Raw genomic sequence first — 72,089 nt, forward strand, 5'->3', positions numbered from 1 at the left:
TTGTGTTGTACTGTGTGGTCCTGCCTGATAACACACCCTTCCCTCTCCTTGTGCTCTACCATTTCTTCCCCTGCCTTGCCTTTTTCTTACGTGCTAGGGTCTTGGAGAAGAAACTGGGTGTTTTGTTCCCTGTCTGCACTGTGCCTGTTACTGTAGCAGCATCACTCGTGACGAAACGTGCTGGGTGTCGTTGTGGTAAAATAACGGTTAATGCAAAAACTTGATTTCTTCATCTATGATAATGTTAAATGGCTTCAAAATGATGGTTAAGGATTACTGACAGCTTAATACCAAATATCAGTATCGCGACGTAAATGAAGTTAGAGATGTAATTAAATCCACAGAACTGAAAACATGGAGATGAGGGGTTTTTTTTCTCTTCGTTGTCTCCCTCATCTCGGGCTGCCTCCTCTTTTCTGATGTCAACTACACCGAGGGACAGAACATAGAGTACACACATTATTTAAGTATGCATAAATTAAATGCAAAATAAAATTAAATGCAAAATAAAAATAGTTCACATAGTAAACAGACATTAACCTGCTGAACTGGGTGAATTTATGAGCACAGTTATTTCAATTTTCGAGATAGATTGTGACTGAAAGTCTCTCTTAAAATTCTTAACTCCTCTACAGTCCAGCTCTATAGGGGACTCCCCATCACTGTGAGTTACTGCAGCACTTGGGATTGGTGCGTTCCCGCTCTCAGTCTCCTGGGTTGTATTTGTGGTGGTACAAAAGAGTGCTTTTCCAGCAAAGACTACCTGTCACGTACCCTGCAACAGTCTCTGTCCTTGACAGCCCCGAAACATTTGTCTGAAATGTTACACTGCGCGTCCACTGCAGGATTGTAAAGTGAAGTGATCAGGTCTGCAGCTGATGTAAACCAACTTATCATCACTGCCACCAGCCTGCCGCGCGCCCTGTGAAAACCTGGCCGACTACCTTTCGCTTAACTTTTAAGTTATTTTCTTTCAGGTTATTTCTTAGAGTTGCCTGAGACTATTATTTATTTTTTGCAGTTGAGATGGCTAACTTCCAAGCTTACAGGCTAGGATTTTTAGGTGGGGATCAGAAAGCGTAGCATTGTTCCCTCCAAGTTAAAATAGTGAATTTATTCAACATGTACTTCTTTTGCAGGGAAAAGAATTCAGTGTCCTTTATTCTGGTTTTCACTATGGGAAAATTGTTTCGGTAAAAGTTCCAGGAGGGTAAAATACAGGGTCTTGTAATGAATGTTGCTTTCTAATGTTGTGTTGTTATGAAGAACACTGCGACAGTGGCACTGAATGATCCATCTGTATCAAGTATGGCAATGCTGTACCTCAGTGTTGTGGGTATCTTTGAGAGCGCTGTGGAGCTGTTACCACCTAGTGCCGGAAACTTTTTGAGAGGTGTTTTAATTCAGGGTATATTGGTATAATAGAGTGGGCTGGTCAGCTTGAAACTGCTCCGTTCTTTTCAAGGAGTGCGCTGCACTAAGTGTTTTTTTGTTTTGAGGTGAATGTGTTCATGCTTAGAATATATTCACTGTTTAGAAGTTGAATCTGTAAAGTCAGTGGGAATTCTGCTAGACTGAATGTCTTTTCTTCCTTAAAAGAACCCCAAAGTATATGTCCTTGCTGTATAATATCAGAAATCCAGCCCTGTCACTGTAAAACACAGAATAGCTCTAAATGTTTCCAGCCTGAAAAATCTTCTAAAATGTCAGTAAACGATCTAAAGTTACAAGGTTGAATACTTACCTGAAATGGAAGGGGAGAAAAGCGCCTAACGTATATTTAAGCAAAGAAAAACCACTACTCTAGTCTATAGGAAAATAATTGACCGAAATCTTTCAGAATGTACTGAAAAGGATAATGTCATATTATTAGGAAAATTTGCAATTAGGATCTAAGTAGGCTGTTAAATTGGCTTATTAAATTCAATCTGCAATCGGAATGGCACTAAAGGTTTGAAGGAAAAAAATGTGTCAACTAGTTATGTCCACTGTTGCTGTGACAACAGGATTGTAGAACAGTCTGATTAAAGCAAAACAACCTCTCCCAAAAATAACTACCAAACCCAACAAAAGAACATTCTGCTGGTCCTACTAAACCCAAATAACCAGCATTATGAACATGATGATGTTCTAGCTTAATAAAAACGAACCGTGTAAGTACTGAAATCATGCCTGCTGCTGTTGTCTGGAAAAGTATTAAAATTGGAAATGGATAACTAAAATTAAAGGCAGTTGTTGCTGAGGATTTGCTGATTTAGATATGATGTTAAATGTAACACTCAGTGTGTGTTTTATTAAATTTTATTGAGGAATGTGTTTGACCTACTGTTCTGTGATGCATGGGTGTCTTGCAAAGCAAACATTAGGTGTCTGCAAACAAGCTCCGTGCTTCTTCACCATGGCTTGTGCAGAGCTCTGCTACGGGCTGAGCGCTTCGGAAAAATGTGTTGGCTATTTGTGTGTCTAAATGGAACGTGGTGTCTCACCCGTCGGTGCTACACGAATTATTGCTATCTGTATTTTTCATATAAGATTTAATCTCAGATTTGTAGCCCAAGCTAGCTAATTTACCTGTTGTTTTGGTGCAGCGACCTCCCTATTTTTAGCCCTCTACATGTAGCAGGATTTTCCCTGTGTTATATCCAACGGCAGGATCACAAGCCACAGCACGGTAACAACGGCAGACCGTTATTTTCTTAAAATGAATTTTGTTTCCTTAAGCCAAATTACAGAGAGAATCCACAAGTTGTGAGGCTGAGGGCAAAGATGGACAATTATTCTAATTTGAATTGAATGAATTTGCTGATTGGGGAAGTTCTGGTTGTTGGAAACAGAGACAAAAGAGAGAGATAGCAAAGGCTAAATTTTATACCTGCCACTTAAAATATGTCCACTGAGCTATAATTCAACTAAGCAGCAGCAAGTAACTTTAATTAATCTCTAATTAGGCCCATGAGTTTTAGCTGAGAGAGGGTTTGGTTTCTTAAAAATAATAATAAAAAAATCCCTCCACCACCAAAGATTGTTTTTCCAAACTCTCCTAGCCTTAATTGCAGTCCCAAACACCTCAAGCAATTTTCTGGGCCAATTAAACCAGGGCAGTGGCTAGATTAACACATTGCTGTGCCTTACATCTGGTGTAACTCTAGCTTGCTTCTTGCCAGAGTTAAATGGTTTGAAAAGTGAGGAACAGCCTGGCATCCAGACGCAGATCTTGAAGCTGGCATTGCTATGCAATTGCTGTGGCCACTTCAGGTCTTTATGGGTAATATTTTTTCTACTGATGCCTAAGGAGACTTAAAAAGTAGGAGGAACAACAAGAGCAAATGAAGAGAATAAAAGGTGAGGAAAAAATATCGAGCCTTTCTTATTAATAGGGTTTTTATGTGCTGAGAACACATTCCACTGAAGAAGTAAAAGTTCTTCCTTCTGTGCTCTAACTGCTACACTGCAGTATATTCAGCATCGTTTATGTTGTATATATAAAGGAATGAAGTTTTGCAGTGACAGTTTTTAATATACATCTACCCTAATGCTACTTTGGAGGATGATTCACTGTATAGGAGCAGATATATCAATAATTGACACAAGGCAATATTTTCCCTGTGTTTTTGGAAGTATTTATACAGCCCCAAAGATGGCGAACTTTTGGCAATACTTTTCCCAGTGCATCTGCAAACTTTGAGGGTCTGTAGATAGTTCTATTTCTGACACCTACGTCTGCTGAGTATATGATTTATGTAATGCATTTGTCTGTTTTCTAAAGGGTTAATTAAGTAGGGCCACTGAAATAAGCTAAACATGCTGTTCATGTGAGCTGCTCCATTTCATTTGTTTCATACAGTCTTAAAAAATATTGTTACACTGCCTGCTTCTCTGTTGACCTTAGATTACTTCTTATTTGCTGCTGCATTTATATTTCATGCAAAGGAAATTGAACCAAAGGAGTTTCATGCTGTAAATATAAAGGAAGAGGACACGGTAACCTCGAGCCATGATGACAGATGAGAAACGAATGTCAGAAAATTTGGATGGAAATTATCTTTGAAATTGAAGAGTATCTTCTGCAGCAGTAGAGCGAAATGGAGGTCAGAGGAATATACAAGGTGTATTTTAAATTCATGGGGGGGAGGGGACTTGCCAACTCTGAAGCACATTTAGGTCACTTAAGTACCACGATTGGTACAAGCGCCTTTCTTTCCATCTAAGTTGTAGACATACGGGGTCTAAGTGCCTGTACAACCTCCTAGGCACCTACTTGTCTGCTAGTGTAATTGTGGGAACCTTAGACTTTGACAGCTTAGCATCTACCTTACACACGTGTCCTGGCGAGGATTCACAGACTGGGTATTTGCCCACACGCTACTTCACTTAGGAAATACGATCCAGTATGTGTCCTCAGGAATAACCTCAGCAACCAGCTAGGGGTACCCAAAATTTTAAATCCTTTCATCTCCCTGATTTAAGAGGAAAGACCCTGTTAACAGGGTACTGTAACACTAGGTAAGGAGATGTTGAGGGCTGGACACACATATTTGTACAAGCAAATAAGTGTGAGATATACCCACTTTACACAATGACAGCCATCCCGACCATTGGCCAGTACAAGCTAGGGTATTAGGTGCTGTCTGGAAACGGACAGAATAATTCGCAATTTATCACAGAACAAGTCTTGAGAAGAACTCTGAGTATTTAAGGAAGAACAGGTTTTCTGGTCTCCTTTTAGTAGTCCAGGGCAGCAGCATGCTAAACTTTTCATGAGGGAGGCAGAAAATTCAGAGTCTCACTCCAGCAGGTGTGTGTCAGGTTACACACAGCAGGCCGGTGACTTGGATTGTGCCTTTGACGCGTTTCGGGCTCCAACCGTGGAATGTTTTTTTCCACTTCACAAAGTCAGTCTTTGATGAGGATGCTGAAGACCAAGGTGATGAAGATTACAAGAACTATGGGTAAAACTGTTCAGCTTTTCAGAAGACGCAGAAGGAGAAGGGAGTATGCTGAATGCAGTCGGGAACAAGATGGCTAGCCCTTTGGAGACAGCTATGATTTCCAGGCATAATGAGTTGTCTTAAAGACAATGAATCAAACCTCTAAATATCACAGACTTCAGCCCGTGTTTAGTAATTCCTGCCTTTCTGAATTCTTACTGTTGTAGTGTTTTGCTGTTTGTGTCTAACTGGAGTCTCTGAAGATTTTGTCTCTTTGTTTTTCCTCTAAATTATTGACTGTTCTAAATCTCTGACCTTTTCTTAAAAAAAACCCAACAACAACAAAGGAACAAAAAAAACCCCAAAAACCACTTTTCTTCGACTTTAATTTACATTCTCTCCCATGAATGATCAGCCGGGAGTATCAAGGCAGTTATGCTAATCTGCCAATTGTCAGTAAAAAGGCCACGTTCAGAGAGGTTGAGTACTAAAGCGTTCAGGGAGGCTCTGGGCTACGAGTTGGCTGTCCCTGGAGTTCACAGCACATCATGTTGGGTCCAGGGAACCTGCTCTGGTGACACCTCCTGCACATATAAAATACACAATATAATGGGGGAAAGCATAAAAAACAAATTACAAGGCCCTTTTTTTTTTTTTTTTTTTTCCTGGAAGAGAAACTCCGTCTTTGCTGCTCTGTCCTGTCCCCCCATTGCTAGTTACAGTGTCAAGGGTACAGAAGGTGCTGCTGCCCAAGGGCTGCCCAGCTGAAGGCACCATTCTTTTTTTCATCAGCTGCTGTATCTGTGCTGTACCACAGTGCTCTTATCCCACTTTTCATTTCTTCTCATGATGACATCTCTTTTTTTCTTGCAAACGTTGCTGCTTTTCGCAAAATCACTTAAAAGTAATTTTTAAGACAGGACGCTTTGTGATAATAGAAGTGAATCTTTAGGATTTTAAAATAATATGGTTTGGTTTCCTTGTCTTAAAGCAATGGTACTGCTAAAAGAAACTGAGGTAATTTAAAAGTAGAAAGAACATGACTGATGACATTTGCAAAGATATGAAACTGGCACTCCAGTGTCAGAATATTTTAAAAAATGCATGTCTGTTGAAGCATTAACTAGCAGAGGTGTATCTGTCTTTGTATTATTATTAATGCAAATTCCTTTTGAACTGCAAGATATATAAAGTTTGTGTCACGAAATCAAACAATGATACATGAGATGTGTGAAACATGGACCAAGTCAGAGAAGTGCGACCCTTTTGGATAGCCTCAGATTTTTTATGCATCTTCATTTTCATAAATAGATCTGGATTTTCTTGTCCATTAATAAGCATTTAAGTAAACCACATGTTCTTATCAAAGTTCATGGCAGTGAACTTAGCAACATTAAAATGACATTTAGAGAGAGATAACAGCAGCCTTTGATGGCTGCCCCAATGAAAAGGAGTGTCAAGTCCATCTGGTATTATCTCCCCTTATTTTGCTCCATTCGTTATTTTCATCAATACTGAAAAGAACAAACTGCCTGTAACAGGGTCTGCAGTGGGTCTTGCTGTGACTTCTGCTGGCTATTTTGTTTCTTCGACTGGGAGAGCCACTGGCTTCCTTGAATAGGAGATGCTTTGGAGTGATTCGTCTGTGAGTGATGCCACAGGGCAAACAATAGTGCTGAATACACGTGGGTGGCTTTATAATGTTGCCTTACAGAAAGCAAGATAACATATCATATTCGATTTGAGGGATGTGGAAGGCTGACTGTAGTTCTAGTTGCATGTGAGAACAGTTTTTTACAGCTTTAAAGGAAATTCACGTTTGTTTGAAATTCTTACTTAGAATGTGTCTCAGCCTTTTTTTCATGAACTGATAATAACACTAGTGTTGTTGGTGAGCTGGTCAGGACTGTGTTAGAATCGCACAATCAATTGATTTGATTGTGGTAAGCGATGTCCCCATCGCATGTCGTCTCAGTAGAAACAGTACTGACCTCATGATTGTTAGCAGAACAGAACAAATCCTTTCCCTTCTTTGACACCAGCGACAATGTACGTTCCAACTTCTTAAGGCAGTGCTACTAAGAGAACTCCCATGATGAACTTTGTTAATATCCAGAAAATAAATATTCTCAATATAAGGAAGAAATGAAAAAAACTCCTGACCTTACTGTGTTAGAGCCTGTATGCAATGTGTTTGCATTCTGCAATAGTTATCTCTTTCCAACCATTTTTCTCCCACATTTCTCTGCCGTCATAATACAGCCATCAAAGAGTAAGCAGATATGCAACTGGGCAATCTGCTAAGCAGGCAAGGAAAGTATCTCCTGGGAGAGAGAAGCAGTAACAAAAATTGGAATGTGCCACTCCCTTGGCATTTCTCCATGAATGACATTTGAACATTAAAGCTTAATTGGAATCATTGTCATAAATTCCATATAGTAGGTACTTCTTATCCAGGTTTGAGTTTTTTGTAATTTCCTGTGGAAGATGTGGATCTCTGGAGAATAACCGTTAATATTTTCAGTTAGGAGGAGGCAATTTCCCTTTTCTAATGTAAAGTTGTTTTTGTTTGTTATTTTAGTGCTTGAGGATTTGCTGCCCCTAACTGTTTTGAATTTTAGGTGACCTTAAAGCTTAAGGTGAGATGAAGCCAAGCTTTACTTGATTAAGGGGGGCAAAAAAAATCAGATCTCTTGAACTGGAAATGCCCATTTCTAAGTTTTTCTGACTTGATACAAATAGTGTCATAAATATTCCTGGCACCATGCTGACTGTTGTGTGTGGGATAAAGTCTGTAGCTGGTAGAAATTTCTATGAGATTGTATTGGAAGAATTTCCAATCCAGAAAAGGCTTACTGTAGCAAATCTAGAGTTAGACAGTAGTTCAGAACTGCGTGAGATATGTCGACAATAGAAATTATTTATTCTAAATGAACTTGAAGAAACAGAATCTGGAAAGAACAAAAGAAAGTTTTTCGCTCCAACTTTTGGTGCTATCCACGCAAACCAAATTAGATTCATGCTCATGATCTGTTCTGGCCTTGCAAAGTCCTTAGCAAATTCCTCAAAATATCCATCTGTGTGAAAGGCAAAGTGCAGCAATGGAAAATTGAGCGTGGTGGTAAAGTGCACAGGAGAACTGTGCACATGAAATACTTGCTCAGAATCCGCTCTGCTCCATGGCGCTGCCTCTGCAAAAGGAGTTTGCCTTTTATATGCTTTTTCATCCTGTGCTGAATGTTAGGTGTTTGAACGATGCATCAATGTGTGAGTCAATGCAGTCATCTACTGAAATCTGTGGCCATAACCCCTCAGTTCAGCACAGCCTTGTTTTATTCCCAGTTAATGGGATACCTTACATTTCCAGTAGAATTTGACAATCACTTGGAAAGCTGGTAAGAGCAGAAAAATAGGGTTGTTTCATATGCAATTTTATTAAAGTCGTGAGCTTTAAATATAGATAATTTAATTTGGGATGATGCTCTGACTGAACAATTCATATGTATTTAGAAAAGTTGTAACTCCTCACTAATGATTAAGGGTTTAGAGCTTGAATTTTGAGAAAAATTTCATTGGCTGCGTATGTGAAGAACTTAACAGCTCTAAAACCCTAAAGGGTGCCTTAATGTATCTGGCATTTACACAGAAATGTCTCTCATTCACTTAGAGCTTGAGTTTTTTCAGTTCTGACCTCCTGGGGGTATTGAGTCATGGCTCAAAACCTGGCTGCTGGCATTTCCCATCCAGGCTTCTGGTTATTGGACGTTGTGATGCTTTCGCCATGTTTCCTTGATCTGCTTGCCACTAAGCTCCATCATAAATAATTAGTTCAGTATTTTTAAGTAGCACTTATTAGAGATGGTTTAATTCTCTTTCAGTAGTCCTAATCCAACTAATTTTCGCGTGTGCTTAATATACTTTTCACTGAAGTACTCACGTTATACTCTCTCCTTCTTAATGGTGGTGTCTTATCCAAAAGAACGCCCTGAACGTCGTGAGATTTGCTGAGGTGAATGAATCTAATCTCTGGTCATAATTTGAAGAGTTCCTGGTACTAAAATATTAATATTAGGATTTGAAAACACTCTACAGAGGTAGGTAAGCTGTTACCATGTCCATTTAAATCTAAAAACTTAAAAAGGTAAAGAAGTTTGTATAGTGTTCCCGAGGGCCGTTAGCAGAACAGATTTCAGAACCTGGCTTCTGCTTGGCTTCTCATCCACCCACTAACCTGTGCTTCCTCCCTAAAGTTCATTGCAGAACTGATACCAATGAGAAGTTTGTTGAAAATCCGTACTGTGGCTACTTGTTCCATATTCATACGAGCAAAGCTTAAAATAGTAAGCAGCTATCCTCGAAAACTAAACCGTGACATTAGAATGACAACAATATGCTGGTCCTCAGGAAAGGCTGTAGAAAATGAGCAGGAAATCTGTTAAGACAAGTGAAAAGCAGCATAAATGTTATAATCTTCAGTGACAAAAACATATCTTGGTTTAGGCGAGATTAAACTTCAGAGCCTGGTTGTCCTGTGTGCTGCACTAAATTCTGCAACTTTGTTTCTGAGGTGAACTTAATTATGAAAAAGAAATTAATGGAACATCAGCATCATGTAGGCCAACTAGATAACTTGGATTATATGCAAGTTCGTGATTTGAGGTGTAACCTCAAAATCAATAAGTCACCTCTGGGAATAGGACAGTGACTTAGCATAGCGCACAAGCTGCGCTTTTAGCACCTGGTTTAGAGAGTAGCCAAGTTCCAAACACATTGCTGTTTGTGTCCCCAGCTGTGAGTAATGCGCATTTTGGGAAGAGAGTTCTACTTTAGAGATGTCTTTTAAATAATGGTGCCCTGCAGTTTTACACCAGCTAGAGCCTTGGCCCAAGCTGTTTGATCTGTCTTTCATGAGGTGAGCGCAGGATTTCTGTGCCCGAGCGACTGCAGGAGTGCTATGTAGGTTAGAACCCTTGGGCAGAGCTGCACTGCAAAGGTTCTAATGAGTGACAAGGTAAGCCCTTTAAAAATGCAACAACAAAAAAACCCAGAAGATCATTTTAATAGAGCTTACAAGAGCAAAAGGTAGATACAGAACACGAAAAACTGTAAAATAAGCAGTTCCATCCAAATGGGTGTCTCTTGTTCTCAGCTGGGGTAATGGGCATATCTGGGGGGGAGTGTTTAAAAAAAGAAGCATGATATATTTGGTAAATAGAAAATAATTTGTAGGATGAGTTTCCTACAAAGCTCCTAAGCTGAGCTCTTTTGTTTAAAAGAAAAAATCCTGCAAATCCCAGAAGATATTTATAGCAAGAGTTTCAAAAATCTCAGCCTAAAAAGTAACCTGATTTTTTTATCAGTGCTAAATGCTTAGGATGTCCTGTTACAGGCAGCTTGAACTACCTGGTCAATTCAAACGCTGGAGTCATACGATTTAACATCAGGCTCCTTCTCTGTGAAAGCTCATAGCCTCTTTGCTTAACATCCACATCAATTTTCTTCAGCTCAAAAATGGAGAAATTGTAATTAACCATAAAGTAGCTCCCTAACATAGGTTCAGTGTTATGAGCAGAACCTGCTCGGTGTGAAAGGGACACGAAGACTGTTCCTCTGCCGGCTTACAGAGACTGGGAGCACTGTGGAGATGACACATTTGATTTCTGTAGGGAAGGGGAAAACTGACTGCTCTGACTAATGACATTCCCTGTTGGCCAGAGGTAGCGTAGAGAAAATGGCAAGTCTGGTACTGCAGCAGAAAATGTTTAGGCAATGAAATTGGGCTAAAGAAAAAAGTATCACGAAAAGCACCCCGCTCATGCACGTTTTAACTTGTTAGACTTTGATTCTTCCAAAGAAGTAAGACAGGTCATTTGAGTGATTGATGGTGCAAGAAGAAAGTTAAACAAACAAATAAATTTATGGAGAGAATTTCCTTGTATAAGTTCCTTATAATGTGCTATTTCACGTTCTGCTGAAGCAGGTCTGAGCTATATAGATATAAAGTCAAAAGGGCCCGTTGTGCTAAGCACTTCTGCAAATTGCATTGCTCAGTGATGTGGCTGTGTATGAACTAATTTGTTTGTAGAGCACCTGGGTTTTTTAGGCTTGTTATCCTGATTTGAATAGATATTTTGTGTGTGTGTGTGTTAATCAAGCCAGTAAGAACCAGGGCTTTTATTATTAGTGCTATGTTAGCCCTTGGTCAAGCCTTAAAGCTGTGTGGCTTTTGACACCGTGGTGAGAGAGATGCGTTGGTTCTTACAGTTGTTGTCTGGCTGGAGTTCAGCTGTTATGACCCATCTAATTATTTGAATTCAACAGATTTAGGTTCATTTTTCAGAATGATTCAAATAAAGGACTGTGGAAAGTGTGAAATTTCACTGCTTGCAAGGCAGAAGTTATTTCAGAAGAAAACAACTGAAATCAGCGTTTGGAATAATTATTCTATTATTCTGGTGCATCAGTGCTTGTGTGGTCACATAGAACTTACGCCCCACACTGTGATACAAATCAGTGGAGAGACTGAGAGTGGCTGAGAGTCACAGAAGAAAATACAAAATATACTCAACCCCCCTAGGAAAAGTGAAACTCCTTGGAAATAAAGTTTCTGGCTGCTGTAGGTGCTGCTCGCACGTACCCTGCAAAAGGAGAGGGAAAGGTAAGGCTGACAGGTTGATCCCTGAGGTAGCATCTGCTTCTGCCTCTGCTATTGCTGCTGAGCAAAAAGCTGGTTCTCTTTGCATCCTTCCCTTCCATTTTCCTTCCTTTCTTTTACATTGACGGCGAAAATATCAGTGGACAGTAGATGAAGAAGCAGATGAGGAAATCTTTTATTATTGCTGCACAACCTGTTGCTGGGTTTGGGACTGAGGGACGGAATAACTGACTTTATGCAGTTGACTCCACAGATTGGTTCATTGAAGAGGTTTGTTTTTTATAAGTCCTTGAGGATTTTTCCGCCTGATCTGAGATTCTCTTCTCAGTTGTTCACATTCCTTGTGTTTTCCTCTCATTTCTCTATTTTATTTGCACTGCTGTATATATTAAAAGACAAAAAGATTTGATTTTACTAATCTCCTTATGCCTATGCGTGTAATGTACCCAATGTGGAATAAAGAGAGATTAAAGTTTCTTTTTAGAGGATAACAGAGTGAAGGACGTACAGCTTGACTTTGCTGTTAAACCTACACAAGTAGATGAGGAAAGAGCTGATTATCAGGATGTCGAGTAACTGAAAGCACCTGAAGTATTTTTAGATCATTTTTTCTTTTGTCAGAGCTTATGGTTTTGTTTCCTATTTTTTTATCTTGCTGGTGTATTTGCTTTCTATTCAGTGTCACGGTGAGGAATGTCCAAGGCCTCTCCAAGCTGCTATTGACAGAAGATGACCATGAAAATGCATTTATGTTCAGCAGTAGCTCCTGGTTTGTCAGGAACCCTAATTTTTATTTTCATTTTTTACTGAGGAGATAAAGAGTGCCACACTCCATTTTTGCCATTTTCCAGGGTAACTTTGAGCAGAGCTTAATTGGTATTACTAGTTTGGTGCGAAACGAGTGAGCAGCCTGTGTATTGCTCATTCTTCTTTCCTTAGATCACCTGCAGGGTTTTAGAGAGGCATTACACAGCTGCTCTCTCTATCAGGAATTATGAGAGCTACTCATCCTGTAAACACCGAGAGTTCAGAAGGTATTTAGGAGATGTTGGTCCTGTTCCTGACTCTGCGATGCATTGGGCGAGCTGAGGAAAGTCACTGCCCTTCTCTCTTCTTTTTCGTCCGACTTATTTAGATTACCAAATAGCACATGTTTTGTTACTTCTGTGGGCAAAGTGGCACCTTTACAGCAAGTATTATACTAAACTGGTATAGATAATACATGTCACCAAAAGTAGCTGGTTCCAGGGTACTTGTCCTTCAGCGGTAGAGATGCTGTTCATGTGGTCCCAGAACTATCCTGGAGGTGTTAGAACTGGATAGGTGCAGTGCTCATAAATTAGGGCATTATAGGCACACAGCCAGGTTTGTAAAAAGGACTGTTTCTTGTTATGCGTTGGCCTCGTATCAAATGAAAAACCTGTTCTGACTTGCAAACCTCAGGAAATGCTTCAGTCCTGAGAAAGGACTCAAAACAATGCAGTGAACATCAAAGTAATTGGAATCCAGCAGAAGAGATTTAAAATAGATTTAACTGTCCCGTTTTGGATAAATTGGTGGTAAGAAGGAGAAAATTTTCTTAGGAGAAAATAGTGAGAACATGTGCTCTGGGAGGCAGAGTCTTAAGAGGCTGCTGGTCTTGGCTAGTGAGGAAAATAGCAGTATTGTCCCCTTCTGTGTGCCATCGTCCCAATATGGGACTAAGGATCAGGGAACTATCCATGTATATATGTATTTGTATGCATTCTTCCTATGCATCTAGAGTCATTCTAGCTCCTTTTTTTCTCTTTAGAGGTCACTACGTAGTTGTGGGGGTTTTTTTGTACAGATACGTAATGAATTCTGGTAACGTAATTTTTTGCACCATTAAAACTAATAGCTTTTCATCAGCATATCCACTGATGTCAGCATTTTACTGTCGTATAATTTTATTTACTTTTTCACCAGACAAATACACCCTGGGTTTGTGCGTACCATCTGCTGCAGTAGTGTGAGCTGGAAGATTGATGGTGCGATAACACACTCTGAAAGTGCTGCTGTTGGAGAAGGAATGTCAAGCTCTGCAGCCGTAGGCTCCCAGCGTAACACAAATATCAGGGCTGGCAAAGGCAGCAAGTCAGAGAGTCATATCGCAGCCTATCCCGTGTGGTTTTTTAGATACAAAAGAACAATCTGAATTTCCCAATTAGGCTGTCACACATGCTTTGCGCTACATAACTCTTCCTGTTGACTGAGCGCACCACATTGTGTGCCCCGGCCAGCCCTGTGCAACCTGACGTTCTGGAGTTGTGGTGGAATCAAACGAGCAATTTCCAGTTTCCACGCTGCGTGAGTGGATATAAATAGAAAGAAAATGCAGTTAGGAAAGTATTCTTTTGTAAGTGGTTCCAAGGACTGTTATACAAAGGTCAATTCCATGAAATCTGATTAAATCTGTAATAGTAACTGTGGAAATCTAAGTAGATATTTCAAACGCTGACCAGTTCCTTCTGTCTGTCTACGGCAGCACATCGTGTGACCTTACACCCTGTAAAAAGGAGAGGAGGCAGTTCTTTTTACCTTTGTGTCTAATGTACCTCATGAGGAAAAAATAGGGCATCTTTGTTTCTGTCTTTATATTTAAAGATAGCAAAGGATGCAAAATTTAATTAGGAGCTATTGTCTTTTCTTACATGCTTGAAATGCATGAACTCCTTTTTATAGTTAGATCTTTGAAAATCTGAATATTGTAGAATATATCACCGGTGAAAAGAATCTGAGCTTCATATTGCTATAAGAATTTTTGTGTTTCAACAAACCATTTAAAGAAGACTTTTCCCTCAAGGCCTGTTAATCACTGAAATTGCTATAAGCCCAATTTTAATGAATCCAGGACATCTGCAATAGCTTTATTTTTTTCTTTAAATATTCATTGTATACAATAGGTTGAAAAAGCAGTTGCAAAGTCTACATTAATTGTAACTCTTCAGAAAACAAAAACAGACAACCAGATAGACATTTGCAATTTAAAATCAGGATGGTTTTTGGGTTTTTTGGGCTTGTTTTCTGCTTTTGAAGGAACATAGTGAGAATAGCATTCTTCTGCTTGCATAGCTCTGATAGTAGACAGTGAAATGCTAACAATGATTGCTGGAATATTCATAAAACTGCATCGTAAAAAAACCTTTACACTTGGACATTTGACTGCATATTCAACGTCTTTTTTACAGTGCCTTTTCTGAGGGTTCCAATTTTTCACTTGTGTCTCTTTAATAGGGAAAACTGAGATGACCCCTTAGGAAGTCACTGTCCAAAAGCTCCATGTCACAGATAACAGAATTAATCTAAAAACTTGACTTTCATGCCATTCCTGTATCGCCTGACATTGGTTAAGCTGTTGATGTGATGACACCACTTTCTTCCATTCTGACCAATACAGTCACACCATGTCCGTTTTCTCTTTATTTCTTCAGTAGAAGTTGTTGAAACCAGACACTTGGTCATTTGCAGTGCACTTGGCACAATAAGGTCCTGGTCTAGGGTTAGCGCTCCCAGGCGACACGATAAGCAATCGGAGCAGATTTCTGAAACAATATAAAGGCACTGAAGGAAGCCTTGGCTTCTCCGGAATGGAATGCTTGGTTGGGTGTCTAACAGGAGGTTGTGTGCATTCCTGCTCTGCACTTCTCTTTTTTTTTGGAGGTAAACCAGTACATTTTCGTTATTTATTTTTACTGTCAGTTTAGATAAGAGGCATAAGGTTGTAAGTAGTTTGGGGCCAAAACTTCCCTGTCTTGTGTAACTGAAGAGCATTTAGCACCCACTGCCTTGAATAATACTGCGCTAAGTGTGACGTACAAATGCATTAGCAGTGAAGATCCAGCTGACACCAGGCGTACTAGGCACAGACATTTTTGCAGTCTTCCTCCTCCTTATTCACGTGACAGAAGCTAATTTTAAAGGAAAAAAAAACTTACAGAATTCCAAGAGAATAAATAAAGTGAAAAACATTGGTACTATTTTATGGTAGCATGAAGCAGTATCAAATAGTAAGTCTTAGCTGGAATGAATCTCAGTAAAAGTTGTTTTTAAGAGTGCAATAAAATTCTAATATCCTCTGAAAGGTTATTATCCAAGTAAAGAAGGCATTTATGTATAAAGCTATGCCAATTTGTCTCGTCAAGATGGTGTTTTTCATGACACCGAATGCGAACTAATTCTCTTTTCACTTACCTTGTGAGTAGCTTTATTCCAATACCGCGGAAGTCAATGACAGGGCTGCCGTTAAATTCTTCTCAAATAATAGCACAGAACTAATGGTAAAATGGCCATGAGATGGCAATTCCAGCTGGCAGTGTTTACAAAGGAGACTTCATGGGGAAGTTGGATAAATTCAAAGCCAAAGTGCAGTAGAACACAGCAAATTCTCAATCATTAGTCTGGATTTGCAGAAACAGAAAAATTTACTGTAACAAATGAAAAAAACTGGCATAAGTTTGTATTAGTGCCATTACATTTAATTGGTGGAATGTAGCAGAACTATGGAGTTATGAGCTGGTAAAGAGGTTTATGGAAACCAATTAAAGTACAGACATTAAGAATGGCTGTACTTAGTGGCTGAGAACAATTGCTAGGCATTTCCTGAGGTTGTGTTCTTTCATAGAGATGTTTTATTTGCTAAGGATAGTGCTCTGAAAAGCAAGTAGCTTATTTTATTGCTTTCTGTTGTTTCTGTATCTACCCACTTACCACTCTAAATAGTTTATTTCTACTGATTTGGTTGTTTGTGTTTGTTTGATTTGAAGTTCTTTGGGGTTTATTTTATTTCTCTCTGTGTATTCCTTCCTTGGGGAAGATGGGCATTCACCTGTCACCAGAAATCCGTCTGCCTTACTGCGGCCACCTCCTGAAGAAGTAGTATCATCCACAGGAGATGCTTGCGTAGTAGTTCTGGACCAATCTGCTCCTAGCTGCTAGCAATAAGCAGCTGAAGAGAAGGCAAAGCTAGTGATTGGATTAGTATCCAGTAACAAGCATTTCTGTCACTGAGTGAAGTGTCATATCAAATGAGTCTCTCCTGTGGGATTTAGATATCTTTATATCTGGACCTTTTTCTACCCTCATACTTCAGCTGCCCACTTGTCAATTGGGAATAATAGGAATGTTCCTCCTCACAGGCATGTAACTCATTCTCAGGAGCATATAGGTAGGACAAATATTTCAAAGGCAGAGGGACTTATTTATATGACCCTCCTTATCATAATATCTAGCTAGAGTGGGTAAATTGTCAAAATTTCTTTTCAGGCATGAAGATCCCAAAGAACCAGCTCCCCTACAGTACTTAGAAAAAGACTACTGATTTCCTAGACTAGAAAATGGAAAGGTGGGGGAGATGCGCAATAAATATATTTAACTGATACAATTCTGTGGTTCAGGGAAAGGTGCAAAATCGAAGAAAAAAGCTACACACAGCCTCTTCAAATTAAAAATGGTACTTTTTTCCTCCTTAAAAAATGATACTGAGCAAAGAACTAGGCAAATCTGGCAAAGTTGCTGTAGGACTATGTGCACTCATTAGTTCCTGTGTAGTTGTATCTTCCTATGATTTTGTTTTATATGTGCCACTTTTGAGTTCCACCCCATGATCCTTGTGCTACTGTGGGAGCGATGGAAAGAGTTCCTAATCCTGCTGCTCCAGATCTGTTGGCATTTTCATTCTTTATTCGAGTTTCTCCCCATTCAGGTCTGTCTTCAGGTAAACAAGTCTTTTTTTGCAGTCTCCCTATGCAAGAGAATTTTCCCATGCCCTTAATCAGATTTAACTAAGTCCTTAATTGTCTCATTGTATTCAGCCAGATTTTCTAATACGGTCATTTGCATCACTTAGATGACATAGAGTGGTCATAATCTGGCTGCAAATTCCCTGTGGCAGAAACTAATGGCTGGAGAGAATTTGACAGCTTTGAGTTTCCCCCTTTTCTCCAACAAAGTTGATTTATTGGAGAGGAATGGTGGAATCTGGGAGGGGGTGGATGAGATCAGCTGTGCCACATCAGTCAAAGGTGGGGAAAGAGTATGGCGCAGTGGGTTTCAGCCACGTGTAAGATGCAGTGTTGTAAGGGTGCCTGGTTGTGTTTATTTATGTAATGTGAATGCAGTAAAATTTGACCACAGAAGTTTGGATAATAATTTATGTGTCTCAAATGGGTGAAATATTTAAGTGTCACACTCCGCAGATCCCAATGGCTGTGCTATTTAAGGCAAGTTCAGTTTTTATCAATAGATCATTTGTGACATATGACAAAAAAGAAAGGGAGCCTGCGGCGAAATAGATTTTTAGCTAGGTCTGAATTAGATTTTATAGGTCAGCTATTCTCAGTTAATTCAATACCATCTGATTGCTAAAAAGGTACTTAATGAGGCTTAATTAGAAGGGATGTCTTTTATCGTCATTTAATGCAGTCGCGTTTATACGAGCTCAAGGATTGACAGTAGGTTTTTCTCTTTGTGATTCTTGGGTCTCAATCTAACAAAGGCCAATAAATGATCCCATCTGCTCCCAGGTTTCCTGTCTGATGCTTGTAGTGTAGGCAGCGTGAGGACAAGCTTTAGAGAATGTATGACCCCTGCACAGGAAAAGTCTCAACCTTAAATTGCTTGCTAGCTTGATAAACGGAGAAATAAAGCAGTAAATGCCATAGTAAGTTGAAAATTGAATTTTCCATTTCAAGGGAATAGGAATTTTATGAGAAACTCTACTGTTTGAAGATTCTTCCACGTTTTTTATCTCATTCTACTCTCCGATTTTTAAATTTCCTCAGAATATGCTCTGTTAATGTTTCAATGTGGGCATAACAGCACAAAAAAAAAGCTGTTATCTTTCTGAAGAAGATTTAAGGGTAGTTGTTTCTTGGTATTGACTCTACATGCAAACTTTTTGTAAAGATGCTTCCTGCGTGTCATAATCAGTTTGCCTCTTATGTATATTGTGCTGTAGTTCCCAAATATGTTGTGAATATAAAAGACAGGTGTTAAAAAAGAAAGTAAATCAGGAACTAATCTTTAAAGCAAAATCACAGCATTTTAAATTAAATTTCAAGTATTTGAGAGAGAAATGAATCCTTGAGTATTTGGGGGGAATATTTTTTTAGAACAAAGGCAATACCATCAAATATAAAATCTTTCAAAAATATCTTGGTCTTGAAAAAAACTCCAGCATTTTCAATGTTTTTTTTAAAAGAAAATGTGTTTGAATTTTACAAAAAGTTTTCTACTGACCAGCCAGATGGAACAAGCTTTGCGATCAGACTCCTAAGAGGCTGCTGCATTATTTTCTCTGAGATAGGCCCGGTTCTGAACACCGATACTCGGTGGTGTTTTAAGTGAAGCATAAGTGGTGTATACATACAACTAGCCGCTGTGCGAGCCTCAAATGACCCAGTGCACAAATGCGCTTTTACTCAACTGATACTGGAAACGCAAAGGGCAGCCAGACTTGACTGTCAAAAAAAAAAAAAAAAGTAAAGGATGTTGACGCGACAATAAATGACTTGGGTTTGAATTGTAGTAAATGTATCTTCATCAAGCTCCCAGACGTGCTTCTCTCACAGTTGAGTGCTGTTAAATTCTATACAATAACAGCCTTGTTAAATTAAAATTAAATGCTAATTTAACACATCTAAAGGCATTATCACATTTTGTGCTGAATTGTGTTTTTTAATGACTTCAAATCATGTGTGATGTATTTATTACAAATTTCTGCTGCAGTTTTTCTGGAGAATTTGTTGGTTTTGTTTATTGAATTATATCCTGTTCCCTGTCAAGCTTTTGCAACAAGCAAAGGAGTCACAAAGGTCAGTGAAGCACAAACTAAAGGCATAAACAAGGAAGTGGTTCACACAAAAGACACAGAAATCTAATGACAAAATAAGGGACAAATAAAATTGTAATGAAGGTGATGCAATTAGGATTTACAGGAGGACTTTCAAGTTATGCTTTCAGGCATCAAAATCCTGCCAATTGAAATGCTAGATGAGTCCTGGTGTACTCATAGGTTGATCAGAAGAAAAGGTGTCTTTCTTCTTTAATGAAATTAGGATATACTTCTTTTCAATACACCATGCTTCTTGAACAACTAACCTTTAACTAATGTGCTAATGCCACTTCCAATTGATGTACCTATTTAAAATGAACAATGCTAGTGACAGAATACTGAAAACAATTAAGCTGAACTTGTCAAAATTAATAGAAGAGATGGCATCTTCATCGTAGCCAGCAAAGGCTATTAGAATCAAATGTTTTTCGTAAGTAGACTTTGTAGTGTTTGTGTGGGGTTTAGAAAAGATGCACATTTCACGTTCTTGTCTTACAAAAGCTGTACCGAGCTCAGTGATCTGAGTAGATCCCAGCTGGACTGAGGTAAGAGTTTCCTTCAGGAAACACATAGTCTTTAATTCTTTCCTTTCTCTGATGTTGCTGGTGAAAGGTACCCCCCGCTAGCCCTCCGGAGGTTAACAGGCCTCCTTCAGATGCCAGCCAGTATTGCTAAGCTGGTCTGACCTTTCAAGTACTGATGGGCTTTGTAGGTAATACCCTCAGATTTGTTCACGTGAAACGATACTCCATGAAAAATACCTGTTCATGAGGAAAATGAAAGAATGTAATATAATATAATATGTAACAAACTGTTCCACAAACAACAGAGCTAAGTAAATTTAGTTTCCTGTAGATTTTTCTCCCATGTTCTGATATCCAGCTTCACACTAAATGCCCGCTGTCATCTGATTCATTACCACAGTACCATTTCCATCCCATAAATCCCCCTATACTTGAAATCTTCTACCTCGCGCTTGCTGTGGATCTCCCTTATGGACATTATGATGTTCTTCTATAAAATATAATCATCTATGCAACTTGGTAAATAAACCAGACTTCCTAGACAGCGCCCGTTAGCAGCATTTTCTCTCCGGTGTTTGTATCATTATTTTATTGGAAGGGATAAACTGCCATTGTAATGATGGTCTTTTCTAAAATAAAAAGCTGAAGTCATTATGCTAATACAAGGTAACCAAACAAAGGTTGTGGTATATAGTTTAAGGATAAGCTGACTTTCTGTGTTTTGCTTATTCTGGACTTAGTCAATAACTCACCTATACTTTGGTAAAACAACTTAGATTTGCTATTTCTCTCCCATCTACTGAATTAAAGACAAGGTGCTAATCTCAGTGATGTATATTGAGATCTTCCTATCTTCCATGTGTTCTGGCTAAGTCTTCGTAGTATTAAAAGTAAACCTTTGGAGTGTATTTCCACAGAGTACATTGCTATTATTTTTGGAACTATATTCGATGCTGTATAATTACTACTGTAAGCTCTGTGCCACCAGAAGCCTTCATTAATCACAAATATTTTGCTCTTCTAGTTACGACTCTTCCTTCCCTTGTTCCACTGACTTCCGCTTGCTTTCTTATTTTGTTTGAATCACTGGCTCAGAGCAGCTATAAAGTGTAGACATTTATGGCAAAAACAAAGAACAGCAAATTCCACACTGGGCAATGTAGGCAGTCGTTTGTTTGTTTGCATGCTGAGAAACCTGCCAAAAGTACCAGAACTTCTCTCTGGTGAATAATGTAATAAATTAGATTTCATCACCATGTAATCACAGATCCATGAAAATTGGATATAAAAATCTTTCTTCAAATATTTCTCAATGGAGCCCATCGTGCTATACACACCGACTCTGCTTGAAAACGTACTTGCTTATTAGATGCCTGTGTTTGCTTTTCAGAAAAAAGTCTTTTTTACCTCAAAAGCTGCATGGAAGCTCTGCTTGTTACTAGCTAATAAAAATGCGTAAAGAAAAGATGACTGTAAAAGTAGGGCATATTTGTAAGCATCTGCTACATTTAAATGTGTCCATTTGAGTAGGCAGATCCACAGTTGAGCTGAACTAAAACAAGACCAGAAAAGACTTTACAAATATTCTGATTTTCTTTTGAAAATTTCACATTTTTAGTACACCAAAATGTAAATAAATAAATGAGGAGGACTGGAAATGTTCAAGAAGAGGCAATGAACCTGATATGGTCTGGGAGTACTTTTGTCATGTTTATTGACATGTTTTTATCTTGAAGTATGCAAGCTAGGTGATGGAGGGCCAGATGCACTGGGATGCATCAGTCAGTTAAAGTATGTCAGGCCAACATTGCTGAAGAACGAATGAAGACTGTGGCCTCCATGAACTTACGAGCTGATTTTCTGAAGTATTAGTTCCTCAAGAACTAAGTCAAAACTATTAGTAGGGTTTGAAAATACTCAACATAGGAAGGTATGTGGTGGATCCACTGGTGTCCTGCTCTTCTGCATGGAAGATTTAAGGCATCCTAAATGAGATTATTTGACACTGTCCCTCACAACACCCTTGTCTCTAAATTTAGAGACATGGATTTGATAGATGGACCACTTGGTGGATAAGGAATTGACTGGATGGCCACGCTGAAAGAGTTGCGGTCAATGACTCCGTGTCCAAGTGGTGACCAGCGACGAGTGGCTTTCCTCAGGGGCCAGTACTGGGACCAGTGCTGTTCAACATCTTTGTCGGCGACAGGGACAGTTTTTTAATACGTAGTGCTAGGTACATACTGCACTTTGGTGATAACAGTGAGCTGGCAGGAAGACGAGGGAATGGGTGGAATCAAGGGAAGGTGCCTGTAGGCACCCTCTCCAAGAAAATGTTGTGTTTAACAGAAGGCTCCCGTATTGTACTCTTTTCTCCTGTGGCTTCAAGCACCGTTTACAGCTCAGAGATCTATGGACCCCATAGTTTCTTTGGTGTGTTCCTTTTGATATGTTTCAGAAAGTGGGTTTTTCTGTGCGTGTGTGTGTTCATTTCGGTATGTAGACAGCATTCTAAGTCTCAGAATCCTGTTTTATTGTTTTAAATATAGCTCATTAACATTATTTCACCTCTATTTTTTAATTAAGTGATAACTACAGCTTTGTGCAAGAGGTTTTTTACTTCTAATAGTCTCTTTTATTCTGCAGTTTAAAAGCAATATCTTTTTTCCCCTTTCCTTTAATATAGTCTTGAAAATTTTTATACACTTACTGTGAGCTTCAAATAATGGTATCTTTTAATAGTCTTCCTATCATGGGTAAGCGTCTTTACCCTTTTAGCTGCTCCTTTTTTTTTGCTTTCAGAAAGCTGCTTCTTTTTCCTATAATGCGCTCCTTGGAATTGAGAGTTATTGTGGTTGTGTGTGGCTTCTTCACACCTCCAAAGACACTGAAATCAATTTTGAATTGAAGAGTTGTTCTTATTTAGAAAGCGGGTCTTCAGTAATTGCAGTTTGTGCTGGGCCCAACGTGCTATTAAGGGAGTAATGAAGAATTACTTTTGCATTTCTGGATTCTCCTTTTTAGCGACTAATAAATTAAGGCATTTTGCTTTTCTTTGTCTTTCATCTTATCATGGGTGTCAGAAAGACAGTGTGGAAAGTATTGTGTAGGGATATTGCAATTCTTTGGACAGCTTTACTTTATAAAATTATTACCTCATCTGAACTCTGCATTCAGAGGATGAAGAGGGAGGAAAAGAATTCTGCCTGGACCTTAATCCATTTACCTGTCATTGTTTCTCTAAACTGTAATTGTACCAGGTGGTATATTGTTATAAGGTAGTACATGTCTATTAATCATCATTCAAAGGGGAAAAAAAATATTAGCATTTAAAATTAATAATCTGATTGAGTCTTTGTTTACTGAATATTTTGTCTCAAGCCTTTCATTGCAGTATAGGAAAGAATATGCAGAAGAATCTTACTTTCATGCAAGATGTACAAATTTCTAACAACACTGAAAATCCTTGTTTTCTTTAAAAAATAATCCAGGAATTTCCTTTTAAATTAAGGACTTAATATTTTATGTGATTAGAAATAGCTTTGGGAACATTTATCACATCATATTTGAATATTCAAGACCATGATGTATTTTGAGCAGGTTTTGGGGAGATTCATTAGGGAAAAATGTGTTGTTATTAATAGTAATTTGCAGGAACTTTTGTTGAAGATTTAGTTCCTGCTAGACTAGATATCTTGCAAATAAATGATAAATACAGTAACAGCCTTACATTGAGAAAGTGTAAAATCTGGGACTTGAGTTAGTAAGAAGTTGCATCATTGTTAGCTTCTCATCTTCCAACATTTACTAAGGTTGTTACTATGATACAATCAACTTTGGTGGCATTATTTTTCTTTTTAGTACTGTTTCAGAAGAGATCAGGTGGAAAAAAAAAAGAAAAACCTCTTGTACTCAGTATTCAATTCAAACATTCTGTACTCTCTTTCCAAAGTCTCCTTAGTGTAACACTGGACATCCAGAAGAAAACTGAATCTGTTTTTCAGAAACGGGGAAGTGAATTTAATATCAGCGCATAACACCTTTGGTTAGAAACGTGAGTTTTAGTTTTTCCAGTTCTTTAAAGCATGTGGACTGTTTTGGGCCAGAATTTTCAGTGAGAGAAATGGCTTGGCTTAACCTTGGGAGCAGCTGAGCTGTGTTGTTTCTCTGCAGTCATCTTTTTTACACTCTCTTGTGGAGAAATAAGAACTCAGTTTAGTATGTCCTCCTCCACCAAATCACACCAGGCCACTCTTACAGGAGCTTTGACCAACACTCCATGCATGTTTATTAGGTAAATGATGAATATTTAAGATCAGATTGGGATCGCCCCTGAATAAAATACCGTGATTTTTTTTTTTTCTTTTAAAGCATGTGGTGTTTTCAAAATGAATTTGAACATGTTTTGCCTGTCATAAAACATGATTATGTTTAGATTGCTCATTTTAGAAAATAGCACTTTCAGTTTAAAGTAATTGAGAATTGCCATGTAGTTTTTCTCTAACTGTTTCTAATGACTAATGCAGTTAAAATTACCCAGTGTAACATTCATCGTTTTAGAATGGATACTATTAACTGGAAAGGAAATTTTTTTGGACATAACATTATATAAATAAGACAACTGTACACACACTAAAGGAAATTATACTAAAAAAAAAAAGAAATGGATTTCATCCATTCTGCATGTATTACTCCTTGGAGTTAGGTCTGATATTATTTCAAAGGCACTTCTCTTAAAATGGCATCGACAAAGCTGCTTTGATTAGACAAATGACGGCACAGTAAACAGAGTTCAAAGCCTATAAAAAGAGCATGTGTTTTGATAGCGGGTTAAGTGCATTGTCTAATACACTAAACAGTTAAAAGGAGGACAGTTAAAAAAAGCTCCATGCAGGTCATCTGTTATTTTATGAAATTCATCATCAGTTGCAAGATTTCTTTTTTCCCTTTTTTTTTTCTGTTGTCTTTTTTTTTTTTTTCAAATGAGGCAGTCTGTTTAAATAGAGTATCATTTATTCTAATAGATAACTAATTGGACTAATCGGCTACTGTAATTAGCTACAGATCTAGTACATCTTTATCTTAAATGTTGAAGGCCTCATTAAAATTCCTCCTTGTGGAGAGGCGAAGAAGAAGGTACCATTAAACTAATTGTTTATGCAAAGTGAAAATGTTCTGCTCTTTTACATGATATCAAATATTTGAGCACTTAAGGATGCATCTTGGGAACCCTTATCCATCCAGAAGGACTCGCCTTGGGATGTGCTATGAGCAGTGAGGATGTGGTAACCACATTCCAGCCACTTCTCAGCACCACAGCACCACGCAGAAGCCAGAGTCGGGCAAGTGTTCAACTTGAAAATGTTAATGCCTCGTCAAGAGGTGTAAAAGAGAAGCCGAACAGATGCACAAGATTTCTGGCAAGAGAACCTTGGTTATAATATCTAAGATTTGGCTCAGCAGAAATTTACATTAATATCTAGGAGAAAACAACTTAATTTTTTAAGTTAATGTACATACTGTAAAATGTTAGGTTTTGCTTAACTGCTAATTTCAATTAGAACTTGAATGTTCAGTAAGGATAATGTGTACTAAGGATAACGTGTAGTGGAATCGTAGTTTTCTGTTATACAGTGGGAGGTTGGTGTTTGTTCTCATAGCTCACAACTAAGAAATCAGCTCCTCATTTTTCAAAATAACAGCGAGGTCAAACTTCTGAAGCTGGCGGCGTAGGTCAGAACAATCACCTGAATCTTTTTATGGTGGAGAATTAGGGGCCACTACTATTTTTATCATTAAAGGAAATAATTCCTATTTTGTAACAGCAGAAGGCCAATGGCTACAGGATTTTCACTGTGAATACTGATCCTCTCCCGAGACTAGCTCCCACACAGCAACAAAGACAAACAAGAACATACAGAAGTGCTCTTAACTCAGCTGGATGCCATGCAAGCCCTCAGTTTATTTCTGTTTTCAAAGGTTTGTATTTCTAAATGTTCAGGAAGCAACAATCAGGGAAAGAAAAGCCTGTATAACTGTGGTCCTCTTGTCTCCAGATGTCTTCATCCCAACACAGACCATGGGAAAGCTGGTATCTTTCTGTTGGGAACTGGGTGGTATTTTTGTTTCCTGCAACAGCTCTGCCTTTAGTCCCTTCTGAGCAAACCATGTGTAGCACTGAAATCTGCATTCAGACAACCCACCAATCCGCCAAGATCCTGCATTGAGTTTTATTGAAGTTATTATTTGCTAAAGAAAAGGAGTAACTCGGTTATTTGAAGATTGCTGTTGGGCAATGGGAAATGCATGTTCTCTCCCAGTCTCTTTGATGCCCCCATGTAGATTGATTCTTAAAAATCCTAAAAATACAGAATGTGAAATTACAGTAAGTTACGAATGTTTCTGTCAGTTATTTGTTAGGCGCACAGCTGGCTGGTGTGTTGACTTATGATCTTGTACGTTGTGAGTTTGCAAACTTCTTTTGTAACGAAAGCTTTTAGGAAAGTGATTCAGACTTGATAAGCTAATTGGCTTGATCTAAAATGACTTACTCGTATACCTTATCCTTGAAACTTTATATGCTTTATGTATGTGTTTAAATGGGCAGTACTTATATGGGGTTTCTTATGACTAAATGATGGTTGACTCATTCCTGGAAACTTAGAAATTCTCTCAGATGGCAATTTAAATATGGGTTAAAATATCATAAGGCAAAAATGAAATGATAAATGTTGATCTGAGACAATATTAGGTTTTATGCAGGAGAATTTGTCTTGCAGCCACTTTTTGATTCCTTCTCTTGTCACGAGTATCATAAATAAATCAGTTTTGTTTCAAACAGTTTTAATTTGTGAGTTTTCACATTCTGCTTCAATATCTTGAAACTGTAGTATAAATTTGCACTAATCCATTCATTCTTCCTCTGTCATATGCAGTCTGACCTCACATAAACTGGTGTAAACAGAGAAATTACTTATGCCAGCAAACATACTGTAATTTGAGGCTGTTAAAGTAGAGGTTAGAATCTGGCCATGAGTATAAATAGAATGTAATCTACTTCCCTGAGGTCTGCAGATTCAGTAACTTTTGATATTTATGAATTCAGACTCTAGCAATGGTTTGTGCTGACATGTAGCTCCTTGATGCAGCTTAAAATGGGGTGAAGGAAAATTTATGGGAGGAATGTACGTCCAGCTTAAGACTGAGTCTGGAGGTAGGGCTGTGAAAGTGAATCCTTCATTCCTAATGTACTCCGTCCCATCCCTCGCATGCACACCTCTGCTCCTGTTTAGTGTGTATATGGTCTAGATATTTCTCTGCGTAACTTAATAAGACACTGGGAAACTGAACTTGTTAAAGAACATTTTTGCCTTTTGAAAAAACATCAGAAACACAATTTCCACCAAAACCCTCCTCACTGTAGATTTCTACTGGGCTGTTTTGCAGGAATGACTTCTAGGTTCATTGTAGAATGGCATTTTCTGAGATGTACTTTTTTGCTTTCCTCAAATTCTGCACTGCTGCAGTGATCGCAAGGACATGTGTGTTGGGGAAAGCACCACGGGGTCAGGTAAAGCAGGTGACCGTAACTTTCATCTCTTTGTCCCTAGGTATGATGACTTGGCCCTGTAGGCAGCAAGAGTCCTAGGGAACTGTCGGGGCTAGCCTTCGCATCACAACAGGCATCGCCAGAGCTGAACTCATGCAAATACAAGAGTGAGAGAGTGGGAGAAAAATAAGGGAGTCTGTGGTTTGGACTTCAGGCTGTGAAATAGAGACTGTCTCATCTCTCAGTCACGGTAGTCCTTCCATCAGTTCGTTGACAGCCTGCAATATCTTTAACCGGCCAAATACCTTGCAGTTATTTCTATTTGTTGAATCAGCCATGCAGAATACAAAAAATTCATCTCTTATGGAAACTAATTTACAGGCAACTCTCAAGTGCCTGTGCTGTCAGTTAATGATAGTAGTGTTAAAAAAGATAACAATTTTCATTATATTCATGATTGCATTTTTTGCCTAAACTTCATTTTCAAAGGGAAATAGTTTTTCGTCTATTTTATATATGTATGGTTCTGTAAATTTTCTGCTGTAGTTGTTTGCATACAATCATCAATTTTGCTATCGTAGAGCTATATTGTTGTAGTTCTCATTCAAAATGAAGGGAACATAAATTGTTGACTTAAGCAATGTAGTGTTTCTGATGTTTGAAGTAAATCCTACTTGTATAATTATCTTTCACGGTAGTAGGACCAACTAAATCACGACTCTGCCATACTAGGCATGATGTGTGAGATAGCTTTCATTTTGCCTGATGCTGCGGAAAGACTAAAAGTTTCTACAGCTGGTATTGTGGAGTTAGGCTCTCTGTCTATGTTCTATAACTCACACCCGTGAAGGTCAGAGACGGAGCAGAGAGTATGCACGTATACACCACTGTCCAGAAATCTGGGGAATGCCCCTCTGCATACGACCCAAACTTTTTCGGTCCACAGTGGCTCAAACAACAAATGAATCCCATCTGGTGACAGAAGCCAGCCTAGATGAAATAGCAAGCGTGGAACCAAGGACACTGGAGCTAACCTCAGCGATTTCCAAAAAGTCAACTAAAATGTGGTAAAAGAGACAGTCATTGTCTTTAGATTTAGATAGCATGTGTGGGCGGGTTAAATATGTGCATATTAGGAGAGCGTGTATGTAAAAAATAACTGGTGTTTCTAGGAGACAAGGTAGACATACAATGTATGAGAAGTGAAGAAATGTCATTACCATTTACAGATGTGAACTGAGTTACAGGAAAATAGTTACAGGAAAATACCTTACATGCAAAAATAACACCGTCCTAAGTTTGCTTGCAGACAACCAGTAACAGTAGTTCTGAGAGCTGTGCCTTGCCATACTTCTGGCAATGAATCCCCATCTAGTTTTATCCAAACGTCACTGTTCATTAAAGTATTCAAGTGAATAGAAAAATTATTCTCCTTTGAAGCCTCTAGACTACGCTTTCCAAATTCCATTGAGATTAATTTTTAAGTAAATTGAATAACTGTGGTCTCCTAGGCTTTACATAAAAGTGAAATGATTGAGAGAGGTCTTGATTGAGTACAGAAACATTTTGTAAAACTCTATTACTATGTAGGACAAGCTGTGTATTCAAAAATTCTCCTACCCTGAATTATAAGCATTCCAGCAGTCAAAAGTACCTCAGTTTGGAGTGAGGGACCCCAAGCGAGTCCACTTTAGTAAGGAGGTAATGGTGAATCAATTGGGTGTTTTCTTTACTGACTTTCTTGGTAGCGCTAAGCATTACTATTTGGGTTTTCCAAAAGCACAGGAACAAAATGCTACTGTGCCTATTGCTATATAGCTTTGGCATGTGCTGCAGCTTATTGGAACAACCTGTGTTTCTCTTTGAGTGACTGGAGTATGAAGAGGTCCTGTGAATGGAATAGTGTTTGCTAATTGTACCTTCCACTAGCCTGTGGACAGGCAAGTTGTGACTGAGCCAGAATGTTTTCCACAGCAGGAGCGAGTACCTCATTAATGGGCTCCAGGGTTGCCTGATGAGTTCCTTTTTCCTTTCACTCTTGCTTAACTCTGTTAACTTCAGTGGTTTGCTGTGGTGTGGAGGGATATAAATAATGATAGAGGTAATCCTGTAATAAACATGTGGCATTGTACAACTGCACAGTTAAAGTTGTGGTCCTTTAGTAGGTTTTAGAAGATTTATGTACTCTAGAGCGGTTTACTAAAAGGCACAACTGATCTTAGGAGTGCTGTTAATGTAGCCATAAGAAGTCCAGATACACATGGGTTTCATACACATATTTCCCATATTTAAGATATCTTTTACTTTCTGCTGAAGCACTAATGATGGTTGAAGAAAAAGATGCTATTCTTTCTTCCTGATCTCATGATCAAAGCTGGAGTTTTTAATACAGAACAAATCACACTAAGTGTCAGGCACTTGGGATTCAGAGGTAGCAATGTCTCTATGACCGGTCACAGTGGGGAAAATAGTGGTTGATAATACGAAAAGAGATGAAATGTAGGACTGAAACAGTCACTTGTCTAAACTTCTCTCATTTTCTAGCCCCATGAGATAGACAGACAGTTAGATAGATAGTATTTTATTTCATTCGTTTCAGTGCAGAAGAGTTTTAATTTTAACTGTAAGAGAGTAGTGCTGCTCCTCTCAGTCAAGTTTGTGAATATCTGAGTCATGTTCTGCGTGACTAGGGGACAAAATCTGAAATACCTAATATCCGAAAATAGCAGCCATGCCTTAAATTAGGGTCAAAGACTGGGATGGGGGTGCTTCTCTGGAAGCACGTATTAATAGATAAAGCCGAGTGCTAGATCTATGACTATCACTAACACAGAGATAAAGGTACAGTTTGGGTCTCTTTAGAAGTTAAGCCATTTATGCACGGATGAATCAGAAGTCAGCTCTGAATGTGCCAAACTTCTATCAACTATCATTAGGCTTTTACAACTTCATTTTTTGGTCTTGTTTTTTTTTTTTCAAAAGTTTTCCAGCTTTTTTTCATATTTGTTCAGCATAAGAACAATGGGCCCGTAACAGCATGTGTTTGGCTCGTTTCTGCTCAGTTATCAGCTTCCTGAGCAGAGAGCCTTTTATAGCCTGTGACACAACTGTTAATTACGAGTATTGCTCTGCTCATGCTTTGGAATACTAGTGGAAAATTAAGTGATTCAGAGAGACATAAAATTGGCCCACCTTGCATCAATGTGGCATAAAAAAGGTCTGATTTGGGAAGTCAGCCTCTTGAATTCAGTGATATGTGGAGGAGTCCAAGTTTGTATTTCTGGCTCATGTATAATGGAGTAGCAAAGACAGCCTTGATTTTGCAAGGTGCTCTCCAATACCCTGAACTTTTCTACAAGTGGAATTTTATTTCCACAAATTTTATTTCCATACCTCTCTCTCATCAAGGAAGCCCTGCAGATTCCGTTCCTCCGTGCACCGATATTATGGAAAAAGTTTAGTGAGTCTGTTCCCAAAGTCCTCCGTAGAGATGGGTTGTAATGAAATGACAAAGACACACAGTGGTTGGAAATACGAAGGGCCCCTCAGACGATATTACCAGCTGCAAGAGGCGTAGGGAAGTGACTAAGAGCAGGAGGAGGCGCGGCATGGTCAGTGCAGCTCTGTATACGGAGGTAACCTGGTGCTGAGCGCCGTTCACTCCTGTCGCCTAAAAAAACGTACCCTGGGGAGGAGCTGCATTATCTGCTTCTTCCTGACAGAGCTACCCCAGCCTATGGGTGACGGATGCCTCTTGAGTAAAATCTGTTGCCCTGTCATTTTTCTATGCAATATTTACTAATAAGTGCAAAATAAACACCAACAGCCAAGCAGACATCGTTTCTTGTGTGCTGTGTAAGGCAACCAATCAGCACACTAGTTTAGGCCCTTTCTGTCTTGGATTTCAGCTCTCAGATAAACACAGCTTTCCATTCCGAGACAGTGTTTAGCCTAGCTTGAAAAGTGGGCTTGTTTATTTTTAGTGCTTAGAAGGATCAGCTCCCAGACAATTCATTTTTCATGCTAAACCAACTCATAAATTACTTGGATGCTATCTCAGTCACATCCCAAAAATGCCAAATAAGTGGAGGTCACATAATGTAAATTGAAGCTGTCCAAGTTCATCTACCGTTTTTTGTGTTCAAATGCAATGGAAGGGAAAGATCCATATACATATACGTGTGTATATATATTCTTGAGCTGCTTTTCCACTCCATCTGCAACCCTTAAACCATTGCGGGAATACAGTTTCCTTAGTGAATAACTGATGTTGGTGAGTAATGCCAATTCAGTCTGAAGTGGGTAAGGGAGTTGGACTAGGCCCGTTCTTTCTAAACAATAACTTTGTAAGAAATGCAACTTGCGTGAGTTGTCATCATCAAACAACTTGGCCTTCAATTGTTTTATTTATGTTGGGAAATTTAAGGAAATAAAACCCCAAAATAACAACAAAAAACCCACACAACTCTGCAATTGAAAATCCACAGTAGTTTTGGAAAAATCACAATGTACGTTTTCTTTTTCTGCCAACAATGAGTCTATGTCATTGCCAACCACAAACTCAGCTACTAATGACAGCCTCGGGTCGTCTATTCAAATTCCTAACACCTCTCAGTGATAAGAATGTCTTGTATTGTCTGCTTACATAATGCAGTACCTCTTAAAACAGATTAAATAATCAATTACATCAGAAATTTCTGGCAATTAATTGACATACAACTAATAGCTTACAATTTACAAGCTTCCTAAAGTGCACACTTACTAAGCAGTTAAACTTTAGACAGAATTCAAGTTTTAAATTTTAAAAGACCTCTCTCTGCCTGAGTACTGGTGTGCTGTGTACAGCTGGGGGCTCTCCAGTGCAAGAGATAGGGAGCTACTGGAGAGAGTCTGCTGAGGGGCCACCAAGGTGATGAAGAGAGTGGAGCACCTCTCCTAGGAGGAAAGGCTGAGAGAGGCGGGACTGCTCAGCCTAAAGAAGGCTGAGGTGGGGAACTCTCATGAATGGTGACAAATATCTGGAGGGGTGGTGTTAACAAGACAGAGCCAGGCTCTTTTCAGTCCTGTCCAGTGAGAGGACAAGAGGCAGTCAGCACAAACTGAAACACAGGAGGTAAGGAAACACTTTTTACTGTGAGGGTGACCGAACGCTGGCACAGGTTGCCCAGAGAGATTGTGGGGTCTCCCTCCTTGGAGATATTCAAAAGCCGTCTGGACGTAGTCCTGGGCAACCTGCTGTAGGTGACCCTGCTTGAGCAGGGGCGTTGGGCGAGGTGACCTCCAAAGGTCCCTTCCAGCCTCAACTGTTCTGTGATTCTGTGAAAATATGTACCAAACTTTACAGTAAGAGAAACCACAAGAAGGAATGCAAAAAAGACTAAATTATTTATTCAAAGACCTTAATTACCTTGCAATGAAACTGAATGTTGAGGGAGAGATTTTCTAAATAGAGACTGTAGAGTTGTACAGCCAAGGACAGCAGTTAGTCACTGTTAGAAGATGCCATACTTCCTAATCTCCTCAATGCATGAGAGAGAGAAACAATTTTCCTTAAACCTATTTAACAGATGCTGCACGTTTTGTGTCCCCACATGCCCAGGGCTTAGGGAGGAAGAACTACTGTCTCCTCACTGAAGCCAGCTCTTCCCCTAATGGAATGTTTTGGCAGCAAAGTTTGTTGTGTGCAAGGTCTGCAATACTGGCTAGCCCTTACGTGGACTGTCAAAAATAGGTAACAGAAATGAGGGTTGCAGTCAGGTTACTATTTTATTTTACCTTCATTTCACCCACAGTCTGATATTAAACAAATTCTTTCCTGTTTTTACAGGGCGTCATTTTGGTACGTGGGAATTTTTTTATTATTTTCTGAGCTACATTTGCAGACACATGCGGGATAGTTAAATAACAATTTTTTCCACCTCTTATATATTACTTCTATTGTTTTGTTCCATACATAGTCATAAATCAGTACTTTTCATATCAATATCAAGAAACTCCACTTTCCAGTTACACCATATGGACACTCATATCTGAAAAATATAAGGATAAAAGATTGCTTGTGGAAAATGGTCAGCCAAGTTATACTGTTCAAAGAGCTAGGGCTTGATCGAGACTTTACAACTTTGAAAGTAATGGATTATTTCAAACAACAGTATTACTTTTTTAGTTGTTTAAAGGATTTCGCAGTCTCTAAAATGACACTTTGATTTATGCCCCTACATTCTGGTGTCTTACTGCAAAATATTTATCTAATCAATTGTAAGACTGTCACAGAGGAAAAGTCAAGTGCCTATTTAGAATGCAAATTGGTATATACTAAAAGCTGTAGTGTTTGCGTGTCTGCTACCGCGTTCTGTCCCCTTTTGTGTTACTAACATCCGATGCTGCTGAATATTTAATTAGACACTGAGCTAACTGACTGAGGCCTTGTTATATTAAACATTAATAATATGGGGCAAAATTCTATTGTTCAGCCCCAGGTGCATGAAGGACTCAGTGATCTGAAATTTAGTCTAAAACTGATCTTAAGGCAGTTGAAAGTGTGCATTTTTTTTTAATCTCTGAAGTATTTTGGGGCAAAAAAAGATCCTGTATTTGTGTTAACAGTTCTAAGTATGGCTTTCCAGTACTTAGGCTCTTAGAAGTAGAGAAAGTTGTGATTTCTTTTCTGATTACTTCAGTGTAGTAGCCTTTCTCTCTTTGTGATTGCTAGCTGTCCTGATTTTCTGTTAACCACAGCTGTAAGTGAATAGAAAACATCCCTTAAAATGTCTGCCTGAGAAAGTCTGGCCTGTGCACCAGCCATTCTCTTCCAGTTCACAAAACTTCCGAAGTCATGAGACAAGATTAGCCTTTTTCAGAATCCCTAAGTCTGAGGATAACTGAAAGAATTCAGACATATTTTTATACCCTTGATATGACCAAACTATACTTTAATGTAGCTCAGAAAGTCAAGGCATGCAATACAGGAAAATATTTGGAGAAATTTTAAAACTGTTGTTTATACTTTTTTCTCTGTAATATTGCACAGACTCTTTTTGTCAGACATTGGGGGGAAAAAAAATCTGGCTTTTGCTATGGCAACACAGAGGACTTAGAAAATGATCTCTCAGCATGGAAGAATGATGACTCCTAAAAATAGTGTAGAAGCACTGAAAAAGAGTGAGATTCTCTCTTGTGCCAAGGTCTTTTCAGCTCAGGAATGGGGGTTCTCCCAAAGAATTGGCTGTCATTCTCTCATCATTAAACTTCTTTAAATGTAGAGTAATTTAGAGCAACCTATACACTGGTCTAATTTATGACTGTCTGACTGTTGTTTGCAAGGACCCATGTATATATTGTGAGCTGTCAGAGCGCGACAACACTTTGCCCAACTTTAATGCATCCCCAGTCTTGAAGCGAGGGGGAGGGATAAATAGCAGAGGATGAGGATCCTCTAATTTTATACTACTGGTTAGCTCCAAATAGCTGAGAGAAGTCTTAAGCTAATTAATGTTTTTAGCCAGATTTAGGTTCTTTGTACTGTTCAAAGAACTTTCTACGCAGGTAGAAAATTGATCACAAACTGCTTTAGGAGCTGGCTGGTTTGCTTCACTAATCCAAGCAGCCAACAATTTATGAACAAAACAATGTCACAAATCTGTAAGGTGATGTTTAGTAATACGGCGTTGTCATTGCCACCTTTGAATAAATCTACAAGAAAGAAGAGCTGGCTGTAAAGTTCTAGAAAGTTCAAGCTAAGTACTTCAGTGATTTTAAAAATGACTCTGAAATACCTCTCACTTATATTTCCAGTTAATGAGAGTGAATAAAAAAACCAACCATATGCCAGATTTTTTTTAATTGCTGACATGTGCGTTCCTTAACCAGAAATTAAAATTAAAATAAATGAAACCCCCAACAGTATCTTTTTATGCAAAACAGAAGTACCAAGGAGCTTCTTGTAAGGTTATCCTCTGCCACCTTCTGTGAGGATCATATAGGTTTTTCCCCGTTTGGAACCAAAATCTTGCAAAATCCACTTACAGGATTTCTGCATCATCCAGTCCAGTCCCTAACCTAGTTGTTCCCTTCATTCTTCTGTACAGTACATCTTACACAACAAAACAGTCACATATGAAAGATAATAAAAAATAATATATCGAGACAATAAGATCTATTTCATATGCCCCTTGAGTTCACTGGTTCTAATTTTCCCCTTTTGTAATTGCATGTTGTACAATATTATCTCACGGCTTTCTCAACTGTAATGGTTTATAGTCTGCTAGCCAACTGTAGAGTGTTCTTCAGCTAAATTTGCATCTTTGGCTGATACATGTTTAATGGGACGTAATTTCTGCTGCTGTTCCTGACACTTCTGTTTCTAGCCCAACATGCTTAAGTGGAGACTGGTGTCTCATAGCCGTATTCTAACTAGGAGCACTGTGAGCATTCCTTATTGGGAGTATTTCATGTTATTTTTTTCTGAGGTCAAAAAGCTGTCAACTGTCTGCCTAGAACCCTATAGACTGCTGAAAGCGAAAACCATTTGTGTGTCTTGTTCCTCAAAAGCTTCGTATCAGCCTCATAAGCAAATGTAAGTATTTAAAGGAGTCCACTGACCCATGCGTATATACGATACACTGAGCTTTTTGTGTTCACAGTGATGTTACTCTGAAGTACATGGGTAAACGTCCTCTGCCTACAAGAAAGGTTACTCGAAAGGTTTTTGGAACTGCTAGATTTTGCTCTGCCTTTGCTCTGTGTCTGTGCCCATGTTATCTGTAGTTATTCAGACTTACACCTAGTGTTCGTATAATTCACCTGACAGTTGACATAACCCACAGGATGGGTATTATCTAGACTCAGGGATTCAATCAATGGCCTTTCAGCCCACATCCTTAAATGAATGAATGCTTCACTCTGTGGCAACAGTCTCCATCTGAACAAATCTCTCCAAACACACGTATCCCATGCGGAGTTTAGAAATATTCTGTCCTTACACAAATCAGCTGTATGAGCTTTCTGTGTTATGAACTTTCTGTGTTCTGCAAACAATTAAGTTTAGTGTGCTTGAGAGGCTTAGGACTGGTCTACCCGTTTTGTTCTTTGATGAGGGTTGTGATTTGTTTTCTTCTTTACTGCTGTAGGTGTGTTAGTGCTGTCCCTTGAGTGGTTGCAGTTATTTTGCCATCAGGGTGCCAGGGTATTTTATTCACCTTTTAGTAAAGGTATTATCTACACATGTATATACTCCTTTATGTTATTATCACTAAAATGCTGACAGAAGGGGGAGTTATATTGTTCTAGTCTTTACTAAACCAGAATCTATTAATCCACTTATCCTTTGTCTTCAGTGTGCTTCTCACACTATCAGCCCCAGCTGAAGCATCGGTCTAACATAGGATTCTCTTAATATATATATATTTGACCTTTTCCTTTCCCAGCTAAAGGGGCTCATTCTCTTCCACATTCTTTTCATGTAAATGGGACACTTACAATCTCGCGCCCTTTGGAACTGGGATTAGATCTGCTTTGTTTTATCATGCCAAAGCTGCCTTTCCTTGTTGCTTATCATCACCCATGTTGTATCCTTGCACTGACATTGCTTATCCACGGGGAGGTAACTTCTGGCACGCAAAGTGCATTGCAGTGCTAACTTTTACTGGTGGCAGCTGTAGTTACCTCTAAGCACATTAAAAAGAGCTTCCTTTACATTTAAAAGGCTGGTTTTGTAGTCATGAGAATACTTGCACCCTTGACACGCAAAGATGGAAGCCCCTTATCTAGATGCCTCACGTGCTGCATCCAGAAAGTATGAGATTTTGAACAAGAAATACAACCAAATCTTGTAACTAATTCAGTAAACTGAATGCAAGAACAGTCACCTATGAAACTGACTGCAAAACCTCTTTGGTAGTACAAAGACGTGTATGCAGTCTAGAGAGATTATTAGTCATGCTCGGTAGGACTGGAGCGCAATGATTCTGTTACATCAGGAGTTAATAGAAAACAGTATTTTACAAATTTGAGCATCACAAAGATGAAGTATTTGAGCATTTAGACCGTGGAAGGTCCTTTTGTTGGTTGGTCCCAGGAAAAAACTCTTTCTTGTTATGTGAAAACATGGACTACAGGGGAAAAGGAGAAGAGTATGTCAACATCTTGTAATGTAAATGCATTATTTTAATCTCCAAGGGCTGGCTGTTGATACAGTTCCTTGCAGCCTTCCCTCACCCTTTCTGCCTGCATCTGGGGCTGCAGTGCTTTTCTCCTGGTGATAGGTCCAAGAGCATTTCCGCTCCCTGGTGTGGAAGAATCAAGGTTGCAGTTTGCCACACCACTTGTGCTGGTGATGGAGCCTCCTGAGAAGCTTCCCCCAGTTGCTGTCTCCATTAGGACTAAATTTCTTTATAAACAAAGGACACCTGAACCATGCCTGTGTAGAGTTTTGCTGGGACTCCATTGCCGCAGAGGAGCAGTAGTGAGACTACAAGGGGGAGCACTCCTAGAGCTTTGTTGTGTGCTTAGATCCTGCCTTTCCTCCTTCCAGTGGGTTTCTCAGTGTAATAGGGCATGGTCATCTCTGGTTTGAATGTTAGGCTAGCTTAGGGCACTGCTGTAAATTTTGACTTCTAATATTAACCGATTACAGCCGCTCACTGCACTCTATGTTTGTTAAAGATCTTTTTCCAAGTGTAAAATGTGTAGCTGCTTTACAAGAGAACTCCACACACACAACTCGGCTTTTGGGCATTTTATGTAGAAACTTTCTTTGATGTACTGCTCAGCTCTGCTTGCTGACATGAGGCAGTCTCAGCCTGTTATGGAAGCAGAATCATCTCAGACACCCACAGAGTAGAAGCTGAGTGAAGCTGCAGAAAAATGAAGCAGGCTCTTTTCAGCTTTGAATCAACCCTAAACCCAGAGAATTAAGACTAATAAGATCTGGAGAGACCCAAATGTTGTACCTCTGGACCGGACCATTAGGAATATCTACAGTTAGGGAAAGGAATTATGTGCATGGTATAGAAATAGAATGTGTATTTGTACTCATAAAAATGTCTGTATGTGCAATTATGAATTAGGAATATGAACATTAGAAATACGTTTCCTGTACAAGAAAGAAGCTCTGTCAGAAGTCAGGGACTTGGTCTTAAAACGAGTACTAAGTGGCATGTGACCACCGTATGTGTTGACTGCTTGCATTTTTATTCTGAGAGACATAATAAGTTTCTTTCACTTACAAAAAAATAAAGCAATATGTAAAGCAGTCATGCACGTAACCTCTTCAAAGTGTTGTCTGCACCTGTTAGTTTTCTAGGATCATATATCAAAATGTTTTTGTAATTAGAGGACCATTGAAGCTTCCTGTAAATATAAGTATTGTGTATAATGTAATATTATTTGTGAAGAAATAGACTAAATGTAGTTTTCTAGGTGTTCAGACAGCTAGTTTGAATCATTCTTCATGTTGCTGCTAAGCAGACGTCGTTATTAAGGATGATGCATAAAACACTGTAATTGAAAACACAACAACAGAACCCCAGGATTATTACAAGGAATGGTGTTTCTCCTTGGGGTCAGAAGAAAATTAACGTTCAGATTTTTACAGTGCTCCAAGTCTTTTATTTCTCTCCAGAAATGGAAATCAATCCATCAAAACGAACAGGAAATGTGGGAAGCACTCACCGCTGGTTTTTTATTTATTTGGTGCTGTTAAGCCGTTACCTAGCTGGTGAGCTCTTTCCTTCCAGTTAATGGCGGTCACTGGCCAGCAGCTTTAAATTATGTCTCTTCTTCATAACTACTGTACTAACATTGAAAAAGCTATAACATAACAGTGGGGGTAGAGGACATACCTGTTTTCTTATACGACCATAGTATCGGAGAAGAGGATCAGTAATTAACATTGTTTTTTCCGATGAATGTGCAGGGTCGTATAGATTGCTGATGGCACATAGAACTGGCTACTGCGAAACAAGTCTCCCTGCTTTCAAAAAGGGGCCGTGCCCTTTTTACCTGGCGGCAAATCTGTATGAGCTTTGTGGCCCGATGGATGGGGAAGAAAGGCAGGCTTACTGGAAATAAGAAGTAACTAAATGGCAGAGCTGTTGATTCCCCTGGACAGCCACTGGTTGTTCAAATTTGAAGGAACTTGGTATCTTTGAGACCTTTCCTCTTTTGGCCAATGTTCTTGAAATTAGACACGTTATTGGAAGTTACTGCTGACAGAAGGACACACACAAAATAATACAATTGCATAAACCTCATTTTAATAGAAAATGCGCCTCATGATCTGAGTTTTTAGAAGGGACTCATGCTGGATTCTTTTATCAAAAAACCCTTTTCTTTTATAGATTTTGTGCCTTCTGCACACCAGAAAACTGCAGCTTATTTAAAAAAAAACCAAACCTATTCTGGAGTGGTGAGGGCTAACCATTCCTGGTGGCTGTGACCAGGATATGTTAAGAAATGTAGATTGCTGACTCTAAACTCTGCTTTCCCAACTTTGGAGTTTTCGTACTGTGTGTGGTTTTCCAATTCTGTCGAGTGTAGGCACTTGGAAACCCCCGTTTTCTGTAGTGTTCTGTGCTGAAGTTTATTACTGGCACCGAGGTTAATGGAAGTTTGATGACACTGGTTTCTAACAGCTGTTGGATCAGGTCTGTGGCTGGGCCTTTAAAGACTAAGGTAGTGAAATGAAAGCTATTATTGAGTTTATTGGGTCATGAAGAAAATATCTTTAGGTCCTCATCCCAGCTCTGGAAAGGTGGTTTGTTTTTTTCTTTAAACTATTGAAATTTTATCCCGCCTACCTTTTGATATTGTTTTCTGTTTATTTTTTAGAAAAACATCTTTGGTATCTAACCCTATAAACACACTAATAAAGAACTGCCTCAGTGAACCAATCACAAAAAAGTTTAGAGTGAATTTGGTGGTACTTCGAGGAAGATTAGTTTCCTTGTTACATCCTGTGAATGTCAAATTCTCACTTCCAGGAGAAGAACTGACAGAGAAAGTGTAAAGACGTATTTTTTCAGTGATACATCATCAACTCTGAAATGGAGAGGGGAAAATTCTAAGTTACAATTACTGATAGACTTCTCTCTTACCTGGCAAGCATTAGTTCTTTTTTTACTAGAAAAATACATTATGAAAAAATAGAAAATGAGCTATGGTTTGAGAAGTTCCTTATGCTATTAAAAAGAAAGGACAATAGTATTTGTATGATCTTTAAAAACTAAGCAATAATGACACATGAAAGGCTTGAATGAATGGAACAAGGGGTGATTTGCTGAAGTGTTTTATAGAAATCTCTTCCCCTAGAAGCATCACTAAATAGATTAATTTATTAGGAAAGCACACTTTTTCACTGAAGGAGAAGGCTTTTTATCCTTATTTCTGTCAACTATGTGTTCTGGTAGATTTCAACATTTTTTAATCAAAAGAAATTATTTAATATCTTGACTACATAGAATAAGACATCTTGTTAAACTCCAAGTCAGCTAACAAATACAAATTGTGCTGGCTATCTTTAATTAGAATGTATTTTTTTTAATTTCTCCTGTCAGGCTCCAGGGCATCTATCCTTATAATCAAAACGTTCTCAGGGGAGAGGGGGAGGAAGAGAAACCTGAACCACTGAAATTCAAATGAAAATGCAAGCGGTGAAATGGAGTGAGCATTACCATTTGAGATGAAGCGTTTATAAAACACTCAGGTGTTTGCTTCTGAAGGAGATTTTTATTTTCAGGCAGTTAGAAATCCCTTGCAGCACTGGAAAGACTTGTATAATATTGTAATTGGCATCCCTGACCTGTTTTATGTATACTGCAAGAAAGTTTTTTCCTGCTCCTTTGGGAATGTCAATTTATAGCTCGTAGAATGCTTTCTCTTGCTTGCAAAGTTCATGATAAAACAGAGCTCCCAGAATTCCCTCATCTTTCTCTTTGAAGTTCCAAAGTTATTAAAAATACTTATTTAGCCTTTTTATTAACGTATCGGTGGAGATACTGTGATTCTTACAGGCTTTTTTCGTTATAGCATAGAGGAAAATTAACGGGTTTACTTGTGATACAGGGAGCATAATCATCAGGTGTTCTTCCCTGCACACTCTTAGATAATATTTTTTGCGATAGCTTTGAAGAGGATTCCACTTAGCAGACTGTGAAAGCATGACCTTCAAAGTTATGATATGTTATAATGATGTGTACAGTGCCCTGTAACCAAATCTAAAGCTCGTGCATTATGTGTTTGGGTGTCATTTTTCAAAACACTTTTATTGCTCATCTAGGCCTGGAAACTGTGTTAAAACCAAATCAAGCATTCATTCCTGCAAAAGAGGCAAAAGTAGAGCTGTATTAGCTGTGACAAAATCAGCCTCAGCTCTGGCATGGGGGGGATTACCAAAGGCAAAACAAAGAGCATTCAGGAGCTGCAATATTTGATTGAGATATCGAAGGTGCATTACAAGTACTAGCAAGTTTTTGCAGGCAGGTAGTGTAATTACAGCGATGAGGAAAAGATTTTCGGGTCAGGTCCTTAATTTAGATAATTCTGTCTTAATATTCAAGGATAATAAACCAAAAGATTAACATTCTGAGTGCTGAAAAGATTTTTGTGCCTTCCAACGTTTCGCTCCAGCCAGCTTTGCTGTGGATATGCTGAATATCTTTTTTGCTTTATAACATGGACTGTGCTCTACAGAAATGGAATTAACGCTTTGCTTATTGGCATTCCTTCCTACCCATCGCTCTCAAGGGGGCAGCCTTTGTCAGCTGCGAATCGTTATTTCAGCACCCTGTAGGGGTGGGTGCTCGCCAAAGGAGAGCAATAGCATGGGCACAGCGTTTCAGATACGCCTTTTCTCTGCCGTGTAAGTCCTGTGGAGCTGCAACCGTGCACCCACCCCATGTGCCACGCTTGCATCTGCAGCCACAGCGTGGACATGGCAAGACTTTGCCATTGCAGCAGAAAATACAGGTACAAAAATGGTAACCGTTGAGGCGTTCCCAATTTTAAAACATACTTTCCTTTGTGTGAAATGACCGTTATTGAACAGTAAAAGAATAGGATTTGCTTTGCTTCTATTCATCAAAATCTCTTCCCTTTTCCCAGAAATTTGCTCCAACTTGACAAAATGTATGGTTTTCCGAGTAACAGCTTATATTAACAAACTCGAAGGTTAATAGGATTTGAGCATCTTGAAATGTGATTTAATTTGGAAGGCTGTAGTCTGTGAATATTAACTACTGACAAATTAAATTACTCAATGACAAATCACATCAGGCACCTACGTAATATCAATAGGTATTGTCATTACAATAATTCTCCCAAACAGTAGGGCGCAGGCAAACTCTGCATTAGTATTTTGGCTCAAGGTGTTCATTTGCAAATGAACAATTCGTCATGTGAAGGAAAATGGAAACAGCTCCAGGCTTGTGTCAGATTGCCCTGGTGTTAACGGCTGCTCTTTGATATGACATTGTCTAGACCTAATGCCAGTGGGAGTAATAGAGGGCAAGAGTGGCCATTCCGTTATTTTGGATGAATTAGACTATTGGCTGCCACTACTGCCACTATTGGCTTCTAGTGATCCATATCCATACCTTGCACTAATGAAAAAATTGATATGCTAGGCGTTTGCTTCCAAACTTCAAAAATATATCCTCTATATACATACACCGTTATAAAATAAGTACCTAGTATAGTTATTATTTCTTTTTTTCTATCTAAAAAAAAAATAATAAAAAAAAATAGAGATGGTCTGAGCCAGGGCCTGCTGAAATTAACAGGAGCCATTCTTTTGTTTTCTGTTGCCTTTATATTAGCTTTTATAGGAATGCATTACTGAACTGCCATCAGGGACATAATTTGTTCTGGAAACTGTAGAATAAAATTAACAATTGGAGGGTTATTGCATGGTGCAGCGTAAGGGAAAGAGGTGCAGCCTTTAGTCACATATAAGAGTATAGCTTATTGCCAAGGCTTATGCAGACAGAATCTAGTTAGAACCAGGGCACAAATTTGTACCTCAGCTCACAAAAAACGAGGGGAACAGAAGTTAAATTTACAAATTCTGTTGTAAAGAACTAGATTTTAGGATATGTTACTGTTTGTTTGAAATCTTTTGTAATTGACTATCCAATTGAAGAAAAACTCTTATTATGAAATGTTGTTTGTGTGTATATGGTAAGAGACTAGACATATTAGGATTGTAAAGAGCATTCCATTTCTATCACACAATACACAGTATATGCAGAATATGATGGATTAACATTTTACAGAGTCAAAGATAAATTTCAAAAGTCTCTGAATTCAGTCAATACTTTGATTTTGTTAAAAAGAACCCTGAGTATTTCTTAATATTATTAAATTCATGTCTATTGCGGGGCTACAGGCCAGGAATTAGATAAATTTGTTCATCTTATTTTTAAAATAATGCTGTATAGTTACAAAACAAGGCACACGGCTTCTTTCTTTGACCTTTTTATGTTTTCGATAGGCATTTTTTTTCAGTTCTCAGGCAGTCTCTTTTGAGATATGCCTTATCCTTTTTACAGATATTAACAGCCTCACTATAAGAAAACTAAATCCAACCAGAAACCTCTGCAAGGCCCTGAAGGTTTGTCTTCTCCATTGGGTTTCATAAATTTAGAAATAGTTTGTCTCAGCTGAAACCCACAACACAATCTGCTCCAGTTACAAGGTGTCTTAGAGTAATATCTTCGATACTTTAACAGAATATTGATGTTACATGGAGAAGACATGCTAGGTTACCTTGACCTGCCAATATGGGATTACAGATGTATTAGTATATTTGACTTCGTTGCCAGCTCTCAAATGATCAGAGAGACTTTTGTTTCTTCTCCCAAGAGCCATTTGCACAGCACAATAGACTCAGGTTAGGCTTTCTTCCTCATTTATTGCTGTGTCTTTTGAGAGTAACAGTTATTTGGTACCATCATGAAAAAGTCTTCTCCCTCCTTAGTATTCATTGTCCTGCGATAGGCCTCTCTCTTATTTCTTGGGATGGTTTGAAGACATTTAAATGCTTTTCACAGTCTCCCCATTCTAATCAACAATGTGGAAAGTGAGAGCAAAATTCAGCTCCTGCTTTCTCAGCTTTGTCAGTCTTGCTGGTACTGGGTCTACAGCAGAGTCATGTCAATGAGAAGCACTTCACATCACAACAATGTGACATAAACCTGGAGCTATTTCCTTTCTATTTCACATGATGAATTGCTCATTTGTAAATGAGCACCTAGAGCCAAACTATGAGTCCTGACTTCGACTACATTGTAGTGTTCAGAAAACTCTCCTCGTTTCCAATTCACTGCAAACTTGAAAAATCACACAGTGTTTACTGACAGGTTAATAAAACCTTTCTAGTCAACAAGGACACAGTTTACAGAATTGCACGGAATCACTGGAGGAATTGAAGCTTACCCTAATGTTGAGTCAAAGGCAAATGAAACTCCAATAGTTCAACCACACTTTGTTTTAAGGTCTAAGATTTGGTCTAGCACAAATGTGAGACCACCTACGTCAAAACTTAACTGTTTTTTGAAGTGAAAAGGCCCCCTTCCATGATTACAGAATTCATCTTTTCCAGTATGTACATTCATTTTACTGCTTTTTTTTAGATTTATATAAAAGACTTAATAATTTTTCAGTGTCCAGAGATTTATGTTGTCTTGTAGTTACTGAATCCCTGGTGTTAAATACCACCTAATTACTTTGCTAATTAATTTGATTTTCTTTTAATTTTCAGGCCTCTGACTGGTGATATTACATAAAACATCAAAGCACTGTAGAATATTTTAGTTAATATCAAGACATCAAAAACAAGAAGATAAGTTGTTTTACCCCAAGCCCTGGAATTTTAAGACTTTAGGTGCAGTAGAAGCAGATTTGCTGGTAGAAAAGTCATGTGTAATCGTTTCTCCTTGTTTTCATGAACATGAAATATGTCCGTATGTATAAAAACCTCATTGCTTAGAATATTGTGAGTAGGATTTGGATGCTTCTAACGTTACAGCCATTTCAGGATGCTCAACTCTGCTCCCATGGGAAGCCAGCATTGCAGAAACGGTAACAAAATAAATTTACAAAGATCCCTAGCTTCTTAAAGATTGAGAAGGTTTTGTAGTTGAAATTATTGATGTTAGCCTAATTATTGATGTTAGCCTACCTACCATTGTAACAGTGGTTAAATAACTAACATGCCTATGCTTAGCAATCCCACTAAGTATGTACTTCTAGATTTAAAACATAAACAGTTTTTAGGCATCCTTTGTGCTGCCATTCACAGTCTTACCATTACGTTGTCTATGTGGTTAATTTTAATACCCTCTGTCCTACATCAGAAGGGAGAGCTGTTCATGGAATTTGCCATCAAGATTACTAAAATGCTACACAACTGGGGTCAAGGATTTTAATATATCAGAGAGTTTAAAATAACTGGTAGTGATGACTGCTTCTTTACAACTCTTTCCCATTTCTGTTTCACTATCAAGTCAAAAATTCTATCCTCACGAAGTTATTATGACAGAATTCGGAATTTGTCAAGTTATAACTGCTTCCTGTACATATGACCATACAAAATAGCACCAAACATAATATGCAGATATGATTAAACTACAGTAGCAATACTCAAGCTAAGTAATTTAAGACCAACTTCCATCCCACTAGAAGCCTAAAAGATTTCATCAACCTATATTTTACCCGGCTTCAAGCTTCTGTGTTATCATTATTGATATGTTTCTGATATAAACCAGACCAATTCACAAACATTGCTAGGTAAGTAAGGAAAAAAAAGTTGTAACGTACTTACAAAAAGCATAAATTGTTCTCTCTTAATTAGTGTAGTTTAGTAGTGTCCTTTTGAACTGTACTATGGCTGTGATTGTAGGTCAAGATAACTCCCAGCACTCTAAGAGAAATTCTTTTCTTCACTCTTCTGAGATTTATATTTCTCATTAATGAAATGTCAAAGTCATTTAGGAACCATATAAGTCAATGAACTCCTTGTGCATGCAAAAATTGAGAAGACAGTACAAAAATCTCTTTTGTTTTTTTATTTTTTATATTAAAAGTTTTTGGGGTTTAGAAGAGAAATGGTGTAAATTATTCAGCTTTTCTGTTAATGGCATTATGAAATGTTTTGGAATGCTCTTAATTCTCTTCTTTTTACACCACACAAGTAATATATAGATTTTGTTACAATAAGGAAAAGGAACCCAAGGTAACCTGGCATGGCTCTCCCATAGAAAATCATTATTTAAGCTGAAGAAGTTGTGTGCCAGTAAAAAATATCAACTTCCATCACAAGGAATAAAGAAACTTTAATGATTTATATGACACCATACTGTGTACAGCTCTGGTCATCTGACTTCAAGAAAGATGAACTCAGGACGGAACAGGTTCAGAAGATGATAACTAGGATTCTTAGAGGAGCAAAGTACCTGTCTTAAGGGAAGACACTAGACAAGCCTGGCTTGTTGAGCCTTATAAAAAGAGGGCTGGGAGGAAAAAGGAGAAAAACTGCAACATATGAATATCTACAAAAGTAAAGGGAGGAGACAAGAAAGTTGTTGTGAAACACCCTGGCAGAGAGATGGCCAATTAAACACATATTGGGTCAAGAAAAAGTAGCCCTCAATAAATTAGAAAAAAGTTCTGAACTATAGGAGCAATCAGATTCTGGAATAATCTTCCAGGGAAAGTCGTAGGGACAAACACATAACCACATTCAAAACAGAGCTTGAGAAACTAATGAAAATGATGATATGAAAAAATGTTTGTGATAGCTGGGAATCTGAATCAATAATGGACATCCCTTTGACTCCTGTCTTCCCTAATGATATTTTCTGACTTCACCGAAGAGTCAGGGAGAGAAACTGAGGGGCAATAAGGTCCCCGTGCCCACGGGGAAAAGAACAATTCTGCATTCAGGGCTTGCGTTTGGTGGCACATAGTACAGTGAACTGTATTGGCTGCGTTCTGAATAATGGGGATATAATGTAATATTGACTAGTTACTTCATCTGGGGAGTGTGAACCACCCCAAGCCTGAATGAGACCAGAGGCATTTGGAAAAAGTAGTACAGAGTACAAAAGGACAGAAATATGGTTCTGAGGGCATCCTGAATGCTGCTGTTTCATAACTCTCAAGTTCTTGATTTCAGAATATTAATATGATCTTTTTTTAAAGATCTTTCAGAACTACAGTATCTAGTGCTTAGTGGTCTATAGCGAATATTGGTCAGCAGTGGATATATAGGGATGAGAGTAACAGTGGACATATGCAGACTGATATTTTCCTTTTTCCAGCAGTCATAAACTTAGAGAGTTCAGAAGCAGAAGGAGGCAGGCCAGATGATTATAAACCTCTGAGTTTAATTTGTTCTTCAATACTGCTTAGAGACAGCCGTACTTGTGGTCCCCACAACACTGTGTGGCACTCTGAAATTTTAAATTTATTTTAAATCTGCTGCCTGATCATTTATATGGGTAGGCGCTACTTCTTGTATCATATAAACTAGCAAATCCCTGCCTTTCAAGACTGTATTGTGGCTTGTCATGTGTCATCTCTTTTCAAACCTGAAGTCATAAGACTATTTATTCTCTCAAAGTGAAGGCTGTTCCATACTTCTGATCATCTTTCTATTTTTTTTCTGTATCTTTTCTAATTCTGCTGTGTTCCTCTTCAGGTTGGTGTTATCAGAATTTCATTCAAACCAGAGGAAACACCGAGGGTGGACTGTGTTTTCTTATTCTCAGGGGTTTTTTTTCTCTATTATTTAACATTATTTGCCTTTCTGGACCTATAACAGGTATTTTCAGACAACTATATGAAATGACTCAAATATTTTTTTTTGGATGGTAAAAAAATTTGAATCCCATATTGTAAATGCTGGGATTATTATTATTGATTGCAATAATCAACGTTGCATTTCATCTGCTATTTTATTCTGAATAATTTGTATCACGTGGAAATGTTTTATCTCAGCGTTCACTCTCTTTTCCAATTCATTCATAATACGCTGAATAGCATCTGTTTACAAAACAGACCCCACTGGACCTCTGTGGCAGCCATCATCCGTGGTGAATGCTGGCTATTTCTTTTTATCCTTGTTTCTTAGTTTTTAATGTGTTACTGATCTGCAAGAGCACTGTTCTCTTTTGTTCTGTGAAAGCTTTCCTTCTTCAAAAGCTCTTTTAAAAATCCAAGGACAATGTATTGACCACACTACACCTTTCCACATGCTTGTTGGCTCCTTCAAAGACCTGTAAAAGGCTTGAAGAACGTACCTTCCGCCTACAGAAACTGCATGACTACTTCGCTTATGGTTATCCAAGTGTCTGACAGTTCTGGTTTTCATTCTGTTAGCTATTTGCCTGAAAGTCACAATTACTTATCTATAGTTTCTTGTATACCCAGTGGAGTCCTCCTCAAAGGCTAGGGTTGCATTTGCTGCCTTCCATTCCTCAGGTGCTGATAAGGATTTAAGTGACAGATTGTATGACACCACAGTTAGTCTATATTTTGCTTCCTACTTATGTGTATTCAAGTCTTCTCTAAGGACTTGAGTGCATGGGAGAGTACAAAATAGTTGTTTAAAAGCTGCATTTTGTTCACCTTCCTCACTGAGATGAGAGAGAGATGCTAATTTTTCATTACGGTGTAAATCAAATATATCATTCAGCCAGCGTGACCTTGCCGGCAAATTCTAAATATCTTCCCGTCCTTGAGATTTTGTTTAGTACAAATGGCTCATATTCAATATTAGCTGGAAGAAGATGAAATATAAATGCTGACTTACAGGTTATAAAACACCATGAATGATTTATTAGATATCAACAGGATATTTAGCATTTATCTATCACTGTGTTCACAACAGATAACTAAAAGCACAGAATAATCAATACAAGGGAAAGTCATACTTTGTTCCTTATTTTCATCTGATGTAATAAAAAAAAAAAAGAGCTTTCTACTTTCATTAACATATTTTTTTCAGAGTGAGCAACTGTCCATAGGGGCCTTCACTTTTACTTTATAACACGCATTTTGTCATGTCAGGTGAGTGAATTTTACTAGAAGCACAGTTCTCTTTATCAAAAATTTCTTCTTTGTCTGGCAATAATTCTCAGTTCGTTTTAGCCTGCTCTCACATGGTCCGTGTTGGCTCAGTGATTTAAAACCCAGAGGGTTTTCAGCCCTTTTTGTTTATTTCTTCTAAGTCACAACTGTCTGCATTTCCGCGATTGTTAGCCAGTTTCCTTTATGTTTATACTGTAATGGCCAATCTGCTACAAATCAATTGAATCAACTGCAAGAGATTTGCAGAATTCTTTTTTTTTTTTTTTTCAGGCAGGCCAAGGTGCTGTTGAAATGACTCGGCCGTTTTCCTGAAGAGAAATATGGTTCTGCTAAGATGAGCTTGATTTCTTTATTCAAAAAGAAAAATCAGGTCTATAGAACATGAGTCTATTTTGTTTGCTTTTTTTTTTTTTGTTTTCTCTTCCCAGTGGAACGCCTCATGTAGCTAGAACCATGGCATGGGCAGCAGCAGAAAAACTCAGCCTGAGTTTTCCTGCCTCTGAAGCTGGAGACTGGCACTTTCAGCAGGAAGAGTTCCCACCACCAGCTTTTTGACATCTGCCATTCTTTCTTTTACCAAGGGACTAGCTAAGTGCTGTACGTTCGTTTCCGCCAAAGCTGAGCTAGTCAGGAAACAGCACAAGTCCTTTACTTGTTGTGGCTAAGCTATGTTTCTTGCTGGCAAGAAGATGCTATTTAAATGCTATCAAATCGCACTTCTCTTAAGAGAAATCAGAATAACTTCCCTTTAAAACTGCCTGCTGTCAGGAAATATTTTTAATGCCAGAATGAAATATATACAATCTACTGTATTGTTTAGGGTCACGGTGAAGTTGCCAAATCCAGAAAGCTACAAATTGTGGTATGAATTCTCATCTTTTGCAAAACATCTCAGATTTTACAATGCACATAGTTTACTCCTTTAATATTCTAGAAATGGTTTTCAGTGCATTCCCGCAGTGCTGATCCACCCTTTCTCGCAGTTACAGGACCCTTGATCATCTGTCTACCCTTAGTCCTTGGAGTTAGCACCCCAACAACCCAAGAGTTTTTCTAGTGTGGCAGCAAAATCCATGACATTCTGCAAGAAAAGCTCCTTTTTCTTCATTACCTGGAAGATCTGGCTGTGTGTCTAATTTCTACTCTTCTCAGCCATCTCCTTATCTCTGCTTATGCTGAAGGGTCCTTCCTAGCTGAAAGCATTCCTCTTCCTCTCTTTATGTCCCAATTTGCCCTTGTGAGCTTCTCTCCTTGAGCATGACCAGTTGCCCTCTAGAAAGGGACGATCTCTCTGATTCTTCATTTAGCCCACATGCCAGCTCTGGATCTTTCATGGTAGCACTTATATCTGAGGGTGTATTGTTTTAGCAGAGTAATTGAAAAATGTCTGACTCTCCTCATCTCTGAATGGTAGGTGGCGTTAGAAGAAGAAAGGAATGGATCTTCATGCTTTAAAATTTCAGATCCATTATTAAGCAGCTGTTGTTAAAATGTCATGAAGAAAATGAACTTGCTACTGTATAATGTGTTTTATTGTGAGGGGTTAAGAAACACTAAATATAAATGGAATGTCATCTGTGGAGTGCCTGGTAGCAAACCCCCTGTATTCCCAGAACATCACTGGTGTAAGCAGGAAGACCTGGATTCACACTCAGCTACAAATACGTGCTCATAGGGAAATCTATTCTACATTCAGGAAAATCTAAGTGAAACTTTACCAGGTATGGTAGTGTGACTGTCTGCTGTCTGGGATAAATGTCTTCCTTAATACCTTTTGGGAATGCTTACAAGGGATTTCTCGTGTAATTAGGAATACCTCGTCCTCAAATCTATGCTCTCTCTTTATCTGTTGTTCTTCTTTATCTGACTGTCGTTTCCATCCTCTGCAGTGTATCCACAGTCAGGTGAAATTTTTATTTTCTGGTAAGACTTCTCTTTAAGTACTGGAAAAGTCTAACTGAGCTGTTTAGTGAATAGCCAGCAGAAATCCAGGAGGACTAGGGTATACTGATCCTTTGGAGGAGACCAGCAGAAGACTTTGAAGGAGAAATGTAACACAACAAAACATCTAGAGACTGTAACCAGAAACAATACAAAAAGAATCCATGAGCTCCTCTTTGCCTCACAGTCTATCCCAATAGTACATTTTGAGGTTCCTTTGCTGTTGCTTCCAGAGAAGTCAGTTTTTCTCTGCTGATTTGTATTAGATCTATTAAAAAAAGTTGATTGAGGACAAGAGTGTAAAAATGGATGTAAAAGTTGAGTAAAAATTTGACTTCTATATTCCATAAAAAGTCAGTGGAAAGAGTTAGGAGCTTCCAAATGTTGTTCTTATTCCTGAATGCATAGACACCAGAATGAGCCAAGAGGAAAAACTGAATTTCTGCCTCATTTTGTTGTAAGCACAAATCTCTGGGCTGCAAAATCAAAAATTATCTTGAGTCTAGAGTACATACTCCTAGACTTCAGAGACTCTGTTGCAACAGGTTGGAAACAGCCTGCAAAAGTGTTGCTGTATTGTACCATATTGGACAAGGTACTTCATATTTAAAACTCACCTAGCTAGAAACCTACCAAGAATTAACTTATATCTGCAACGATACCACTCATTCAGGGGCTAAACCAAAAGGCTGTGTTTCCAAGCAAATTAAAAGAATGGAACAGAAAGAGAAAACAGAGCTAAACCAAAAGTTAATACGGGGATTTTATTTTAAAAAGGGGGAAAAAAAGTTCAGCACAAAAAGCATCAAAGAAAGATCTATTGTGATGAAAATACTGAGCTTTAAAAGCAAATCTAAGCCAAAAATAAAGTTATCTGTTCCTTTCGGTACATGCCACATAGAAATGCTGTTCTGAAATTGCTTTTCAAAGTGTAGAACAAAGACTATGCTTTATTGTCAAGCTTTTCATATTATATTAATAACCCATTTCCTTCCCATTCAAATTGTATGTCCTGCTGTGCATGATACTTTCTATGTTAATAATATTAAAATGAAAATAGCACAAACTAGATATAACTCAGTTATGGCTCTTGCCCACTGTTGGGAGTCTTCACTTCTAACTGTTCCCAATGCCCTGCCTATCAAATCTGTTCGCAGCAGCAAACACACTTTGTGCATTGCAGTGGAACTTCTTTTTTTTAAGCAAAATGACTTTTTAGCAATTTTTAATGTTATAATATTGATACTATGTAGGCCTGTAGGAATGTGGAATAGAAAGGAACTTCTCCAAATAAGAAGCAATCTGATACACTTTATGCGTAAACCAGATGGCTCCACACAGACTATAAAAACCAAAGAAGTAGAGAGCAGAGGAGCTGGGCATTATAGCTGGTTTCAGCACAGTAGCACCTGATAAGTTTCCTGAAGTGCTTGAAATGTTTGTACTTTAATTTAAGCTTAAGTGAAAACTTGAGTAGAAAGAGTGAAGAGATTAGTTCTGGTCAGTGGCATGGAGTAGGAGGTTCTTCGGCTTTTTCTTCCCCTTTTGGCTGAATTACTTCTCTGTGTAAAATAAAAATCTGAAATAGGATCATATGCAAATAACAATCTGTCTGTCTGAGTTGAAAATCCAAATGCCCTGTAATGTTTTTTTCAAACTTGGTTTCTAAGTAGAATCATACTCAGGCTTGAATTCTCTACCTGATTAGATATTCAACAACAGTGTAGAGAGGAAATTTAAACCTTTCACTTAGAAAGCAAATTAAAATGAAGCCGTTCCCTGGAAAGGCATTCCTGTGTAAGCACAGGAAAGAAAAACTGTTAGAATTCACTGGTGTGAATGTTCAGACAACACTGAGTCCAGCTGACAGCAATTGAGAGGAGCTGATCCTTGTTTCCAGAGACAACAATGAAAACAGAAATCATGTTCCTTATAGATGGTGTGAAATTGGAAGCTCTGAAAACTGACAGAGGGTCTTCGATGGATTCTGCTCTCTGAAATTTGTGTTTGTTTATCATGGTCTAATTAATAGAGAAAAAGTTAAGATGTGAAAATTAAAAATTCTGCAGTAAGGTCTTTTCCTAAAGACATACACATCAATTCAGTGACAGAGCTGGGATGCGTGACGATTGACAGGTCTTGTTCAAATGAGCAAAGGTTATAAAACTGATGGGAAGATGCAGCACCTTTGGCCCTTTGCAGTGGTGTTTGAATACATATTAGTTTACACACTTTGGACACTGTCATTAATAGGGAAGGTAAGTAGTTACTAATATTTCTTTAGAGTAAACATCATGGCTTTTTGCCCCATGTCAGTTCCCCCAAGATACTCAGCTGCTGTTTCGAACCTGAGTTATGCCATTTTTGCGGCATTGACGTTGACTTTTCTGTTGTGCTTAAATAACATTGCTTATTAGTCTGTGGTTCCCTTTGCTCATCTCTGTTGACCTCAGTGTTTCAGTTGGTATTACTGCCTGTAGCATTCTGGCACAGCCTATTGGAATCAGTGATTTTTGTTTCTATTTTCTACAACTGACTCGGTGACATACTCCACTGCCATTACATTTACGTTAATGACCCTCTGTTAAATTACTGCATTTCTTATCAGACCTAGTTCTGGAAGTCACCACCTTTCTGTATTCGTGGCTTAGGAAAGCTCTGAGATAAAAATTTTTGGAGGTTGAGAAAATATTCTGAGGAAGCATCACAACGCTGCTGACTTGTTGTTCATATGATCCTTTAGACACGTGTTCTTGGCCATTTGAGGGAAAGGATGCAAGGAAATTGCAATTGTTCTACTAGAAAAGGCCATTTTATGTATTCAACCCGTGATGCTTATTACTTTGAAGCAGATATTGTAGAGATCTATAATCTTCATGCTTACCAGTGTCTTTCTCCTCTATGAATCCCTTTAATTCTACTTAATAAGAGGATTCCGTCTGTAATCGTGCCATCCAGGAGGAATGGGAATATCCCTTCTGAGTTCCCCGGATCTGAAGTGGTCGGATAGCTAATGTCAACTAGCAGTGAGTTGGTTGAGGTTTGTTTGAACTAGTGTCAGCTTAAGTGCTTCTTTTTAACAAATTTCTCTTTTTAACACACCAGCTAGCATAAAGAGAAAGTAACTGAATAATGCAGTTATTCATTGGCTGTAAATAGATAGAAATATGTATTAACATATGGTGACAGTTAATGGTGGTTTACTTTTTATAAAAGAGTTTTATCATCTGTCTGTCCAAAGGATCTCACCACAGAAGCAAGGCAACATTTAGTGGGGTACATCTGTACATCTATCTTTCTTTTTTTTTTTTTTAGTGGTAGTTCAAGTCGAATGTTAACCAACTGTATTTTCTGTGGCTTAGCTGTAAATCTGATCTTTAGTCACACGTCTCATTTGCACCACGTTTTCTTTTTTATTTTAGTGATTTAGTGCAGCTTAGTTTAAATATGCAAAATAAACATGGTTTTCTGGCTACTAAACCAAAACAAATGTCTTTTTCCCACCTACCAAACTTTGCGTTTGCAATTAGCATTGTGCATAGCAAAACAGAGGCTGTGGAACGCGTGTGAGGACCCAGCGTTACCAGCAGAAGGAAAGCTTGCTAAATGCGAAGCACACCCACTGGGCAGCTCAGAATCTAGGGCAAAAATTGCTATTTCACTCCCTCCCTCCCTGTATTTACAAATCTTCTATATAAAAGTTAGTAGCGCTTACTTGAAAGCAGTTCTGTAGCTGGGTGTTTGCAGCAAGTAGGCAGAGCATTTTAAAATTTTCAGCTTTAAAGACCAGTAGATGCTTGATAATGGATAGTGGCAAACAATTCAGTGAGAACAGGAAAAAGAGTACACTGTGAATGGTCACTTATCTCTGAAGGACGGCTTAATTTACTTACAGGTGGTTTGAGTTTGCAGTGTTCCTATCCATCACTCTGGATTTTGCAGACTGAAGCGCATCTTACACCTCAACAAAACCAGGTGTACCCAAGTGGGGTTACTAGCGGTCTTTAGGGAGTCTAATTCATCAGCAAAGACATTTCACTTTACAAATGTGCCATAAGTCTGCTTTGTCAACTTATATAACACTTAGTTGAATTATCCTCTTACTACAAATTAAGGAAAGTTATAGCCTATATATGGATTCTTTTGTCTGCCACCACCACCACCGCTGTGCATTTTCCTCAGGCTGTGCGTGAACCAGAGTTACAACTACGTGGAGGTCAGGGAAGAATAAGGGCGTTTTTAACTGCACACCGTGAAGGGTCATTTTAAAAAAATTCTAAAAAATTCAGGTTCCGCTGTAAATTACCTGTCATTCTAGCAAAGCCTGGTGGTGCCCCCATCAATAACTCTGCATAGTAGCTTTGTGAGTGGCCTGTGGAGTCCCTGGTGGCTGCTTCTCAAGCATGGCTCTGACCTGCAGGATTTGAGGAGGCTTCTAGTGAAAGGACTGGGGCACAGTCTAGCCCTTGGCATTTGGTCAATGGAAAGTGTGGCTTAATATTAAAAAATTAACGTTTTTTTATTGTTCCCAGAGCTGTGCTAATTATTCACATCTCATGGACTCAACAAGCTGTAAATAGCAGGCAATCATGCATTATTTGTGAATGTTCTCCCTGCATTTTTACTTAGTCCTGTAATTACCAATATACACAGTTAATAAGGAAACCTGTGAATCATTCCCAGGGAAGCCTTGTCATGCCCTGTAGACACCTGGATTAAACATTTCCTTACACTTATTTACAGATACGTTCTTTACTTTTTTCACGGAAACCAGCTAATAAATCTTTCTCAAACGATGTAAATCGTTGATATATCTGTAAGCTAAATCCATTTGATTTTGTGGTTCGTCAAGTATGGTAGGGGAAATCTTATATTTCTGTTGATTAATATTTTACTATAACATTGTTCTTCCTGTTCCAAATGCCATCTCATCTGTGGGAGTTGCACACAGAAGCTGTAGAAAGTCTTACAGTTTCCATATGCATGCTTACTGAGATGCTGGAGTTTTGAAATATTGTGAAGGTGTTCAGACTTCTCAATGGATTTTAAACACAATTTACAAAAACTTTTTAGTACTGTTCACCTGTTTGGTGCAGCCTGAGATTCCCTCTCTTCTTTTGCAGTATCTATGTTGTCTTCTCCTTGTAGGAATGTTGGGCAAGGGATCTCAGAAGCTCTAAAGGTAAAGAACAACTACCTGATTATGTTCTGCAATGCTGGCAGGGCCTATGAATGTGTATGGTGTGAGCTATGGATGAGTTGAGTCTCCCTTTTTGCCCCGGCATGCGCCAAAGTGCTAGAATCTTTTACAGATACAAGTCAAGTGAATGGGCTTCTAGGAATGAAAGGAGCGGTGAAGAAGTGCTGAAGAAGTACCATTTTTCTATGGGAAATTCTCTGATCTGCTTTTTTAGCTTCAGGCTATGATGGCTAAAATGAGCCTAAATTATTAAAGCTCATGTCTGAAGATCAGATTCCCTCTCTATTACCTGTAATGACAATTTAATCCTTTTTTTCTTTTCTAAAGATGGAAAAAAGTAAAACCAGTGGAGGGTTAAAACAAGTTCAGAGCACAATGAAACAGAGAGTTCTCACCACCTTGATACTGCACTGTAACCCACTGTTTTCTATTTCTGAAAGCATTTGCATTGTTCTATGCTGCATTTCAGTGCATTTTATAATACCTTAGTCTAAATTTATTCTTTACAGGAACATATTCGCTTACTAGGGGAAAAAAATGAATTCATAAATTCCTCATTATCCTGATTCATATTTTATGAGAATTGAGAAAAAAATGTATATAAAAATTCTAGAACATATTTTTCTTGACTTTCATAGCATTCCTATTTTGATAAGGTGGCTTCTAGATTATGTAAACATTGAGCTTGGGTCTCCATATGTGAAGAGACAGGAAATTAAGAGTTTCTTCCTGAAAAGTAAAATATAAAACCAATAATTTAACTTTCTGTATTAGGGGCAACATTGCTTAATATATTTAGTAATTCCAGAAAAAGATGATGAATAGGAAGGCAGCAACATTTGCAGAAGGTACGGGCATATTGGTTAGTCATCACTAAGGAAGACTGATTTACGGTGTGTGGGAATGGAAAGAAGATGGTCGTACTGTTTTTTCCGCTTTAAACATCAATTATGTGGTGAAGCGCTTCCGGACTTAGCCGCCCCGTGGTCTTAGTCCATACTGTATGCTGATGGATGAGTTCACCCGGATCATGACAGCAAATGAGACTCACCATCGATACATACAAAGTATTAAACCATCTATGAAAGTGGAAAGGATTTGGAATTAATTATTCAGTTCAGGAAAGAGATCTGGATGTTGTTACAGACAGCTTAATGAAGACTTTAGCTGTGGCCAGAAGTCGAAAAAGACATTAAGAAGCATAGGGAATAGGATGGGGAAGAACATGTAAAATATTATAATTAGACCTGATTGGGAAATGTTCCCTCAGCAATGGGTAATTTTGATAACTCTGAACAAACCTCACACATTTATTTGCAAAAAAACCCTAACCATTCAGACCAAAAATTTAATGACTTTCATAAGGAGTCTAGTCAATTAATAACAAGGATAACAATAAGAAGAATGTTCAAAAGTATTTTTGAAAGAGGTAATAAACTGGGTGTTTCATTTCCATGCTTATCCCGGTAAGGAAATATTTAGTGGTGAGAACAGATTATACCACAAATTGTAAAAGTTGTGCTGGCCACTTTTAGAGGAAGATACAGGACTATAAGGCTAAACGAACCAGAGGATCAAGCTAGTGCAGTGTTCTTATATTCTTGCCCTTTGCCTATGCTAGGTGAGAATTAAACCATTTATACATGGGGCAGTATTTAGAAATGAGCTCTTTTGATGGAACTAGGGTCTGGGCAACGGGAATTAAAAGGTGTCTCATACATCAAAGAGAAATGCTACAAAAATAAAAAAGAGACTGGAGAAGAATATTGTTAAACTACAGGAAATTTGCTGTGCGCTCTTAAATGAAAGATGCAAGCGTTTTTGAAATCTGCTCTAAAAAGAAAAGTATACTGAAGTTAATAATTAGTGCAAAGCAATATAGGACCTGGTTAATATAGCTGCACTCTATTGGCCTCAGTACAGTACAATATGCTCACTTCAATGAAATTATGTCACTTTTAATTTTAATAGTTTTATTAGGTATCTGCTTTAGGCTGTACTTGAATGGACACAGTCCAAATTCCCCGCTGGTGTAAATTAGCATAACTCCATAGGGATCTTAATAATTTTAGCATTAATGATCTGATCCAAGCTAGCTTGAACATAGAATTTCCCTTTGACCTTGTGACAATTTTTTTATTAATTTCCTCAAGAAAGTAAATACAACTAAGCAGAGAGTAGACCCTGCTACATTTGTAACAGTATTTTCCACAGGACATTACAGGAGTTGAAAGATCAAAACCTCCATGAATGAGTAAAGGATATTGGAAAACACTGGGAATGGAAATAAGCACTTCTCAGCTCTGAGGGCAAAATACTGCATTGGTGTTTGTCTTATCCCCTCAGCTAAAGACGATGAAATACTCCATGCTTTGTCCTCCCTCTGTCAGTCTCAGTAAAGTCTCATTTTCTTTTCTTATTAATCCGGAACAGTTGTTTTCCCCTCCCATCTCTTGGCATATCCACCCACCCCACCCCCCCCTTTTTTTTTTAATCCTAGCAATTCTGTATTCTTTACGGGTCTTATATCCCATCTCCATCTTCTTTTTATTTCCTTTGCCTTTCTTTTATGCTTCTCTTCACTTTTTTCTCCCTTATCTTTTTCTTCCCTCTGTCTCTGGAAAGTTCAGTGTGGAAGTTAATCTAACCGCATGAAGCTAACTGATATGATCAGGACTTGTGAAATAGAAACTAAGCTCTCACTGACTTTTAGAGCCTACCTGTGGCAAATCTCACATGAACAAATTGGTTCTTGACATTTGGTCAGGTCTGCCTGATTTTAAAATACGCTTTAAAAACAACCCGTAAGCCTGATTCTCCTTTTATTCTGGAGATGTTGTACATTTGTTTCAAAAAGCTAACTTCTCTGTAGAACAGTTCCTGATATGATAAGTATAATCAAAGTCAGTCATAGGAAACTTACAGTTAGCTTGCTTTATTATAATCCCCTATATTAATGAGAAGTTACAGTCTTCTTTCGTGTACCTACAAAGACTCAAGCTTTGTAAGAAAAAAATATATCTTCTTTACATCTTTAATATATATGGAAAAAGCAGACAAACTTTTGGCCTTAGAAAAACCCAGAGGGCCCTAGGAGAGGAAGGAGATCTGCTTACCCCAGTCATATTCCCGGGATTATTTGCTTTCGTTGTGTTTTTGGACTAAGACAACCCAACGCTGCTGCCATTCTGATGACCCTGAATATACCTGCCATCCTGTTGTCCAGGCAGATTAATTAAATAACTGCTGCCCCTTTAAGGACATAGACTAGGCCTTATCAAATACATCATAATAATTAGGTTCTTAATTAAAAGAACTAATTGCTTTCAAACTTATCCTATTGGGAAACAGATATAAAAAGAGTCCGATCAGCATAAGCTAACCTCTGTAACCCGTCGTAGGACACAGGATTGCAGCTCTTACAACCATTGCTGATCCTGACACATGCAGCAGCCTGGTTAGTCCTGTGCTAGGCAGGAGATGTGACATTAGAGAGGCTTTTGTCAGGCACAGCGACTCGGCTCTGCACTTCCAATCTCTCTTTTGAGCAAAGCGGTTCAGAGACAGCAGCCAGGTCCCAAGTCCATTCAAATCAGCGTGCAGGTGCTCAGGAAAGCTGGATAAAGCCCCTAGAGTACAGACAAGCAGAAACTTTCATATTGCTTCAAGGACGCAGGAGACTGGCATTAAGTTTCACTTAACACATCATGTGTAAGAAGTTCATAGAGTATATTAAAGAGTGGGTCCAGTCGCGCCTTAGAAACCACTGTTCTGTATGAGGCACCAGGCAGTACGCGGCACCAACGCTGTGAAGGCACGGCGGTGCGAAGGCTGGGTTTTCACTGCAGCTGATTGGGATTTTGAATTGAACATCCAGTTTCCAGAGGTTCTCTCTCTCCCGGTTTTATCTTTAGAATCATAGAATCACAGAATCATAGGGTTGGAAGGGACCTCTGGAGATCATCTAGTCCAACCCCCCTGCCAGAGCAGGGTCACCCAGAGCAGGTTACGCAGGAACGCGTCCAGGCGGGTTTTAACTAACAAGTGATTCCTGGTCTTTCCTCTTTTATTCAGAGGACGGCATTGACCGTCTGTATTTCAAGCAACTGCAGCAGCCCTACTAAATTTACCCACAGTTCCAAATACACATAGAATATCACAACCATAATGCCCTCATTCTGTCATATTTGCTTGAAATACGTGTATTTGTGTATTAGGTAGTCTTACCCTGACTAGAAAAATTATAAAAAGCAGAATTAACTGTTTTTCAGTGTTCAGACAGCTTCAATCTGTGAGTACTATTAAAAAATAAAAATAATTGCATTGAGATCAGAGATAATTATCTCAGAGGCATGTTGATATTGTTTTCCTTATCATTTGTTTAATACGAGTAATTGATTCACCAGTACTTTTTAAACCTCCTAGTCTAATCAAAATCTTGTAAGAAGTGTAAAGGCTTTAAAAGAAGACTAAATAAATGGGAAATAACCGAATGGACTTGCTGAGTGGCAATCTTCGTATATCTATTTTGCAACAATAAAGTCAGTCAGTGCCAAAAAGGTCTTGTATATTTCCCAAAAATACAGACACAAGATATGAAGGTGGTGCTATAACGACCAAAATGCAGATACTTGACTGGACATGGCATAAAATGGGATGTTCTGGCTTCCATTTCAGAGGGAAATCGTTCAAGCTTCGTTGTGCAGTATAGTCTTTACTGATAGAGAAGCAGCTATACGTCATTTGAGCAATTTCCTTTGCAATAAAAGGTACGGTGGCTTTTACGTTGATCATCTTATGGGATAATCAATGGATATGAGCATTTGATGGCAACAGGTTATTAAAGAAAGAGTCACTAGTTATATATAGGTAAAGCTCTTGCTTGGCCCCAAACCCCTAGCAGAAGAGAGAGAGTGATTCCTCTGCTTGAAAGGGGGCAGAAGGACAGAGGCACCGAGGGCTGCCATTCCAGTCTGTGTAACACATGCATTAAAGTCCTGTGGAACTCTCTGGGCCTCTGTGTGCTGGGCATGATGTCCATCCTCCTGTGTCCAATGGCAGAATTTCCACTTATAACATTGCTGTTAAAATAAGCTCTTAGGAAGTACATTTTTTTCTTTGGAAACGTAGGAAATGTGCATGTGTCTCCTCAAACGTACGTTTATTCATTTAATCTAGCTGTAAGATTTAAGGACCTTCTTAAAAAGCAGTTGTGAACTCAACTGTCTTTAGGTTCGTGAACTGAACAGCAAAATCTTTCAGCGGCAGAGATTTGCTGAGCAGCAGAGGAAGGTCTGCTGCTCTAACATGTCATATCTAGGACACGTAAGGATTGCTAGTTTTTGCAGGAGTGACGTGATCTTACTGTGAAGCTGTTCATAGCAAGAAGGGAGAGGTAAGGCAGAGTTATTCCCAGGCTGAGAAATACAACACTGCTGAGCAGGCTTCCTCCATTGCAAAGATGCTGGGCCAGAAACTAGTGGCTGGCCGCATGCTGCGTAGTTTAAAATTCTCTTTTCAGCCACAAACTGAGTGTCTCCTTACAAATCACTTTGTTGCTGGGAGGATTTTCAATTATATGAAAGCTTCCTATAATACACCGCTGCTGTTCCAGTAAAGTCTTTAATCCTGCTCCTACTGAATTTACATGGACTTCAGGGATACAGGATTGCGTCAGAAGGGTGCAAGTGGCTTGTAATATCTTTGATGGGTGTATTTCATCCTTTCTCAATAAGAAAGAAAAAAAAAAAAGTAGATAATGGGCTGATATTTTTAGAAGAGTTGTCCCTACAGCCTGAATTTTCTTTTATACTTAGCATGCCTTAGAATGGAAAGTGAAGGGTATCAAATAACAATGTGCAACAATAACAATACATATTTTACACTTCAATAGAACTCAAAATACTAGCTGACGGAATCTAACGACTTGTGAAAAAAATACCTTTTTGCAAAGACAGGAGTAATTCTGTAATTAATATGACTCATCTATATGACTTTTAAAGAACTGTTTTAGGTTACTTGATTTCTCAGTTTGAGATTCTTGCTATAGAAGGAAACGAATGACATGCATTTTTGTGCACTTACCAAATTTACATTCTACGTGTGTTTGAATTTCCCATGGGGACATCCTTATCTTCCTTATAGTTCTTCTGGATAAGCCCACAATAATGCAATTATTGCATGGATGAATTGCCCTATTTGATCAGTTGATATCTGAATATTTTTTTAGTGGAGCCAACGTAAATGAATAAGAAAGATAGTTATTGCTGTTGTATTTATTTTATAAAGGAGAGAAGTGTGGATATGTATAAACTGGGAGACAAGAGGGGCTCACCTAAAGCAAGATTACAGCCTGCATTGTCTTTCTGTCTCCTTAGTACAAAACAGAAGAGTAAAATATGCATCTTTATTATTACAGAGAACAAGTAATAAAAAAGAATGATTATTTACTTGCTATAGAAAGTAATATGTGTGGCTTTCCAAGCGAAGATTAATGGTGTTGAATCTGTGAGTAAGATGTTAAAAAGCCCAGTCAGGAAAGTCTTTGTTTTATGCATTGTATTATGCGTTTTGTCAGTATGGCTCACAAGAGGTGGATGGAGGCGAGCCTGTTTGGGGAGGGGAGTCTAGACATCTCCAGCTACTTGATCATTTATCTTTCCTTGACTTCTGCAAAAGGGATGACCAGAAGTCATACCGTACAAACTGGGATGGCTGCAGGGGCACCTTTTTCCTTACATGAGCACCTTGGAAAGGCTGCAGCAGCTACTTTGACTTGGGATTCACTTTGGGAGCTGGGACAGAGGCCTCAGGGGATGAGGATGGTGTGTCCTTCTGGAACTGAGTGTTCCTTATTTGACTGGGGCACTCTTTATCTGGACAAATGTGGCTGGTGACAAAATACCAGCAGCTGAAAAAAGAGATACATGACCAAATTTTATAACCTCACATGACCTGTCTGGGTAACAGTATTTCTTCATGTTTGCACTGCTAGACGAAAGTGGGCATTTAGGCATCTTCTGGAACTGCTCAGAGCTTGAGAAATGAATGAGCATTAGCTGCTTAAAAATACTTGGTATTTCTTTTATGACTGGCTGTTCAAGAGGTAATCTGTGGTTCGGCCCAACACTTAGACACCAGTAAGCCTTTGAAAATGCTACCTTTTCCTCCCGAGCTTTTTCATTTACAAATGGACGTGGGAAAAAGATGGAGTGATTTGTCTCAGTGAGTAATAAATAGCAAGTGAGGTCACTCTCTATAAGCAGCAACTGTTATGATAGACAGCAGATCATAAAGCCATGGTTGGCTAAACAGAATAATTTTAAATACTTTGCTAGATGCTCACAGCAACTGTATGTGGCTGGCGCTGCCTCAGAGTGATCAACATGAAGATTCGCAGCACTTGGGGGAATCTCTTGCTTGGTCACTATTCAGTACAAAACTACTCACAGCCCCCTCGTGGTAGTAACCCCTAGGCATCTTCCAAATGACTTTCTCTCTTGTGTACTTCTCTTAAATCTAGTGGAATACATGAGATGCAGCAGTGTCTTTGCTACTCTTAAAACTTCCGGATCTTTCTCTTTCTGTAAATATATCCAAATGTGGCCTTTAATAGCTGGAGAGGATGTAATTTCTTGCTGTTGCGACATGTGGTGCCACTGGAGGATTTATCTGCTACCAAATGTCATTTGTGGTTAGGGCACCTGTGTTTTAAAATGACTACAAATCTCAAGTCACCTCTCTGAAAAAGCCCTATTGCCTGAAACTAGGTTAGGAGGGAGATGAGGACCCATATCTCAGGTATCTATGTGGGATTCGAGGATTAGGTAAGTGTTGCTAAAAAGGTGGTTTTCACAGGAGGATTTGAGCATAGGCACAGAAGATTTGGTACAGCGTTATCTGAGCCAGGTATCTTCAAGAAGGGAGGTGAGTGGAGGAGATTAAAGGCTTAGGGAGCCCTGAGAATTTGTGGTTGTGGGCATGAAGGAAAGAGGTATAGGGGGCTGCATACCACTAACTATATGCCCTTCTCATAAAATTTGTTTTATACAGGAGAACATTTATTTCTTCTTTGCCTTGATTCTTTTTTTTCCCTTGACAAGAGTTTCACCTTGCCTTTAAAGCATGGACAATTCATTTGTTTCTACAAGAAGTTTGAAGATCCCTGTGGATGTGACTTGAAAATAAAAACTGCTTTGGAGGTTTCATCTTTTTCTTGTTCAATAGGACTTTCAGCTCTTAATTTAACTTGGGGAGAAGACTAGTCTAACTAACTCATAAAGGCATAAATAGCGTGCAGACAATGACAATTTGCTGAGGTGGGTGAGATGAATCAACTTGTGGTGGGGCTGATTTCTTCTGTTATCTATAAAAAGAACACAGATGATTAAACTAGACAAGATACCTCGTGCTTAGGTAGCTACCATTAAATGACATGGATCCCACATGAATGACAAAATCAAACAGCAAAAAAAGCAACATTTATTAGAGAGAACCATCTATGGAGGCACTAATGCTTATAGTTCATCTGTCAAAGGACTCCTATTATCACTGGAGTCTAAATCTCTTGCTGCACCGGACTAAAGAGTACAGTACTGCCATACATCATTTCTCTACATTAAAAGGGTAGATCAGTGCACAATTTTTAAGAACAAGTCAAGCACTGATTCCAAGGGAGCAGCTTTGCTTAAAAATTGATGGTGCTGTTTGACCCACTTTATTCCGAGGGCAGAGAGAGTCCAGTGTTCTTCTGTCATCCGTGCTATCAGAAAGCACTTGGAGCCAGGGTCGGTTAATAAAAAAGACAGGGCTCATCTGTTCTTTCACTTTTGAGGTCATCAGGGAGTCCCGTCTTCCTAAGTCTCCTGTTCAGGATGGTCCTGTTCATATATTTGGGACAGATGAAAATTTATCTGAGTCTAGAAATGCAAGGCTCGTTCTGTGGCATTCCCTATCTTTTCTACCTCCCCTCACCCATTCAAAAACAGAATCATTTCTGAACATGATGTTGTTCATCATAGAGGAGACAAAACCTATCGGCCTATTAACAGAGAGTTGAATTATTTAAAGCAGTCGTGCCCAGTGTTTGCCGTCCCATGGGAAACAGTTGATTGATAGCATGGTATTGGCAACATGTTTTCCTCCACAGGGGTTGGGGACCGCATTCAACATAATGTCTGTTCATCCAATAGAACTTCACCCCATGCCTCCTCCTGGTATCTTCAATTCAATTGCTGTGGCAAAGTGGTAGGCTTGTTTGTTTGGCCAGTCAGGTCCCTTAAAAAGAAGGCAGTGACAGATTTTGCCTCCTGTGTTTATACGTACCCTGTGCACAGTGTGACTGTGTGGAGCAGTCAACACACTGAAGGGAAAGAATGCCATCCAGAGGCTGGACAGGCTTGAGAGGTGGGCCTGTGTGAATCTCATGGGGTTCAACAAGGCCAAGTACAAGGTCCTGCACCTGGATCAGGGCAATCACAAGCACAAATACAGGCAGGCTAGGTGGGGAATGGATTGAGAGCAGCCCTGAGGAGAAGGATTTTGGGGTGTTGGTTGATGAAAAGCTCAACATGAGCCAGCAATGTGTGCTCACAGCCCAGAAAGCCAACTGTGTCCTGGGCTGCATCAAAAGAAGCATGGCCAGCAGGTTGAGGGAGGTGATTCTGCCCCTCTACTCTGCTTTGGTGAGACCCCACCTGGAGTACTGTGTCCAGCTCTGGGGCCCTGAGCACAGGAAAGACATGGACCCGTTGGAGCAAGTCCAGAGGAGAGTCACGAAGAAAATCAGAGGGCTGGAGCACCTATGCTATGAAGACAGGCTGAGAGAGTTGGGGTTGTTCAGCCTGGAGAAAAGAAGGGTCTGGGGAGACCTTCTAGCGGCCTTCCAGTATTTAAAGGGGGCCTACAGGAAAGATGGGGAGGGACTCCTTATCAGGGAGTGTAGCGATAGGACAAGGGATAACGGTTTTAAACAGAAAGAGTGTAGATGTAAATTAGATATTAGGAAGAAATTCTTTACTGTCAGGGTGGTGAGACACTGGAACAGGATGCCTAGAGAAGCTGTGGATGCCCCATCCCTGGAAGTGTTCAAGGCCAGGCTGGACGGGGCTTTGAGCAACCTGGTTTAGTGGGAGGTGTCCCTGCCCAGGGCAGAGGGGTTGGAACTAGATGATCTTTAAGGCCCCTTCCAACCCAAACCATTCTATGATTTTAATGGGTAAATTTGGGGGAACAAACTCAGCATGAGTAATGATGAAAAAAACCCCAAACCTTTGGAAACTGTGGGAAACCTCTGATCTGTGCTTTTCTGCTGTCGACGTTATCTGTTGTCACAGACAGAGCAGCAATATGTACCATTCAAGGGACTGTACTCGGGTGCCAGTTTGTATCTTAGCAGCTCCACCATTGGATTCTGTTTGGCCTCCAACACCAAGTACTTCCTCTTATATAACCATTTTAATATTTATCTTCCTCTTGCCCTTGTTGAGACACCTTACTTAAATTTTATCTTTAATACTAGTGACTGCTTATTCAGTGCAATGAGATTAGGAGGGTTGGGGCAGACTCCTGGGGCTTTCTCGGGGACAGCTGTGTGCGCTGTTCGCACTTTTCCAGTCAGCTGAAACACAGAGGACTCCAGTCTGAATTCCTTAGCCCTGGGATTTCCACCAGCCTGTTGGATTTCTTACCAAATTAGCCAAGTTTAGGGGAACGTAGACAGCTTTGGATGGGTAGATGTCAACCCAGTGCAACTGGCTGAATGTGTATGCCTGGCAAGCGGTTCTCGAGGAAGGAAAAAGGCCAGGTGCCTGCTGTCTGGTTTGGTTATGCCAAAGCCCACCAATGCCTGGCTGAGGAATCTGGGATGGCATGTCATGCTGGAGGAGCCTGTCTCTATGTGTGAGTGAGGGTCCCTCCTGGGAGAGCAGTACTCTCCTTCTTGGTGGCCTTGACCTTTTCTTCGGGGCTGTGCTTTTGTGTCTCTGTTGCGGTTCCACTTCTGTCCCTTCCTTCCCCTTTGCAGAAGCAGCCTGGCCCTTACCCAGCCTGACTGCTCTGCCCAGAGGCAGCAAAATGCAATTTATCAATTCAATTAATTCAATTAACAAGCAAAATTCAACAGATCAGAGAACCAGCATTGCAATCAACATTGCAGTCCATGTTGCTAAATGGAGTTACTCGAGCTAAGGGTACCCTGTTATTTCCGCATTCGTATTTTATTAATTTGGAAGAAACCGTTATGGGTATTATTAAATTGGAATCTCATATAATGGCAAGTGTTGTGGAAAGATGCTTGGCAAAGCTTGCGAAGTTTTGTTAATTTTGCTCAAAGCTTTCACAGCTTTCAGCGTGGCTTTTTTACAAAGCTAAACTTAGAGGATTAACACCGCTTCCTCATGGTACTCTGTTTACCAAGGGAATGTTGGTCAAAGGGAGAAAAGTGGACAACTTCAGACTTTTCGTGTCAGTGCTACTTACAGAACAAATATCCATTGGCAGGGTGAGAGCCTGAAGAAGAAGAAAAGAAGCTTTCTACCTATTGTGCAATAAATCAAAAGGTTCCAGTGAATTTCTTTGAGTGTTAGCAAAACTGCTTAATCTAGGATTTCAAAGGGTGATCAAAACTATTTTCAATTATTCCTGACTTGCACTTGTATCATTCCAGACTGAGCTGAGTCTTTTTCCCTAGTACATTCCTTTATTTAAAGGCAATAGAAAGAAGAGAAAGAAGTGCATTTCAATGATCAGAATCCCAATGTGTGGGAAATATGACTTCAGTTCTTCCTCTGGAAAGTCTGAATAAGACCAAATAATTACAAGTTCTTCACTAATAAAAAGCAGAGGAAAAAAGAAACAATAACAGAACATTTCCAGAAATTGGATTTTCGTTATCTGTAATAATACAGGAAGCTTATCTATTGTGAAAAGAGCAAGCCTGATTCTAATGTGGCATAAATATTTGCATGACAATAAGGTTATGTATTTTAGATGAAGACAATGTATTGCTCACAAAGAAGAAGAAACAGCTGTGGCCATTCTTGGGAAAACATGACTTTCTAAATGTGACTTTGTGCACGTCCCAAGACTCTACAGCTAGTTTTCTTTGAAAGGAAATTTGCTGTTACAGTGCAGTTGCCATTGATTACAGACTCACATTCAAACTCGGAGGGTGGCAGAATGGGTATGTAAGTGTTGTTAAGTAGTTTTGATCTTTCAGAATAAGTAAGGAGTCCCAAATGGAGAACACAAAAATACGCCTTTCTGTCTCGCTACTTTGTATTGCTAACTGTAAGACTTGAGAACTAAAACGGTTTGTAAAGCACCAAATGTATAAATGTACCAACCAAAGAGTTTTATTGCAGAAATTATTCATTTGCATCCCAAAATGATCTAGGTGGTGGACTTTCAAAGATACCTTTTTTTATAATTGTGCCTAAAAATTCCAAGCCAACAGCAAATCGTATTGGTTCTAAAGCAGTGAAATTAAAGTGAACAACATACTGCGTTGCTTATAGTGCTGATCCACTATCGGTGTAAATGTCGATTGCTTAGGTTAAGAGGTCTTCGAAACAAAGTGGCTGCATCCTCAGCTACTATAAACCATTACAGGGATGTTTATGGAGCTAACCACTATTTACAGCAGCCAAGGATCTGGATACCCTTATTTAAATAATAATAATCTCTGTTATTCTTAGGATAGAAAAGTTAACACTTAAAATCTTTAAGGTGAACACGTTAAAAGGATCATGGAATGTTTACATTCCTTGACCTCCATTTTTCCCAGAACTTAAAGAGAACAAATCTTTTGAAGGACTATTTGAACTGCTTTTGATGTACTTCTGCTGGTCCAGGACAGGTGGTTGACACTGCACTGCTAGAAAAAATATATTGTGGTGTACCATGTATCTTATGTTCTAGATAAATAGCCTCTAAACAACTGCCAATTATCTAGAAATATAAAATTGTGCATGGGATTAGAGCACTTAACACATCCAGCCAAAAAGAACCCATGTCATTTACAGTCCAGAAATCAGGAACAATTGTTCATGTGGTCCATTTTATGAATCAGCAAAGAAAGTGAGAGCATCCGTTTTAGCAGTCTTAAAATTTAGATGGGCACAAAATTTCAACCTAAACCAGAATAACATACCTCCCCAGGGAATCGATTTTAGTCGGTTAATCAAAAGCCGATTTAAAAGTGGAGGTGAAATTGTGGCTCCGTTGCATTGAATGGATGTGCTGCCACAGATTCTTGTAGCGTGTAGTCCTACATTTACAAACCAGCTCCCTGTCGCATGGAAGCATGCTCAGATTCCTAGGCACGGCTTGTCCACGTACGTTCTGGAAGACTGTCTGTGGAAAATGGTGGGCTTTCCGACACAAATAGTTGGATTTTACAGTATGCAGCTGGGCTGTAATATGGAAAAATATGCCCACGATCTCCATTATCTGGGCAAGAGAATTATCACAGTAACCACAGAGTAGAAAAAAAGAAAGGCTAGAGAGTACAGGGAAGAGATAGAAAAGGAAAGTTGAATGAATTTCTTTCTCTCCCCAGAGTGCCAGGTTCTTATTTCAGCAGCTGTCTGCCACTCAGAGCCTCTTTTGGCTCACTTGCTAGCATAAAATCTGTCTGCAACAGCCAAACTGACTTAATGCAGAAAAAGGGTGAATAAAAAATAACAAGCATGCTAAGAACTACTGCTGAAAGGATTCTATAGGGCAGAAACAGACAAGGCGCTTCAACTCAGCCAGAGAGAGAAAATTTAGGAGATGGGATGCTCTGCATTTTCAACAGTTTAAAACAAACGGTAGCTTTTTTTTTTTTTCATTCCATGTATGTCATCTCCTTTTACAAGGAGATAGTATTTTTTCCCTGTACAAGGTTTAAAAACATAAAACCAAACTAAATCTGAAATGTACACACCGCTTTCTTAGATCAGAATAACATATGCTAGGGAAAGAAGCAGTAGACTACTGCTGTATTTGGATGAGGCTATAAAGCCATAAGTACTGGCTTTGAAAAACAATTATACCTAGCATTTCTCATCAGTAAATCTCACTAGACTAAGGCAGAAAGTATCATCCTCCTCATTTAATGATGTGGAAATTAAAGCATGGGGACACAGGTATGCCTTGTGCAAGGTCGCTGGCAGAACTGAAAAGAGAACACTAATTTCTCAGTTCCCAGCAAGAGCTCTTAACTAGGCCCACTGCCTCCCTATCGAGAGAAAAAAAAATAATTAAATACAATAATATAAACAAAGTCCTTGGTAGTTCAATTTTAGACATTCACTATGAATTATCCATTAGGACTCTACAGCTAGGAATTATTCCCACGCATTATTTGGAGAATGAGAAGCCATGGAAAACATAAGCCACCAGCAAACAAATTTGTAAACATTGCGTTATGGAAAAGAAGGCCACACTAATAAATACGAATTATCCACTCAGTTCTGGTAAGTAGCTTATGAGTTAGATGGGATGGAAAACATGGTCTCAGAAAACACAAGCTAAAAAACTACACCGCTAATTAAAGTGTGAACTGTAGCATTAAGCATTTTCCCCACTATCATTGTCTTTTCACACGAGCCATGCTTATGTCTGAATTGCAGTAAATCTAGTATAACTTTAAGGCTGGGATTTCTCAGCTGTCCAAGAAAATTTCCTGTCCGGTTCCCTTAGCCATTAGGAAAGCTGTCCGTGTACCACTTGCCTTCTACAAAAACTAGGCATTTGTGCAAGCTCTTTGAATTAGGAGCACTAAAGTCCTTAGCTTTCTGGTAGTCTAATTTTAACATCTTGACAGTTAAGACAATTATAATCTGTCTTCCACCCCTCCCTTTTTTTTTTTTTCTCACTGTCCTGCATAAAAAGATAAAAAAAACCCACACAAGTGTTGTTAGGGTTCCTTCTGATTCACTAATAATCATAATAAGCCCCTCTGAAACCTTCAGGGAAAAAAAAAAAAAAACAACAGAAAATTTGGAAGGCTTTTCCCAACCTCTAACCCCCTCTCTTTTTCCTGTTGTAAGTAAGCTCGTAAGCTGAATATTGTAAGGTTTTCCACAGATACTTATTAGTGTGTATGTGTTGCAAGTTGGAATACATCTGAATAGAAGCAACAGCTCAGCAGAATGCGGCAGGCGTGATGGGAGCAGTAAAGCTTCGCTCACTTGAGTGGATCACTGAGTTTCTCAAACTCTGAGCGTTTCAAGCCTCAGCTGCCCTGGTGCTTGAGGAACTTGGCTCCTCGTGAAAGAAGATGAAGGAAAAACAAAGACTTAGCTGAACATATTCCATTTGCCCTCCATAGCAAGAGTACAGTCAGCAATAACCAAGAATTAAAATTTA

Source organism: Rissa tridactyla, chromosome 9 (genome assembly GCF_028500815.1).
Source record: "Rissa tridactyla isolate bRisTri1 chromosome 9, bRisTri1.patW.cur.20221130, whole genome shotgun sequence".
Taxonomy (NCBI): domain Eukaryota; kingdom Metazoa; phylum Chordata; class Aves; order Charadriiformes; family Laridae; genus Rissa; species Rissa tridactyla.